The 71,669-nt window shown below is 41.1% G+C and overlaps 3 protein-coding genes across 19 annotated transcripts in view; all 3 read right to left on the reverse strand.

The window, feature by feature from the left end:
- The window catches only part of GTF2A1L (general transcription factor IIA subunit 1 like), a 12,787-nt gene extending 1,816 nt beyond the window's left edge, over positions 1–10,971 (reverse strand). Inside the window, exons 1-8 of the mRNA XM_054196744.1 lie at positions 10,951–10,971; positions 8,774–8,875; positions 8,346–8,469; positions 6,637–6,692; positions 5,280–5,373; positions 2,889–3,490; positions 1,040–1,336; positions 199–288 (exon numbers count right to left, since the gene is read on the reverse strand). Coding sequence (XP_054052719.1) covers positions 199–288; positions 1,040–1,336; positions 2,889–3,490; positions 5,280–5,373; positions 6,637–6,692; positions 8,346–8,469; positions 8,774–8,875; positions 10,951–10,971 — 1,386 coding nt within the window. The remainder of the gene's footprint in view (positions 1–198; positions 289–1,039; positions 1,337–2,888; positions 3,491–5,279; positions 5,374–6,636; positions 6,693–8,345; positions 8,470–8,773; positions 8,876–10,950) is intronic.
- A 6,573-nt stretch (positions 10,972–17,544) lies between these two features.
- On the reverse strand, positions 17,545–45,747 carry STON1 (stonin 1). 8 transcript variants are annotated; one of them, XM_054196737.1, is made up of 4 exons: positions 45,656–45,747; positions 31,577–33,570; positions 22,153–22,355; positions 17,545–21,791 (listed from the first exon to the last, which is right to left on the reverse strand). In XM_054196737.1, the coding sequence occupies exons 2-4, from the start codon at positions 33,519–33,521 to the stop codon at positions 21,717–21,719; spliced, it is 2,223 nt and encodes a 740-aa protein (XP_054052712.1). In that variant the 5' UTR covers positions 33,522–33,570; positions 45,656–45,747; the 3' UTR covers positions 17,545–21,716. The 8 variants fall into 8 exon arrangements, 7 of the variants coding, with proteins under 7 accessions (XP_054052712.1, XP_054052711.1, XP_054052713.1 ...); XM_054196736.1 differs by lacking the exon at positions 45,656–45,747 and adding an exon at positions 45,336–45,430; XM_054196738.1 differs by lacking the exon at positions 45,656–45,747 and adding an exon at positions 43,845–43,966.
- Positions 45,748–51,362: 5,615 nt separating this feature from the next.
- PPP1R21 (protein phosphatase 1 regulatory subunit 21) overlaps positions 51,363–71,669 on the reverse strand; it is a 33,487-nt gene continuing 13,180 nt past the window's right edge. For 5 of the 10 annotated variants that reach the window (XR_008465317.1, XR_008465318.1, XR_008465319.1 and 2 more), the window contains 14 exons: positions 70,886–71,035; positions 67,522–67,787; positions 66,543–66,679; positions 65,400–65,492; positions 63,439–63,566; positions 62,911–63,063; positions 62,047–62,139; positions 60,624–60,857; positions 59,102–59,137; positions 57,773–57,889; positions 56,746–56,844; positions 54,385–54,513; positions 53,760–53,859; positions 51,363–52,555 (listed from right to left, as the gene is read on the reverse strand). Coding sequence is in view for 3 of the 10 variants with exons in the window: in XM_054194685.1 (XP_054050660.1) it covers positions 52,526–52,555; positions 54,385–54,513; positions 56,746–56,844; positions 57,773–57,889; positions 59,102–59,137; positions 60,624–60,857; positions 62,047–62,139; positions 62,911–63,063; positions 63,439–63,566; positions 65,400–65,492; positions 66,543–66,679; positions 67,522–67,787; positions 70,886–71,035 (1,665 nt within the window). In the remaining 7 variants the exon portion in view is untranslated. Of the gene's footprint in view, positions 52,556–53,759; positions 53,860–54,384; positions 54,514–56,745; positions 56,845–57,772; positions 57,890–59,067; positions 59,138–60,623; positions 60,858–62,046; positions 62,140–62,910; positions 63,064–63,438; positions 63,567–65,399; positions 65,493–66,542; positions 66,680–67,521; positions 67,788–70,885; positions 71,036–71,669 lie in introns of those variants that run through there. The other 5 variants (XR_008465320.1, XR_008465323.1, XM_054194686.1 and 2 more) reach the window with 5 other exon arrangements.

The following is a 71,669-nucleotide window of genomic DNA, read 5'->3' on the forward strand; positions in this document are numbered from 1 at the left end:
CCATTATGAACCCACTGATTATCCTCATTTCAGAAAACAGCAAGTAAGTCTTCAGACTATTGTCACCTAAACACAATTTAAACACTCAACTATTACATTAGATTTTCTTTAAAAGGCACTGACAGTAGACCAGACATGGATTTTCTGGAGATATTATTTAGAATGATTAAGGAACAAAGATAAAACTATATACTGTACCTTGTCATACTGACAAACTATCACATTGTCGGTGTCAAACAAGTCTGGAATGTCCTGTTCACTGACATCATCACCAGAATTTAAGGGGTCCTAGAGATTAAAATTTTATTTTATACATCTTTCAGAACAGCCTTGAATATACTTGTCATAAAACACATCTAGAACAATAAAGGTTACCGTTGCAAAAATCAAGACCTAGATGCTATGAGATCATGTTGCACAAAGCTTACTTATAAGCATCTTCACACACTTATGTTCTCGAAAACAAAAACACTCTAAACAAAAACACAGATCAAAAAGCAAGACTGCTAACTGACAAAGCTGACCCCAGTAACTATCAGCTGGTATTTATCTGAAGTCCAGATGCTATGAGTTGATTCTCTTATGAATCTCCAGGACACGAAAGTGCACATCTTTAAGAAAAGCCTTTTCCTAGGAAATACACGTGCTTGTATCACATTGTTCTCTTCTCTGTCTAAACCCCTGTGGACCTTCAGAAGGAAAACAAACCTAGATCTGCACCCCAATCTTACTTAAATAAAAAGCAGAACTCCATTCAACTGGGGTCAGCGCTTTGCCACAGAACTTTAACTCTGGTAATTAAGTATTTTAATTCATACAATTAACAAATGACTTCTCAACATCTCTTTCATTTGTCCACGCTCCTCATAACGCGCTCTCGAGTAGTTTCTCAGCAGTACCTTCTATCTCAAGAGGTATATAACTTAACTATGCATTCTCTGCATTAAACTTAACAGGAACTGTTTCTAGGTCCAACAATGCAACAGTGAAGATAGATACACTATTGTAATGTGTTTCACAAAGCTTAAAAGTAAATTACCTCCTCAACTATTTCTATTTGGGGCTCTTCATTATCACCACCACTGCTGCTAGACTCCGTGTTTGAAATACTGTCACATTCTTCATCATCGTCTTCCTCATCCTCATCCTCCAGAGCTTTTAGATCCTCTGATTCAATAAAGCCAATGAATTCATTCTCTTCCCTATCTTTTGTATGTGGTATTTCTTCCCTGGGAGAAACATCACCAGTACCATCTAGCTGAATTATGCCTTCAATGTCACTGCAGATATCCTTCTCTGACCGTAAATTAGATTCCATCTGCTCAGTAGGTTCCATCTGACAGGAATAAAAGAGACCAGAGACAGCCTGTGAATTAACACCACATAGGCTTTGTACTGAACAGTGAAAGCTGAGACTCTTGTTTAATAAAGCAATAAGACTGGGGCACTGAAATGAGAGTTTCAAGTCCTGGCCTACTTCTAAACCCTGACCACATTTGCAAATCTTGTTCTTACACCTAACCTTCAATGGAATCCATGACAAATATTCCCCAGCAATACAGAAAGTCATTTTCTTAGACTTTTCTTTAAACGCTATTGTATTCAAACAACTTTTTTTTTTTTTAAGAAAAAAAAAAAAAGACGATCAAGTGGACCGTTAGAATTTCTATTGCAAAGCAAACTCCAAAAACAAAACAAACAAAAAAAAGAAAAAAGGAAACAAGCTACTCCCCCACCCCAAAAAATAGCTTTTTTCATTTTTTAAATAAAAGTCAAGACTAACTCATCCCTCTCCCTCAACTCAATCAAAATGCTGTGTTTAAATAAGGTATAAAAAGCTGAAAGAGACAGTAAATATTTCAGTACGTCAAGTTAGTGTTCATAAAAGTGCTAGAATTCCTAAACAGATCATTCACAGGAGCATAAAAGGGCTTTAAGCTTTCAACCATCTTCGGTTTCTCATTAAATCTTTATTGTAGCACTTAATTCACATCCATATACACTTTCTAGTTCAAAAAAATAACACTTTGTTTTGACCTTCCATTCTTACTACGGACAGACTTCACCATCCTGCCATCAAAGTTCTGATGAGCAATGTTAACATGCATTCTATTTACAGTCATTTGTCATTACTGTCATTAAATTTGCATTTAATAAATTTGCCTCAATCACATTCAAGCGCTACAACTCAAAGTCAGCAAGCCAGCCTTAACTTAAAACATCTGCAAACAATTTCTGGAACAAAACCTAGATGAGGTCAGGAAAGTGGCCTGTTAATTAAAATAATTTACGTTTTTCACACAGCTCTAGCTGAATTCTACTTTGTTGAGGAGAGAAATACATTTCCTTCCAGCAGATTTTCACTTATCAAATCAGACTTTTCATACTCAATATGCATTCTCAATTCAAGTTAAACGCTCTTCACACATTACAAATTAAAACTAATCCCAGCTGACACAGCATAAGCAATTTGCCCATTAACTGGCCAGTATCCATATGCAGATTCAGTGCCAGAATGACAAGGAAGTTCTCAGAGGGTCATTCATGTCTGCTCAGTCACAAAAAAACCCAAAACTATTATCCCCCAAAATTAGTCAGTAAGTCTAAGAATAGATTCTATCCTTATGCTTTTAGCATTTTTTAGATTTACATTCTCTTCAATCCCAGTATTTCAGCAATATTTGTGACAAATTCTTAATGTAAAAATTAAGCGGTCAACCACCGCTATTCAAAACAAGCTCAAGAATGAACTTTAAAAGGATAATAATTTTAATTATTATAGTTTAGAGGTGCTACTTGTCACTTACAGATGTGCTTGATCTTACGATACTTCAACCAACCATCTCCAACGGATGTATTTTCACCAGCTGAGAAATAAAAGGTCTTACCTTGTCAGAGGAAGCAATGCTGCCCTGATCTTTCAGAACGGTGCTGTCATCCAAACTTTTGCCTGTGATAATCAGGTCAATGATATCATCAGACACCTGCTGCTGCACCAACCCCTGAGGCTCAATGTCTAACTGCCCCTCCACATCCAGCATTACACTGCTTGAGTTGTTTGCCAAGGATTCAGCAGGAGAAAACCCTTCAGAGGATTCTGGAGTAAACACAGCTGTGTGAAGACTGCCGTGCTGGGATTTTTCTGTTGAGTCTGCACACTGATTCAACACTGCATTAGCTGCAAGTTGCTGCTGACTCACAGAAGGCTGCTGGACCGATGTAGTATTAGCAGAGTTCTCCAGGTGTTTTTTTTCCACAACATTTGGTTGAAATACCATGATCTGTTGGACAGCAGTCTCCTGAGGTTGCAGTGTTTCAGCAGCTGCCTGGGCAGAAGATGCATTCACCTGTGCAACAGTGGCAATGCTGGCTTGCAGAACTGAAGGCTGCCCAAGGGACTGAAATATCTGCTGAACAGGATGATGTAGAATACTTGCATCTCCTGGGGCCTGTGTAACCATAACAGGCACATTTACCTTATAAAGCTGCCCTACAAAGGGAAGAGTTAAAAACTGCTTCAGTGGTTTAAACTACAGGTTCATCCAGGCCACTGTCCCGTTAGCACTAATAACCGATAGCAAACACTCAGGCAAACTATGAGAAACAGGATGTTTACAAAGCTGTACTTTCCCCAGGCACAATTTCGGCCTTTGAAAAGTAAGCGTTCAGAGGCTTTGTCAGTCAGAGCTTCCACCCATACTATCATGTTTAATACTTCTTTTTGGTTTTGGCCTCCACAATACCCTGTGGCAGTAAGTTCAATAGTTTAATTACATACTGGATTAAAAAAAAGAAAAGAAAGAAAAGAAAAAAAAGAAAATCCTGGTTTGAATTTGTTTCCATGTCATTTCAGAAACTAAGGAATACAAGATGAAACAGTAAACTATTCCACAGCTACAGGGACAGTTCACTCCTTTAAGGACCTTTAGGTATCCCCTCTAAAAAAAACCTGCCTAGTTTAGTTTAAAAAAAAAAAAAAAAAAAAAAAAAAAAAAAAGAGACTCATAGTTTACCATAGAATCATAGAATTGTTGAGGTTGGAAGGGACCTTTAAGATCATTGAGTCCAACCTTTAGCCTACCCTGACAAGAGCCACTTCTAAACCATGCCCCTAAGTGCCCCATCTACCCTTTTTTTAAACACCTCCAGGGATGGTGAATCCACCACCTCCCTGGGCAGCCTATTCCAATGTTTAATAACCCTTTCAGTGAAAAAATGTTTCCTAATATCTAATCTAAACCTCCCCTGACGTAACTTGAACCCGTTTCCCCTCGTCCTATCACTTGTCACCAGGGAGAAGAGGTCAGCCCCCATCTCTCTACAACCTCCTTTCAGGTAGTTGTAGTGGGTGATAAGGTCTCCCCTCAGCCTCCTCTTCTCCAGGCTAAACAACCCCAGCTCCCTCAGTCGTTCTTCATAAGGTTTGTCCTCCAGACCCCTCTCCAGTTTTGTAGCCCTTCTCTGGACACGCTCCAACACCTCAATGTCCCTCTTGTAGCGAGGGGCCCAAAACTGAACACAGTATCTATCTTCTCATTGTATGAAAACCACTCCAAATACTGAATCCTTAAAGTTATTATTATTAGTGTTAGAACTAAGATGCCAGAGCTAAGTTCCCAATTTCATTTAATGATTCTTTGCCCACACACATGCTTACACACGCAGAGTCACCAGCCTATAGGTCTCAAGACTTTAGGAATTATTCCTGAAACAGATACCTAGTGACATTAATTCTCATTAAAGAACAGCTGTTTGAGGAAAGAGTCAATCTATGAATGAAATAAGCCTTCTACTCATCGCACCCTAAGCAGTACATTTTTGTACAAGCAGTACAGGCAGTTTCATCAGCAAAAGAGTGTGACAAAAAGGTTAATGGATGGTTGGATTTTATTTGAATAAGAAATCAATTTGATTCTGAAGCACCAGGATGCCATTACCTTTTTAAAACGTGGAAGACTGTCCCTCATATAGGAGAAGATACCTATGTCTGGTCTGACAAAGGAACACATTTGTGAGCAGTTGTAAAACAAAAAAAAGGCATCACCTGGCAGCCCACGTTAACTGATCTTGCAAGTGCACACAATTGACACACTAACTAATCAAGGTAATTATTTCCCCTATGCAGCAATTACAAACACAAACTACAAAGGAAGAGGAGGATAACTGGCTCTACCCACCTATATTTCACATTTGTTTTATCTACAGCGCTCAGGACCATCTTTCAATATCCACATGCAGTCAATGCAGTGTAACATGTCACATCTCCTCTGTAATCTTACCAGCTGCTGTCTGTAGCGTCACTCCAGCCGGCACATGTATAGGATAAGCAATACCCGAAGGGAGAGTAAGAGTTGCACCCGCTCGTGAAGCGCCCTAGAGACACAGGAGCTTTATTAAGAAATAGTTCATACTTTATCTCCTAGGGCCCTAAATGTCACACTAACGTATCCAGACAAAACGTGAACGAGGGCCTTTTTGTGATCATCTTTACTAAAGAGTTGCTTCACACTTTTGAGATTTAGACAGGTAAAGTGTGTTCTGTATTCACAGGATAATGACTTGCCATGTTTCCTATTTTCCAGTTATCATATTCTCTTTTTGTTAACAGAACACTTTCCTATCCCCGCTCAATGTACGCACCATCCAGAAAGGTATTTTTTCCCCATTCAGAGACACTTTCACCTAAGCTTTTGCATTACTCCACACAGCACAAACTCCTTGCCTGGGCCTATGAAGTCACTTCACATTCTCTTTTTCTCCGGGAAAGCAAAGAGTTGGACACACGGCTCCCTTTCAAACTAGCTGTTCCAGGGATATCCTAGTTTTAAATCAGGAAACTTGCATGTTACACAAACATCTTCCCAATATTATATTTCAGCTTGGCAAGCCAGTTAGCCTGAGGCTCAGGAGGCACTCAAAGTCATTAAGCTCTGACAATTAATAGCCCCTCCCCAAAGAAATTTTTCCATGCCCAGAGTTCAGAACCTGTCAACCCTAAACACACTAATTCTCTTCTAGATGATTTCTATACCTCACAGAAAATGCTGCTCCCAGCTTCACTAGTGCTAACATTTCCCAATCATGCATTATTTTAACACCCAGTAATAAGAACAATTTTTTAAATGTTGTTATTAAATTGTTAATTTAATAAATGCACTGTAGATGTGCATTTCCACTATAATTCCATCCTATGGGCTAAATACAGGCAGCCATTTCTTCCAACACATTTCTGGTGGCACTGCTTGCAAAACCAACTGGTAGATCCCCATCCTTTTTCACTACTCAAACAGCAGCAGCAGAGTTACAGCTCTCCCTCCACAGACTCTTAATTTTTGCATGGTTTTCGTTTTTAAACAAAAAAACCCACAATCCACAGGGCTAGAAGCAAGTGAGTTTCTTCAGCTGTCAATTCTCTCAGCAGGACTCCTGCTCCCTTGACTACTATACCATATTGGACAGATGAAACCGTCATGAGAAATGCTACTTTTTCAGTCCCTAAATGCTGTCCAAAAGTATCTATACATGGAAAGTATTTAATACTTGCGTCCCCTTATGCCTATTAACAACTGACAAACTTAAATCATTTAGAACTCAGAATAATCAACATTGAAATAAAATGTCGCTACAGCTACATACCATGTCTGCTGCCGTGAAATGTGGAAAGCCTCTGCCAGTTGGGATGACTAAAGAAGCTATACGGGGGGAAAAAAAGCCACTTTACAAAAACATGAATTTCTCAGACACAGCCGATCTTTCAGTAATTTACAGCAAGCACTGCTGAAACTAAAGCAATCTAACTTCAGTTCATACTTATTAGATCAATAAACAAGTAAGCACATCTAGATAAGGCTCTTGAATATGCTTCCTTTTATGTTCCTTCAAGCTTACGCTGTACTCATGGGGAGAGGTTATACCCTGAATTTATAAAACTTACATTTTGCTAAAAGCTGGTCTTCGAGATTGTTTTTTTGGTTTTAAAAATATTTCTATGTAACTATTTGATCTGTTTAAGCTGCACTGTAAAAATCAAGCATGCCATTTCTATTTATTACATCAACTAGGAGGACAGATGTGCGATGCTACTATATTAACATGACCAAAAACATAAGGTAAAATGTATCGCCTTGTCAACATGAGGAAAACATGCAAGTATTTTTCTGCACCAGAGCAAATCCAATGGTGCCAATAGTAGGAACAGTAGGGTGGGATTTTAAAAAGCACTCAATACTGACTTCAGTGGAAGATAAGCCAAAAGAAAAACTTTCCCAGGCTTCAAGAAAAAAACAATTTAGGTAGCCCTAACTATTTGAAAGTCTCTAGCACTAGGACAATTCAAATCCCATTTAAAAAACAAAAAAACAACAACAAACAAAAGAAAAACACTTCACTGGCTTCAATAGATTATTTTGCCTTAATATTGCCCTTCCAAAACTTAGGAGTAACAAGGTAAAGCTCATTAAACATAAAGGCCCCAATAACAAATAAACGCAAAAGCATATTCCCTTTAACCACATGAAATAAATAAAAAAAAAAAAAAATCTGTCTCCAAAACCAGTCCATTCAACTATGAAGACTATAAAAAAACAGATGAGAAGTGCCTGCCCATCTTTGAAGTGTACTACAACACATATTTTCGTTAAATTATCTCATATGGGGTTTTTTTGTCCTTTATGCAGAAACGTCCTAACGGCCTCTCACACCGGAAGAAGCCTCAGCTGAGCATTACACTCTACCATAACAGTCCCACAGCGCTCAGCTGGACTTAATTGAGAAGAATAGGTCTTGATACCAGAGTCTGTGTGAAAGTCAAGTATTTCTCTGCAATGGGAATACTGCTCTTAGGAAACCTACCTGAAAGAAAGACAAACCAAAAAACTCACACTCTTCTGTTTGGGCCAGGGATTGCATTTTAACAAGGACAGAACCAAATTAAACTCCAACATGACAGTAGAGCTGTATGGCACACACATGCAATACAACCTTCACTCACGTCAAGCCACACATGAAAAGGAGAAGTGAAAGCTTAACCCTGCTGGTCAATTTGCAATTGAAGGGCTACGCTTCTGGACTGCAAAGAAGGCGGCTAAAATTCTCTTCACGTTTTGCTACTGGAAATAAGCAGCAGATCAAAACCATGGAGACATAACTGCATTAGTTTATCAAAGTTTAATTCATCCTTTATTGCTCAAATCCAGCTTTCAAACAATTACTGTTCCCCATCATGCTAGATATATACATCAGCATCACAAACCAAGATTATTGCAGCACTCTCAAGTCTTCCAAAAAGATTCTTGAAACACTGAGCTATTCTTAAAGTGTATCTGCTGTGTTCCGTAACATCTGACCTGCTGAAGCCTGCAGAACACGGTGAAAATTGTGCGGCAACTGCAGGGTAAACTGTGGAGAATGGTGGCTATGTCTGAAGAAGCCTTCTGTTGCTTTAGACTGCATCACCTTGGTTTCCCAAAGCTGTAGAAAGATTATTATTAAGGTCAGCAGATATCAGCTTTAAAAACAAACCACATCTAAAATGATAAGAATGTATTCCTAGTTATTCCAAGAGTAAATTGACTGATTCTATCCAATAAACATGGTAAACCATCCACTACTGAATTTTGACTTCCAGCAGCCCAACAGATCATTTGCAGGATATTTGAAATTCTAAGTTAGGGCAAAATTTTGTATGTTTTGGAGGGCAAAGAAACAGAGAGGAACCTCATTGCAAAAGAAAAAAAATACACAACTTTTATTAATGCAGGGGAACCCAACAAACCTGCTTCAAGTCTTTCAGAACCTGTTCCTCTACACCTTCTTCTGCAAAGAGCTCCCGCACACCTTCAATCACATCTTCAATAATAGACTTGTATAGTTTAGGCTATATATTAAAAAGAGAGGAAAAAAATCAAGTTCAGAGGAACATTAAGTCATTTGAAATGATAGCACAAAGTCTAATCTGGCTGCATAAACTACTGTAACAAACTGAACAGCGTGAAGAGACCAGTGTACTAAACAGAATGCTCAAGTGCAAAGGTTTGCAAGTCCACCAGATCTGGAAGTCCATTCACTAATTCTGATATCCCTGGGAACAGACATCCCTGGAAAAATACCGGATTCGAGCCTCAAAATACTGGTTTCTGCGGGCTACAGAAATGCTTAAGAAAATCCCAGAAACATTACAAAAACAATTGCTGTGCTGTATTTTCAAACAAGCCTGTCTAAAATGTCAATTTAAAACTGACATTTACCACTTAGTATCATTCCAGTGTCATCGCCCCTAACTTAAAGGCAAACAAACAAACAATACAAGCTACTAAAAATGAGATGAGCCAATTCTATCAGAAGCATAACATAAGTAACTTGCAAGAAATAACAGAGATTTTTTTTTTCTTTGTGGTAATAGTGTGATGTTGTATAGTAGTTTAGCTAGGGAAATTTTAACACCATAGTTATCAATACATATCATTCATCTTGCATTATAACAGAACTCCAACACAACATTTTATTCCTTCTTCTGCCTATGCCAGTAACTAAATCCTAATCCTCCAGTCAGACCAGGGCAACAGACACACATAAGCTTCAAGACTCAACCATTCAAATACAAATGCAAGATAATAAGCTTTTAGCAATTTAAAGCTTATCAATCTTGACTATCATTACCACCAGTACAGCCTATACAAGGTGAAAAATGAAGCTGAGAAGATTCTGCGATATTAATTTACGTTTTTCTAACAGCATCAAATTAGCATTTTACTGCTCTAAAGTTGTTCTAAACTGCAGACAATAAACAATTTGTTTTAAAAAAACCTAGAAGTTATTAAGAAGTAAAAAGTTACACTTTTCGCAAAAAAGCTATCAGCACAACATAGCAATACTTTAAAATAACCATACTCATGTATGATTTCTTACGGGAGGCTAGAGATCTACAAGAATTTCCCCAGCTCATTTCAGGATACTAAGGAAAAAAAAATAAAAATATTTGACTCCTATACCACTACACTAAAAGATGTCGACTAGCCCATACGTCAAATGCTTTGCCTTCATTGTTAACCCAGAACAGAAACTGAATTTAAGTCATTCAACAGACCTATTCCTCTCCCCCAGGACTGCCAAGCTACATTGCATTGAGTTTTACAATAAGTACAAATATTTATTATGCTATCTAAAAACTGTACATAGCAACAGTAAAATTCAAGCACTGCATGCTTCTAAATTAGAGAAAAATGGTTACAGTGCAGACATTGCTGTACGCCAGTTTTACCCCCTCGCACACAGGCACTCCTTTGCCAGAACCAGCCCATCTATACTGGAAACACCCAGCGCCATGAACAGGGAAAACTCTGGTTTTCTTTGTATACAGTGGGGTGGCGGTGAGGGACTGATCAACACCCCACTCCAGCAAAGCCAAAACCACATCTTAAAAGTGAAGCCCCCAGGGCCTCCCCCGGGATTACTGTAATCTGAAGGACCCTCTGAAGGACCCTCTGAAGTCCCACATAAGGAGGGGCAGTAGCAGATGAAACACAGAGGGGAATAAAAACCACCACCTTTCTCCCTGGCACCACTGAGCTTACGCTGCAGCCCTCCACAGCCTGCAGGTGTGGGCCACTGGCTCACACCAAACCCCAACACCACGCTTTTGCCCACAAAACCACTTTTTTTAACGAACCCTCCCTCAAAATAACGGCTTTCGAAGCCACCCTTGGCCTTCCCGCGCCAGGGAGCGGCCGTCGGGCCCCAGCGATTCTCCCGGACACTCCGGGCGGCGGCACTGCCTCACGCCGGACCCGGGGAGGGGGAGGCGATTTCCATCCCCTCCTTCCCTCCCTGCAGCGCGGAGGGTCGGTCAGCCAGACACCCCCCCACACCCCGGGCTTTCCGCAGCCCCCGAGCCCGGCTACGCGCTGCGGGGTCCAGACCAGGCCCGGCTTCGCAGCCGCCGCTGCCCCTCACCACAGGGTTAGCGTGAGCCATGGCGGCGGCCGCCATGATCCCGCCCTCCCACCTTAAGGCGCCGTTGCCATGGCGACGCGGCCGGCCCGCCCGGACCCTCCTCCGCCTTACCCCCGGCGGGCTTCCCCTTTGCTTTCCCGTCCCTGAAACACACACACACACACCGGGGCGTAACCGGGCGCTGGTGACTGAACCCGGGTTTCTTCTTTCAGCTCCCAAGACCAAACAGCCGGGCCCGCCGCCCCCTCACCAAGCGCATGGTCGCCGAGGGGCCCGGTGTGGCGTTGGGAGCCTGAGCTCTGGCCTGGAACTTCAGGCTTTGTGTGGAGAACCACCCCGTAGTGCGAAAACATACCTAGGGAAGCTGGCGACAAAAGCATATTATTTAGCTCTATTAAACTCCGAAGTCGTTATTACCTCTTAAACGGGGAGATAGCTGAAGCCACCAGTTAAGTAGCGGCAATCTGGTACAACTACTCAAATTATTGCTTACATTTGCAGCAATCTGTTCATATGTTAATACAGAGATTTACCAATTTAGCAGTTACTCATCTGGAAAAATGTTCATTAATCTCATATATGTAGGAGAAATACATACTTTGGTCTTTGTACACCAGCATGTGCATGGATCGTTGTTAGCCTTGTGATTCTAAGAACCTAGAAACATCATTTCTTTTTCCTTTCTTCTTTCCTTTCTCTTTCTGTTTTTAGGTAGCAATGTAGTTACAGTGGTATTTGGCTTCTGAAGAGGTGACTCACCCGTTAAGCTTTAATTTTTAAGGCTGGCTGACTTACACATCCTGAAAAATGAAAAGATTTTAATGAAAATACTGACAGACCCATAATTATCTAGCTAGACTAACACCTACAATAAAAAAAAAAAGAAGCAACATCCATAATAATATTGTAAGTTGCATTTTCATGATTGAGACAAATGCAATTTGCTATTGAAGTAATTTTGCTCTGCAACAAAATATGTTTAATGACACTGTCTGGGTCTTGAATTAAGCAGCAATTGCATATTCAGCTGTTCTGTATGCCCTGCATCATCACGAGGAAAAGGCGAGACGTGTTGCTTTGCTTACAGAATAATTTAAATAATAAAACGTATTTTTTTAACGCACAGTGCTCATTCGAAACTGTCTGGGATAGTGCATAGAGCATCATTATTCTTCTCCTGTCCGGTTGGTCCTGTCGTGTTAGCAGAGATAGCGGGAAGAAGTTGCAGCCTTTAGGGTATCTCTGGGCCCTGAAGGTCGCAGATGGTGATCCTGCAGCTGGCTGTGACTTGTTCCTGAGGCAGATAAACCTGATGCAGAGCCATCTATCTGCCAGCACACTGCACAGCAGCTGTAGAAAGGTGAAAGTGCAGAAAGATTTATAAATTAGTTCCCTGCTTTCTACCACCCTTTGTTTATCTGTGGATTACCAAATGCCTTGAAATTGGAACAATTTGCATGCCTAACTTCAAAAAGAAAGAGAGGCTGGGGAGCTTGATACCAAAGGACTTCTCAGCTGTCTCGGTGTCTGGGTTACCTGGGCTATGTCCACATGAAAATTTGCAGACCAAAGCAAATGCTCTTCACTTGCACTTGAGGTTGACAGTGTGTCTCTGTATTTGCACATACCCAGCACGTCCCACCAGCACAGGGCACTGTGGGCATACCCCGTGTGTTGTAAATTATACCCTTTGTATTGCCAGTGAATACCAAAGCTCCATCACCAAGGTCATCATGTCAGCTCCCTTCATGAAAGGGACAACAGACTAAGCCTTCTGGTGGTACACAGCTCTCACTGGGTAGAAAGTAAAAACTGGGGTAGAAAGTAAAAACTGGGAGTTGCCATCCCTGGAGGTATTTAAAAGACATGTAGATGTGGTGCTGAGGGACATGGTTTAGTGGTAGACTTGGCAGTGTTAGGTTAACAGTTGGACTTGATGTTCTTAAACGTCTCTTCCAACCAAAACCATTCTATGATTCTATTCTAACTTTCCAAACTGCACCGGGAGATTGTAGTGGGAGCTTTCTGCTAACCAGGGCACTTACACTTTCATCTGAGGTCTTTTATAAATTCCTAGAGAAGGTGTCTTTTCATCCAAGCACTGCAAGCAGCGTGCCCATTGAACAGCAGGAGAAAGCCTGGTATACATTGCAAATATTAAATCGTCTCTGAGCGAGAAAAAACTATAAAAATATCTGTGAATAGCATTACTCATACTGACTGGCTAGCTTTGATATTGGTGATCTTAACCTAATACCAGCATCCTGCAGCATTAAGTGCAACCCTGTAGTGATTTTCATGCTTATGGATTTTGTTAACATTTAACCCCACTTTTAAGAGAAGAAACTGAGGCACAAACACACCAAATATCTTGCCCAAGCTCACAAATGGCAGTCGGGAACAGTATCCAGGTTTCATCAGTCTTGGTTCAGCTTCTGATCCAGCTCTCCCCATTGCGGTCTATTTAACAGCTCACAAGAGTTTTAGAAGTCAGGCTATCGAAAAGATTAGCATGCTGTTCAAACCCTCCCGTTTTTTCAGGGTTTTTGTCAGCATTTGGGATAGTGTTGCTTAAGGGCACCTCAAACATCCGTTTACTGGACAGGTTTTAATTTGTAATTATTTATACTCCTCTTGGTACATGATGTCTAGAGAAGATTTATTTTTGGATGATGAATCTTTATTAATCATAAAAAAAAAAAAAAATTACCGTTTCCAAATCCCTTCCCTCTGGAAACCGAGAGCCCTCAGCAAACTCAGATGCTTGGTAATGAATGCCCTCTTCTGTTTAAATCCAGCATTGCTGCTGGAGAGGAAAACGGCTGCTCAACCGCAAGACTGCAGAATTCTTTCTCAAGGCATATTTTACAAATACCAGCTTGCCCTTCTTTCCAATTAAAGTAATCATTCTTAGGAGGAACCGATTGCAGAATCCAGGCAGTCCTCATGGAGATGCCTTGACATGGGCAGAACTGTAATTCCATTTTAAAGGTATACTCTAACATGTTCTCTTTTGTTTTCAGCTGTTGATTCATAGATACATAGCGCTCTAGTCTCATAACCAATTTTATTAACAGTGTGATTTTGTTATAAGCTCCGTCATTTCCATCAGAGTTCTGAGACAGGTAACACTGGGACCTATGATTTGTTCCTCTTTCATTTGTCATGTGTGACTCCTGTTTCTTCAAGGGCCTCTTCTTTTCTCCTTTTTTACCTGATTTAAACCACTTTATCAGAGGAACTGTAGAAAGAGCTGTCCCTTAATTCAATTTAATGACAAATTTTCAGGGTATCAGGTGGCATAAGAAGGGCTATATAAAAATGGCACTCCCGATGGATTGAATCCACTGAATAGCACTGTGTATCTCAGCTCCTTGATAAGCCCAGAGGCTTGTGTCGTATGAGTAAGCCTAATTGAGGATGAAATAAGCCATGCCTTTCCTAAATATTCACCCTGATACATATGCCTTATGTGGAGAGAAAGCATCAAAGGGAAACAGCAGCCACCAGTCACTCCGCTGTCCTTATTCTTGTCCCTGCTTTCTGCCACACTCCTGCTGATGCCTTGCTGATGCCTGTCTTCTGTTCCCTCACCTCCTTTGCCGTCTCTCTTGTTTCCATGGGTATGGCGTATGGATGTTTACGGCACCCTCTTTCCTCAGAGAGACCCCAACCTCCCACCCTGTGTCCCCAAGAAAAGACCCATTCCAGCTCCTTCCCCTTTTGCCTACTGCCTTTGCCTTCATCCCTTCCCTGCCATCTTGTTTTACCCCCTTCATCAGTGGTTGAAATCCCACCCCCTCCATGCCTGTTTATAATTGCCACTTCCCTGCTCCTGGGCTCCTTGGCTCCAGTGGAGAGGGACGAGCTACAGGGGGGTGCAGAACCCCACGGAGGCAGGGTGCAGCAGGAGGGTACATCCCAGAAACATCATTTCTCCTTAGCTGAATGAGCTGCTGGAAGTTCACAGTCGAGCAGATGATTGCAGTAGTGCAGCAGTTTTAGTGCGAAGTTAAGTAAGAGCAGAGCAGCATGTTTTGGTATGGCCGATTTTCTCTGTCTTACCTTGCACTCAGTAATTTGACGAGGAGTAGAGCTGAGCGACCACAGTGGACCCTTTCACCAGCAGTGGGTTTTGCAGCACCAACCATACCACCAAAATCATCGGGCAAGTGACTTCGACAGACAGGTTGAGGTATGGTTTAGCAGTCATGTTTTTTGCCTAGTTGATGCTTAACTCTGCTAAAGAATGACTCAGATGTATGGAGACTAACCTGCATTGCCATATTGGGTCTTGGAAGTATCTTGAGGACCCCAATATTTGCTCAAGGTCATCTCCCTGAGTTTCTCTTTCAGACCAAGCATGGTTGGGCTCCTGCTGTCCTAATACTTGACTATACGCACCTTTTTGCTCTTCCTTTTTTTTTTTTTTCCCCACCTCTACTTTTGTGTAGATCTGTCTACTGCACACCCCTTTTGACAATATTAACCACACAATCAGCAGCAAAAATATTCAGTAACTTGTTCTCAGGGCTCTGTGGAAACAGTTTCAATTAGCATGCTGTGGCTTTCCATGAAGGGGACTAAAACATCCTTCCACCTTTTCTCTCCAGGCAGTGGGTGGCTCCCACGATTTCAGATGAACTGTCATCTAAATCCTGCTGTCAGTATTTATATTTAGACAGTAAAATCTACTCAACATTACCAATGACTTTACAGACGAAGGTCCCTCCATAGAGAGAAGTCCAACAAGGTTACAGCAGTAGCACACCTCTGGGTATCATCGGGAAAATACCTGTGTTCTCACTTTAAATACTCCCTGTTCCCCTGCCGGGTTTTATTTGATATTTTCATTGCATCTCCTATAGCATGACTGTGTCGTTAGTCCCTTAAATGAGCAAGATTTCCCAGTCCAGGAAGACAGGTTGCCATTACCAACATCTGTACAGATGTGATGCAGGGATGCTCAAGACAGATTGAGCAAGTTCCTCCGCTTGGTGCGTAATGGCAACATGAATTCTATGAAAGAGGGGCCAGCTGCATGGCACGGTGCTGCCCCGAGCTGTGGCACGCCACAAGCTTGTTCAGGTAGGGCACCTCTCAGTCTCACAGCCACCTTGCTGCGTCTCCGGTGGCTCTGCCCATGTCCTCCCTTCTTCAGCTGCTCCCAACTCCTCCTCCTCCCCACCCAAGGAGAGCATTCAGTTCATTTCCCCCTCCAGCAGCTACTCGCAGCTTCGTTCTTGATACCTTCCCTTGAAGGCACTTCTCTGCATGAAGTTCCTCGCTGCTTTTCTATTTCAATCCGCTTTATAGGTAAACTTTTCCCCTTGACTTAGAGAGGCATCAGTTCTCCTTAGCCCTTCCAAACAAGCTCTGCCCACTGCCCTTTCCTTCTGCCACCTCCCTGCTCACTCCCTCCCTCCTCCCTCTTGCCTCCACCACTGGTCACTCATCGTGGGTCTCCTCCGCTCCCAGCATGTCCCCACCTCTGATTTTTTTCCCCCCTCGAACTTTTATTGAATATGGAAATGGAAGTGAAAGTTCTATATCAAACAAAAAAGACCATCACAATGCAAGGTAATGCTAGATTGTACCTACCCACAACCAGAAATATCTAATCCCGCTGGGTTTTGTGGGATGGCAAAGCGAAATTTGAGCCGATGCTTTTTCTTTTATTTCTATCAGTAAGGCTTCGGCAGGGAGCGTGAACATCACTTACAATGTGTTGTGATTGTTACTGTGAAAAAATTACAGGTTGTTTTTACTAAGGGAAGAACAGGGATATAAAATAGCACATAGCAGGCATAGCACATATTAGGAAATTGTCCCAAAAATAAATGCTTTCATGTTTTCACTTGTATTCTAGCAATTTACCATCTCAGTTTTTTCAGGTACCTGAATCATATTGTTCACTGATACTTTTAAACATTGCAAACTGTTTAGGCTCTGGAAGGGGACTATACTTCTGCTTTCCATTTGCAGGTGCTCACTGAAGGACAGAATACCAATGAAGTGAAAATGGATGTTAACTGTGTTTCCCAGTGTTTCACAGAATAGCCGACTGGTTTGCTACAGAAACAACAGCATAGGACAAGTGACATTGTTATTATACACTTTAAGCTCATTCTTTGAATGCTGCCCAACAAACCTCTGCCTTATTCCCATATTTCCCCCCCCACCCCGAGGTTTCACCATTTCCCTAGTAACAGCTCATTTCAAGAACAGACTTTGAAATTTGTGAGAGTCTTAAACAGTTGTCGCTACATTATATTCAAATATTCCAGAGAGATCAGGGGAAGTACTCAATAGGAAAAGACACAGAATTCTTTGGCTTACTATTGTTATGCAAATAAGGCAGGAAAAGGGCCTGCCATAAATGACCATTAATGGAATATAGTGCGTCGTTCAGCTTTCTGCAATTAGCTTTATCTAAGACGAGGAGTGATCTCCCCCACTCACACACAGAGTAAAACTGCTCTTTCTAATAAGCTACAATACCTATTAATACGAGATCCACCAGTTAATTATAGTAAATGTAAAACAAGCTTGATAAATTTCTAGTAAAGGGACAAGAAACTGCTAGTTTGAAATACAACTTTATTTTTTTAATCAATATGCAATCTACAAAATGTTATTACAAGATTATCAGCATGATCTGTTTATACTTAGACTGACAAAAGACCCAAATAAAATTATATTTTCCATTAAGAATAACAGAACTGCTTCAGAGTTATCAAAATTATAGCTAAGAACTACTAACTGCAGCAGTTAATTACTGTGTTTAGTCAACAAAAAGACAAATAAATGTAAAATAGGGTGTGGACACCAATACTGCAGCTAAGAAGTCCATCAAGTAAAAGAAATGCAACTAAAAGCAACACATGAAAACATGTTTTCAGGTGTACTTTTGGACAACTAATACGTAATTTGGGGGAAAAAAAGCAAGGAGCGTAAGGATGACAGCGGCTTGGCATCATGTTCAATGGAGTGCACCATCATCCTCATTTCTCGAGAGCTGCTACATAGGGGCAGCCGGATCATCGTTCCCCATCACTGCAAAGCTTCAGCTTTGACACCCCAATAACACCTCTTTTTCCTCTCTTTTGTGCTCTTTTCTGGTTAGAATAAGCAAGCATTTCAAGTTCCTTACTTACTAGCATCAAGAATCTTCTAGAGTGTTTTTTTTTCTGCCTATTATCACTTTTCCTTTCTTCTTCTTTTTTTGCCTTTCCTTTATTCTTAGAGACTTTGATGCAGATCCCATTTTGTCAGTTAAAAGGCTTCCATTGACTTCAATGGGTGTTTGAATCCAAAATTACATCAAGTACCATTTACCTACAGTAATACAAGTAGTATGAGAAAGATGAATGCAAAGATAAAGTTTGTCGGCTTCAGCAAATACACCACTTTGTAAATAAGGCAAACACACCGTGAAAATAGGTGTTCTCATTGATTTCTGTTTAAAATACAAAACATCCCAAACCCTGCTGGTCCTTTGTGAAGGAAACATAGATAATATCTAAGTACTGCCCTGTAGTAAATGTTGGCAAAGTGTCAGCATCTTAAGTGACCCAAACAAACAGTTGGAAGCATTTCAGTGACTGCAGGCTTTAGCTGTGGGCAAGAAGAGATCAGATACGCGTGAAACCTGGTTCCTCATCCGATGCCAATGTACATCATGGGTTATTTAAAGCTCCAGTCCTCCTGCTAGCCGGACAATGAGCATCACAACAGCTTACAGCAAGTGTTCCTTGCCTCCATTCCCCTCCCAAAATACGGTTAGACTACTTACGGCCCAGATTTCTAAAGAATCAAAACCAGTGTGTTTACTCACTATCGCCTCCTGTAGCCTTCACAGGAAATGTTAGCAAACGAGTCTTAAACATTGAGAATATTTGTTCAGTAGGTTATACTCAAAAGGACATCAGACAATGCCGAAGAAATATTACAATGGGGAAGTCAGGGTGTTTCTGCTTTGGCATGTTGCAACAGAGGTTAGAATTTGATGGGGGGGGGGACGAAGTCAGACAACCCAAACTTTCTTTCATTAAACTGCAGCCTGTTTTTAAATATTCTGCCAGCAAAGCATACAACCATCAGTTTGAGACTGAAGAGGGTAATTATTCAGCCTTAGGCTGCACTAATTGTCAGGTTTTAACTGAAAGCCATGCATTGAACAGAGTAACTTTCTTTCAGTGTGGCAATATTTCTGTGGAGTGAATTGCCTGTGATCCTGATCCAATTCCGATTAAAGTTAATAGCGAGTCTTGCAGCCCTCAGATGGAAATCCAAGAGTCTGCGACACAGATAAAGCCGTAGCTTGACCTTTCTACGCTAACGAGTTCAGTAAGGCTGAATGATCATTTGCACCATACCACATAAAATACAGGCTCACTAGCAGGGAAGACAACTTGTAATGTGGCTGTTCATCACTTAGGCCATTCAAAACAATAAGGGGCCAACGCTACGTGGGCATCTTAAACACATACCAAGATACAGCAGACACCTGGGAGAAGAAAAGCAGCCCTTGCTCCTGCAGGACCTGTAACACCAGCAGGTACCAAATACCCAGGAAACGAGTGCTGCGAATGATGATCCTAAGGCAAAAGAGTCCCAGAACAGCCTAGTTGTCCCCTTAAAAACAGAAAAATAGGGGCCAGCTGGGCAAGACAGGCTGTGGACAATAACCACTGCTAACAGATTTACTGAATTAACGTCAGTCAAAACAAGTCAGCCTCAGCCAAAGGTTAGTGCAGGTATCTGCAACACGTATTTTTCTTCCTCTACCTTACCAACCAAAGAGGTTAATAGGTTTCGTAGCTCTCGCATAACAATGGGCTTCAGCGAATTGCAGAGCTCTGACATGATGCGAAGTATAAATGCTTTGCCCTAGCGTACACTGTGCCCCTTAGTTCAGCTGAGAAGTACATAAACCAAAATTAAATATGAATAAAACAAACCAAACATGACTTGAAGGTGCTAATGGCTTCTCAAGTCAAAACATGGATGGAGGATGCGACAGCTGAGACATATATGGATCACTAACTACACTCGAATGCTTGCTTAGATTTATAATAATATAATCTTGCTAATAAAAAGGGATATATAGTGAATCCAAAATACCATAATGGTCTATCTGGGGCTTTGGCAATGCAATACCCATAAAAAACCTGCCCTCAGGACTTCCTAGAGAATCTGTTACCCATTTCATTCTCAGCTTCCAAATGGGGGAAAAGTTTATTGTGATGAACTACGTTCATATTGTGGCCTTCTGTTTCCTCAGACTGGTAATTTTCTCAGTGCGTATCCCACATACTTCTACTTTTGGGGAATAACATTTATCTGTACTTTTACACAGTGTTCACATAAACAGTTACAAGCTGTGACAAAATATAAAGTGAGACTTTGTGCATTACTATATTTCTGTTCTCCACTAATTTGACTGTGAAGTAAGGATAATTTTAGGAAAACTATAGCCAAAAAAAAAAAAAAAAGTATCAGGAGCACTTTTTTAATTTATCAGATTTTTTCAGAGCTGGAATTACAGCCTGCAGAAAATGACAAAGGGGATAATGGCCGAGGGGAAGCATTAAAACCTTTCCCTAAATGCCAATAATTTGTTGAAAACACCGTTAACGCATTGATACGGGATTATTAGCTCAAGCTGCCTGCTGAAGCGTCACAGCTTCACTTCTCTCGCGATGGTCCATTCCTGCATTGTTTCCCCAGAGAAAACGCCCTTAGAGCCTGCAGCATGAGAACATGTCCCTTCCCATGCATGGAAAGACTCCCTTAAAAGTTACCCAAAGAAAACAGCTCCTGCAGTTTCCAATCCACCATCTGGAACTTGCATCCCAAAGGAGACCCAGAGCAAACGGTAGCAACCAGCCCTTTCTTCAGTTTGTGGGGAAAACCCTCTGCTGGTGTAAATTCTCAAAGCTTCATCAAATGAAATGGGCCTGGACTGATTTATGCTTGCTGAGGATCTGCCCCTTGTCTCACTTGCTGCAGTAGTGAGTAAGATTTTTCTAATGCTGGCACAGAAATTTCAATCATATCTGCCATATGGTTTTTTTTGCCCAAGAGATTACTTTGAATGAACCTATAAAGTGCTGGGGAGGAAATGGGCGCAGCCACAGAAAAATGAAGGATGTTATTGCAGAGGAACTTTTCCCATTTTACCAATGAAATCACCCAGTTTCCAACTCATTAATCGAGGCTCTTGTCAAGAATAATATTACAACTTGTTCTGTTCACATATATCGAGGGGAGCAGAAACACGGGGGACTTCAGTTTTCAAACACCACTAAAAAATGTTATTGGCCCTGCTGGACCTTACACAGATGCTGGTCTGCACAAAAGCGCTCTGGCAGTTTTTATTGCTGAATATTATATATCCAAGTGACATGAACTCTTTGAGTAGTGCCATTAGGTTTCAATATAGAGTATGAGATCATTCCCAACTCATAGATACGCAACAGGAAAATAATATATTACAATCAGTCAATTAAGTGCTCACATCCTGCAGCTCTTTACGAGGAGACCTTACTCATACCAGTATTCCCATGACAGGAAGTTTACTTGAACGCAGGCCAGTCAAACCAGCACTGATTTGCAGAATCAAACCCAAAAGCACTATAAAAAGAAAAAAATTCAATGACCGTGTTTATCCTAAACTAGGTCACTGCGCTTCTTCTAACAATAGAATTTCCTATGTAAATTGATTCCTACTAATATCCTGTGACGGTGCCTCCTGTCCTCTTTTACTGCATTAGGCAGTTGCCAGCCTTATCTGGATCTTCTCCATCAAGCCTAATCCACTTCTTTTCAATTTCAACCTGTAGTTAGAAAACAAAAAAAGCCAGGTAGAATTAGCAAACAGTTGGGCACTGAGTGTGAACTGCAGCAATGGCATGAATAAAAGCTTTGACTCAGAATCAAAACATTTCCAGACCCAATACATTTCGAAACCACTGCTCCCAAAAATAGCTCAACTGAGGAAAAACAATGCTGCATTTGCAGTTCTGTTTTTCAGCATCATCTTCGATCAGACAAGGAATTATTTTTTAATGATTCTTTTGCTAACAGTCATTACCACAAGTGCATGCAAGATACGTTTAGAATACAAAGCACATTTGCCTTGGAAATACTGTATGGGCGAGTGGGGAGGAAGAAGAGGAAGAAAAGCCCTAAAAATACCTGGCAATTGTAAAAAGCTTTCTGAACCACGTGCTTCTGGGGCTGCAGATCGCTCTCTATGCCCAGTGACTTGACTTCTGTTCCTGAGGCACAGGTATCATGAATGACGAACTGGACCGTAGCAAATGGATACCAGTCAGACGGGATCTCCTGGTCTGATCCGAGTTCCAGTTTGTAAGACAGGCTGTGTGGATGATCTGAACCTTGCGAAAGGAAAAAAAAACCCAAACCACACCGTCAGCTAATTATCTTTTTTTTTGTTTACAATGCAAGGTTAATCTGCTAGCAAGAAAGCACAGCTCTATCTTCTTAATGCAGAGCTGTTGCGATGATACAAGATTATTCTGTCCGCGATCGTTTGCTACTTGGGCAGAAGGTGGCCCCTTACTCATTTTTCATCTGCTTCAGCACACTTTCCACAATCACGGCAGTTTTACAAATTAATTGACACAAGATTTACCAGATCCTTCTAGCTTCTGATTGAGAGAAGAGTATTACAGGTTAGGGATTGGTTGCTAAATTCAGAATATTATGGAAAAATCTCTGTTTTCCCTTAAAAATAAATTTCTTACTCTTGTAGAAAAATAAAAACTGGAAGGCTCCAGCTTAGCCAAGGCAGAAGTGCCCTGTGTCCAACAGCCACGCTTTCCAGAGCTCTCTGCTGTAGGAATTTTACTGGAGTGTTTATTTCTTGTGTAACATCATTTATTACGGTATGTCTATGGCAGGAAGATAAAGACGCTGCTCATAGTCCTGCTCAAACAAGATATATCCCAGCTGCCAGATGAAGGGTACCTGCACTCCCTTTCCAGCTTGGTTTGTTATGGGAAAAGAACATACCCCATTTCTTCCAAACAAAAGTATTACTAAAGTAAATGTCATGTTATAAAGAGAGTCATGAAGGACTGCCTATGTAGTGCAGCATATTCTAAATTACTTTCATCCAGCCTTAGATCCTAGGGATCACTTGCTTTAGCGCTTCTTATATGTGGCGATGGTAAGGGAAAGCATTTCTTCTCCTCCTGGCACACAGGAACACCAGGGTGAAAAGCCTGCTTTCCAAAGAAGCCAAGGTCAACAGGCTCACTATGTGTGTGACAGCAGTATAATATAATACAATGAAATGAATCCTTTATATTGCAGCTGCCTCTCCAAATTCTTCGGGGCAGAAAGTAGTAATTCTGCGTTTCTCCTCCTCTCCAGCATTTTAAGCATCAGCATAGACAACTAACTACCATTTGGCTGCAGGCAGGAAAAAAAAAAAAAAAGGCAGAGAAAGGATTAGCTGTATTTTGTCAAAGGCAAGCCTGGCAGCGTATATTTGGTTTTCATCCATTACACTGAACAGCATCTCAAAGTTCAGGCAAAAATGTTGCGTTCTTTACATACTGGGTTTCTCCAATGGCAGGAATCAACTTCTATCAGAATGAAGGAAATACTGAAAATGGAGTTAACAGACACTGAGCTTTATCCATCCCATGGGAGAAATTGCTGTTAACACTCCACATCCACAGGCTCACAGGCTTTTCGTAAGGCAAAGATAAATAAAAAAGGTGCATCTCCATTGCTTCTGTGAGCCTTGGGCTGGCTGCATCCTCTGCTCCGTGCTGCAGGTTTGCCTGCCCAAGCCAGTTAGGATTTTAGGAGATAATTTACATTTGAGCAGTTCGATGGGCAGAGTTCTGTCACGCACTTCTCTGACTTCGCCAGAACAAAGTCTAATTCAATAAACCATCCTCCAGATTTCATTCCAAGTCCGGCATAAAGTCAATGGAGTCCCCAAAAATCAAGGCTTAAAAAGCATAAAATTCATGCTTGTCTTAACCATGCTCACTAAAACATTTAATGCTTTGTTTTCCTTTTGGCTAATTATACAACTAGTATAATTAATAATTCCCTCCCTCCTCCTTACTGTTACACTCAACAGCACAGTTAAAACTTGACTGCCTGGAAGAAAAGGTGAGGGAAAGGGAGAAAGGAATAGGAAGCGTCCTTTGGATTATCAGCCCCTAGACTTCATATGGGGAGGTCTCCAACTCTTTTTCTCCCCTCTTCTTTTTTCCATGTTTAATAACTACAACAATAATCGGTAGCTTAAAGAGCTGTTTGCCGATGGCAGGCATTCCTCTCTCTGTTCAATTGACCCCAAAGGCACACACACAGATCCACAGCAGCATTTACAGCCACCACTTTGGACAAGGGGTATGTCACTGGACAACTGGAGTCCTTCACCATCTGGAGTGTGTAGGTGGCTGATTTCCAAGCATCCCTTGCAGGCTTGCTTCCAGCAGTACATGGCACTCCATCCTTATCCTAAATGCTGCTTCTTTACATAACTGCTTGTAATGTTCAAAGAAAACCTGAACTGGATTTCAGAGAAAAATGCTATATACACACCAACTAGAGTCCTGCACCATGGAAGAGTATCAGCCACTGGCCACGAAGTCTCCCAGGCGTCTTTAAAGAATCGCGTATCACAGTGGAAGGCCAGCAACCGCTCCGCATGAAGAACTAGCTGCTTCTTTCTACCAAAGCACGGCTCTAACACATGCTCATAAGGAACTGGTTACAGAAACTGTAGAAGAACTCATAAACTCATCAACTGGAACTCATAAAAGCACAGGCAGATCCATAAAAGGGACTGGTAGGGATCACTGCAACTAATATGTAGGTCCTGAGTTTGGGGAATGAAGCTCCCCTAAATACACCCAGTACAATAGCAGCTTTAAGGTGAGTGGGGAGAGGTAGGTGCCCAACAATGGCAATCACCACATCCAGCACAGAGGGATGGAAAACAAACTGAGCAGGACAGGCTGGAGAGATCAGATGGAAAAACCTCACCCCTCCTTGCAGACTTTGCTGCCCACCTACCATACCCGTCAAGGCACAACGCTTTACAACCCACGCACACTTAAAAAATTACAAACAGCACCCAAACTATGGCCCAAGACTAAAAGCGGCAGCTTTTGTCACCTCCTTTTTATGTAATAGCCTACCATGTAGTTCGCTTGTGCATGAATCAGACTCAGGGTCACCCAGGCAGCTGCACGGTGAGGCAGGTACAGGGGTGCAGTGGGAGGCAGTGACCGCGATTTGTGCGAAATCAGTGCTACTGGCATGTCTCGCACCTCAAAGCACACTATAGGACAGAGTCCTTCAAGTCACTAAAGCACAAAGATACACAGTTTGCAAGCCCGTAAATGTCTTATTCAAGGGAGTGCAATGCCAGGGGCACACGGCGTATGGCAAAAGTCTTAGGACAATAATACAATACACAGAGACAGGTAAAAGTGTAGCATTAGGGACTTTATTACTGAAATAGAGGAGGGAACAAAGTCAGAAACAAGTATTACAACCACCTGCCAGCTCCTTGAGAAGGAAGATGGAGGAAGACTAAACGAGTGTGAGGAGATGGCGCTTCGTCACTGACGTACATAGTGACAGGCAGATCTGTATACCTCTGTGACGTGGGCCTTGTCCATGATCTGCTGCTGGTCATCTCTTGCTGTGTCCAAGCCCATTTCTCCTGTACTAACACTCTCTTGGTCCATGGTTCCTCTTCCAGACTGCCTGGACATGGCAGAACGATTCCCCTGTCGGAGTGAGCCTCTCCATCCCTGAACCTGCCATCATCCCAGCAACAGCTGTGGTGACAGCAACACCAGTGGTGGAGACCAGAAGCAGCACCCCATTCCAGAGCAAAACTGAGACGTCATCCCATCTATGGTACCACAACCCACCCAAGCTGTGCTCCTCTTGGCTCTCAGGACCTGCTCCACTCTCCAGTGGTGGTGCTGGGATGCAGCCTGGCAACACACTTACTTGACCTCTCTAGGTGACCCTGCTCTGGCAGGGGGGTTGGACTAGGTGATCTCCAGAGGTGCCTTCCAACCCTACGATTCTGTGACCTGGTCTTTGTGCTGTTTGTTGGGGTGGGATGTTCAGAGTGCACAATGTCAGCAACAAGTGAAGGGTCCTTCATAGCAGCAGTTGGCACACTAAGACAGCACTTCGTGCCCTGGCCAGTAAAGCAGTGAGCTCTGCCTCTGGGACTACGGTTGACCAAGGATCTGAGGAGAAAGGGTTTATCCAAGAGCAGTAGCTTCTTGTTTGGAGTCCATTTGTGGCAGTAGGAAAAGGGTGTAGATCTAAGGGCTTTTGGAGATCCAATCCAGCACCTTCTGTCATAGGAGGGAGATCTATGGAGAAACAAGCAGCAACAGGAATTGTGTGGAAAATGATTTTGTCTTCTGAGAAAGGGAATCCAGAAATAACCACTGCTTGGAATTTTTCTGGACAGGTATCTGATGGTAAATGTTGGATGGTAGATGTCCACTTAAGCCCAGGAATAAATAGACTGTTCCTCTTGACTTGCTGCTAAACGGTCCTGTGTTAGACATGCCACAGTTGTGGTTCAGTACCATATAGCACTTAAAAAAAAAATCTCTGGGTTTATATTCCAGCTAGCCCACACACTGAGGTGGTCTCAGCGTTGCGATCCGATAAGTTCTGGGGTCCTTTTTTTCCTCTAGGAGGTAATCTGCAAAGACAGAGATGATAGTTTTGGGATCTGGGTAACATTACTGCTCTGGGACCCCTCTGGAGCAGCCTCCACTGGACTTGTTTGCCTGCTCTCAAAACACAGGGTTCCCCGCAGCCCATCCTTCTCCTGTACCAACATCAATGTCAGAAGGAGGTTACTCACCACTTCCCTTGCGGAGAAGTTCCTCTGCCCACTGCTGGGCTATGGTAGGAGCGCGGAGCAACTTTTTCCCATTGGCTGTCAGACAACAAAGGGATCAACCAACACGTAAGAAGACAATAAGCAGTGCCTTAGTTTTCACCTAAAATTGGCCAGTCCTTGTCATCTCTGCTCCATGAAACTGTTGTTTCCCAGGCTTGGTATTACACTGGAGTTAGAAGAAGAAAGAGAGGCTGCATGTACAAAATCCTTTTGCAAAAAAACCCCTGTAATGCTGAATTACAAGATGCTGGCCAGAAAAGAGAAAAGGTAGCAATGTGGAAAGTCAAACTGGATGAAGCAGGCATGCTGTAAGTCTGTACAGTTGCCCAGTGGAAGCTAAGATGACATATTCAGATGTGAGCCCAGCCATCCAAAATGTGTCCCATCAGGCATCGTGGAGACATGACCATCTGGCCTGATGGAATCGAATCACTCCTGAATTAATTCCCCAGTTAATTTGTGGAGATTACTGAGCTTTTACTAGATAACTCAGGAGACAGAAGCCCCGGGGTTTAGGCATCTTGGCAACTTGTTAAGACTTTTGTGAATTCAGAGACCTAAGTCTTTCCTGTTTTACATCTGAAAATTTGGCTCTTAATTCCTAAAAATGTTCCAAATTCTTGCTCTCTTTCTCTGAAGAATAACAACAAAAAAGCCAAAACAAACAAACAAATCAGTAGAAGTATGAAACTAGATTCAAACTGTCATTTAGCATCATATAGCACTTCACAATCTAACTTTGCTGCATCTACTCACACTATTTATCCCTTTTTCACCTGTACGAGTAGCAGTCAAGCAACCTTGATCTGAGAAAGGTTCGTGAAGCCAAGCAATCTAAGCCAAAGAAATGTGCTCGTTATTTTAGTTAAGTAGTAATTCTTTTTTTGGCAAAATAGGTCCAGTTCTGGAAGTCTTTTGAAAATGAAAACATCAGCGATTACTAAGAAGGGATTTACATTAGGATTGTTAGAAGTTCATAACTCCTGCAGCTACGTCTAAATGGGTGCATTTATCCAACCTTCCGGAAGAAATGAACGGGAAATAGGGGAATGGGAAGGTGCCACTGCCAAGGAGCAGTTTGCAACGGTGCTGGTGCCAGGAGGCGGCTGGGCAGGGATGGAGCCCACCTAACAAAGTCGTGGCTTGGAGTTTCCACCTAGGCAGTTTATAAAGCAAAAAAGCGGCAGCTGACGGTTGCTGGGAGCCACATCACCTCCCACACGTGAGCCCATGCTCAGATGCCAAAGGCTGCCAGCAGCCACCGGCTCCCCTGGCTCCACTTCTCTGTGTTACTTAATCACTGCTTCCTCAGTGTGGCTCCAGGAAGCAGGAGAAAAGGAGAAATAATCAATGTGAAGAACTGTTGCTTTATACAACAGCCCAAGGATGGAGGTCTCCTCGCAGGAAATACCACAGGGCGCAAACTGACTCAGCAAGAGATTAGAACACTGTTTCAAAGCCTAGTCTCTCCCCAGCTCCCTGGGTGATACAGGTCATACAGGTTCTCCAGCGCAAAGACTGGCCCCAGTGCCGGGCTGAAATCATAAAATGTTCTACGTTTCCTTATACGATGCCCCGATTTCACAAATGTAGACTCAATCTGCAGAAATTTCATTGGATCAACTCTTCAAAGTCTACAACTTTTTCACCTTTTTTTTTTTTTTTTTTTTTTAAATAATGTTAACACTCGGGCTCCAAACTCTCCATTTATATCTTGGAATAAGCATAGGCAGCTTTTAAAAATCTGGGGTATGTCACAGCTCACACAGACTTCGCTTGGCCAGCACTCTTCTAATGAAGCACTTTAGTGGGACCCAGTGGATACTCACATATTTCGATGTCTATAAACAGAGTCACAATATAACTGCAGGCAATCTTTCCCTTTCTTCTTTTTTTGAAGAAGCCTTGGACAAAGGCTTTTTGAAAGCAAAAGCCTCGGCGTATTTTTCTCCCTGCAGTAAACGTATTATGAAAGTTTACATATTTCTATTAGTTTGACTGCCTCCAGATTTTTGGCACGCCTTGGGACAACTCTATTTTTAAACTCTTAACTGCACACAGAAAACTTGATAGAGATGTTTAAAATTTGACCAGGCAGTATTACTACCAAAATGTTTTTTTCAAACGCATGAATGTTTCAAGGATACAAACGATTTTGCAGATCTCAGCCAGAGGAACTATTCAAATGTCAAAAGTTTAAGCTACTGGCAGAAAATAATATAAAGCTGTAGAATGCCACAAAAAACAGTTCTCACTTTCAGATAATATAAATCTGAAGTTAATTGTGCACATCAAATCTTAAAGTGAATGAAATGCAGGGAATTAAAGACTTTGGAAGACTTCTAATCTTTAAAATTGCCTGGCTGGATTGCTGACTTGATTTTGCAGAAGCAAACCTACATTAAATAGCAAAGAATATTAAAAGCTACCCGAACAGTCAGTCCCGTAATCCTTGGCAAAACACACAGGTCACAGCAGCACGGTGCAAATCCTTGAAGCCTGGAGTGCAAGACACCCAAATCTACAGATTTTGAAGACCTGAAGAATCTTCTTCTGCCCACTGGTCCCCCTGCATCTCTCCATCAACTCCTCTGCCCTCCCTGTCCATTTTCTGGTCTCCCCAACCCCTCCCTTATCTTCCCCCTCGCTGTCCCCGTTTCTCTCCCCCCACCATTAATTCCCCCTTGTGTTATTCCGTCTGCTGATGCTGCGTCTCCTCTGCCCTCCCGCTGCCCATGGCCTGGCAGCCACCGGCATCCTCTCCAAGGAGAGCCTGAGATACCCAGGTAAGAAGCAGCATGGAAAAGGGAGGGCTCAGCCAACGCGGGAGGAACCATATGGCATTAGCCACAGGTCCAGGCCGACCACAGCTTCTCCCCAAGCAAAAGAAGGGGAAAACGGAGATGGCGTTAACACGACATCATTTCTGAATCTGACCACAGCGACGTTTGTGCTGTTCCTCCCGTGGTGCGCATCAGTAGAAGACGAAAGGCACAGTCGCTCGAGGTTTGAGTGACCTCATTGCCTAAGTAAAACCGGATCTGCACGCAAAAGGCACCAGTATTTCCACGCAGCATCATTAGTAAAAATACTAGCTCTCCTCTGCCTGCAGCCCTGCAATAATTTATACCCTCAGAACTGCCACATTCGAATATTGATGCAGGATGCTTCCAAAGGCTCTTTTAATACCAAAACCAATCTAGTTCATATATAGACTCGGGTAATATTCCCTTTTCATTTCATTTCAATTGCCTTAGTTTTTCTGTTGATCTGTTACTTCTGTCACTGAAAAAACAATCAGAAGTATTCAAATAACAAACTGTAAAAAAAAAAAAAAATCATAAATACCTAAACAACAGATGAGATCAAATATAATTCACAATTCGATAGAAATAATAAAAAAATATCCTCAGGAGTTTTTTTGCCTTTCTTCTTGTTTTTAATAGTTTTGAGTGAGAACTCTCGCCTGCAGCCACATCTAGCTATCAAAACACGAGAGTGGATATGTCAACTTAGTACTAGCACACCTGAAACAGGGACTTAAGAAACTTGTATCTTTTCTGGACATTTTAAAGAGGTAGTTAGTCCAGTCAGTTAGGATGCTACAAGACTAGGCCAATCCATTTGTTAATACTACACACACTTATCCCCTTCTTAAAAGTACAGATTTTACAGGTATTTTAGGCAAAATGCTTTAACAGATGCCCTTGTCTTACACAGATCCCCAAAGCCTCAAGAACACATAACGCATATCCAAGGAAAGGTTCAAGTGCCTTCACTCTACAGAACTTGAAGGAAAATAATATATTCCTCATGAATTTTTATGCCTTTAGGAAGGTACTATATAGGGCTATCAATCTCATAACTTGACTAAAACCTGGAATTTTAAAAGCATATATTTATTTTCTTTCCACCCCCAAATCACATTTTCTCCATTAAATTAAGGTAAATTAACTATTTTATTTAGCGGGAAATCAACAACTCCCATGTGCAGGACTATAAACTTAGCTGGTTTTATTGCTGCACGTTTTTAGTGAGGTACCACCACCGGGGAGGAGAAATAAAGTGGGAGGCATTATTTGTCAGTGCAGTTATTGCCGGGAACACGCAATCTCAATACACCAACCCATAAAGGAGGTAACAGACAGCAGCCTTTGCAAAAGCACGCTCAACTCGCTACTGCAAGTTTGACCACAATACCTTCTGGTTATGTATCATACCTACCGTTTCTTAAAGGATGCTTGAAAGCCAAGACGCAACAGTTACAACACCACTTTTTCTATTAACTGCATGACATTGGGTGGGCAAATCATTTCACCTACTGGTGTTTGCTTCCCATCCCACCATTGCTTAGATGGAATACGCAAAGCATAAACCCTTCCCTCTTTCTTACTGTAGATCTGAGGTTTACTCAGAATGAGGAGATCCACTTCCATGATACTGCACCCTTACAATTACTGACAACAATACATCCGCCTCCATCCAGTAAGTTGGGAAAGTCTGCCTTAGAAAAAAAAAAAAAAAGGCTATATTCTCCTTTTCCCAAAAGGTTACTCCAGCTTCTACCAATACCACCGCACAGATAAAAACCCAAACTATGGAAGCTGATGGAGGTACACAAGCATAAAACCAGTGAAGACATGCACCCAAGCCCATCGTTTTATAGCACAAATTATTTACTTGAGTTCTTATCTGGAAGCCTGTCTATCTTCCACACAACAGCCCTGTAGGCACTCTCGTATTTTGCTGTTCCAACCGAGACTTGTATTACAGGATCAGACTCAACCTCGTGTAAAGAGCCAAGGCACGCTCTCCTATTCATTTTTGCTTTTAGGGACTTCTGCCTTTGGAGGTTCATGGTCCAAAGTGCTTTGACCCACTGCGTGGGAACGGGAAAGCGTATCATAACATTTTCACAGTATTTCACAGTGGGTAAACGCGTTGGGATTGGAGCAGTTGAAGACATGTTTATAAAAGCCTGAAGTTCAACGTACGCCCCCTGAACCACTACCGCAGCCTTCACAGAGAAGGGAAGGTCTTGCCCATTGTACTGTGTCCTGAAACGCATCAGTTCCAGCCTACAGCCATCCAGGGGCGTAAACTTAATAATTCGCGATTGCTCAAATTCCTGCGCTTTGACGCAGTTATGGAAATGGCAATCGAGAATATCAATCCATTTCTTCTCCTCCTCCTTCTCGAAGTAACGCTCGTCCCTCTTCTGGAGCTCCAGGTCATTCAGGGTAAGAAAGCAGTCGGCACTTCCATTCACAAAACACAAGCAGTAAACGTGGGTGATGACGGCACTTTCTACGAGTTTTCCTTCAGCCTTAGTGACTTTGCCCCAAAAGTTATCCACTATTTCCAGAGCCATTTCTTGCTCTTCATAATTCCTCTTTTGTCTAGAAACAGTAGGAAGTTTCATAAGCTCTTCCTCAACTGTTACGAGGAAATCGGTGAAGTCGTTATAATCTGTGGTGCCCAGTTTTAACATCTGCTCAACCTCTGGCTCATGGATCACTTCTACTTTGGGATGATACCTCCTTTTCTCTGTGTAAGACACACACTCGATCTTCACAGTATGGATTTTTCCTGAGACATTATAGCTCTCTAATTTGGGTTCAGACAGCTTACAGTGTGGCTGCAGCTGGAATTCCTTGAAAGGTTTCTCCAGGCCCTTTTCATAATACATCTGCAATACCCCTCCGGCTAGGACGCTAAGGTAAATAGGGCCCCATTGCCGAGACGACATCATGTTCTTCTTTTCGGGAATCCTCAGCATGAACGGCCACCCGTCTGCTTTCCGGCTCCTGAAGAGGCTGCGTGGGACAGCAGGGGAGAGCGTGTGCCACGTGTGGGCGATGGAGATGGGCGAGCTTCCCGCGGCGTCGCAGCTACCAGCTTGCAGGTGTTCAAGCCTCTCGCAGATGTAGCTGAAGGAGCCCTGGTTAAGGCTTTTCTGATCGTGGCAAGTTTCTTTGTCTTTAGGATGACAGATGCTCCTGTCAAGGGCTTTGTCCTTCCTGTGCGTGCTAACGGTAGCTGGTGACGTGCTGAGTGAGTATCCTTCCTTCCAAAAGGGACTGGAAAAAGCACAGTCGTTCTGGAAGTACGGGAAGCGCCCCGGTGCCGACGACAACTCTCCTAACTCCTCGCAGCTTCCTGGCAGATTAGGGCTTCCTTCATCTGGTGATTTGGAGAGTGAAGTCTTAACCGCATGGTCATTAGGCGAGGTGTTCAATGGAAGGCTGCTCGGTTTCTGCGAGGTTAGGGATGAGCAAATCCCGGGTGACGGAAGAAGGTTAACGTTTGATGGCCATTCAGGGATGGGATAAAGGACGTGAATTCCAGGCTTTGGGATGCACGGACTTCCCGGGTAGTCTCTGGTAGGTGTAGTGAGTGGAGAGTTGCTGGGGGGTCCAGGACTCAGGTAGAAGTCGACTACAGGAGACGAGAGCGGAGTGCTGCCTGTAGAAGATGACCTACTTGAAGACTCATGCACACTAGACAGGTTGAGTTTAAGGCCATTTGCTTTACAACTACTCTGATTATCAACCGATTTCTGAGGCGACTGGAAGAGCGGCTCATCATCAAAGGTGACCCAATTTGCTGGATTTGTGGAGCACATCTTGTCGGAGGAACTTGAGGCACTTGCACACGTATCACCCACAAACCATCTATGAAGAAACAACAGACATGAACAGAAATAAATTCTCTTGAAAGACTAAACAAACCCAACCCTTATAAAAATCAAACCACAGAAAGCTCAAAATGTGCCTGCAGTTCACAAATCCAGTGTACTTTGTGTTTGATGCGTATAATCTGAGACAGTTGTGTAGGAACAGATGAACTACCCACAAATCCCTGCTGCTCTCCCAGGTTGGGGATTGAAGGGATACTTATGGGCTGTTCAGAGCATCCGATGTATGCAGCCTCTAGATCAGAGAGAGCAGTCCTGCCTGCATCACGCTTTCTGCTATACAGCTTATGCGTAGCTTGGAATATGGGCAGATATTTTCCATGTTAGGCACCTTCTCCAGTGGATCTCATCATGACGTTTCCCCTCCTTCCCCCCATTAAACAAAACAGCATTTTACTAAGAATGGTGCGGCTGTTTCCAAAACCAAAATTAATTAGGAGGGTGACAGGGGATTTCTTTTTGTTGTTGATGGAAAGATGTAGCAACTCAGTGCTGATGGTGAAGGTACACATACTACAGCCATCAGGGCAAAACCAGCCCACCAAGATAACACGTGCAACGAGCAGCCCGTTCCTGAGGTCTCTCCAAGGCAGAAGTTCTCCTCCTGCGATGGACACAGGCAACAGGGCAGTTGTGTGAGCATCCCCAGGTGAGAGGCAGCAGGGAGCGTGTTGTGGCCACCAGAACTGGTCTGCGACTCATCACCCGCTCCATGCCGCTATGTGAGGTGCCCCCTGCCAGGAGCAGGATGCGCAGATTGGTCCCAGACGCTTTCCAGACCTGGGCAGGAATCGCTTCACGTCCGTTCCTTCAACCCCAACTTACGCTTTTAGAGACCAGACATGTTAGAGGGGGGTGGAAAAACATTAGACTTACAAACAAGAAAGTTAGCCCTAAGGATGAGCGATGCATCCCTGTTGAAGGGTAGACTACAAGCATCCACCAGAGATACAACACTGGTGAAACACAAGTCAAGGGGCCAAGTAACAACACACGCATCTGCTGAGCGCTGAATTGGCTGGCGGCCTGGAAAAAGTACAGGTCTTTAAATCAATTTATAAACTACACTTCATCAGACAAAGTATCTTTGCTAAAGGGCTTGGCTAGATGTCCTCGGAGCAGGACCGCAACCAGTAAATAATTAATCTTGCCTTCGTGGTTTTAAATCATGCACTGAAATGTAAATGCTCACTGTATCCTTATATATGTCATCCCCGAAGTTTTTCCTCCCCACTGCTCCTGACTGACGAAGGAACGAGCAATAAATTGCTAATGACTGAGGAGGAATCGCGCACAATGAAGCACCACAGGGCACATATAAACATCATTTGTTTGATAAAAAGTTATTCTGGTTATGTCAGAACGTATTCGCGTTTGCCTGAAAGCACAAGGAAGGCAGAGTTCATATAGACAAAACCACCTGCGCATACATTGCTCCAGAATTGTAGTTAGATAACGATGACTTAAAGCTATTCCCCTTCATGCCCAGACAGTCATAGTTAGGCCACTTATTAATTGCACGGCACTACAGCATATAATCGCTTAACCACAAAAGCCAGCCTTTATCTGTAGCGTTTAGAGAACAGTTCGTTTCTAGAGATGCCAAAGTTCAGATGAGTGAAATCTTACGCTGTGAGTCGTCGTTTTTACCATTTCCCCATTATTTCTTGGCCAGTTTATAGCCTTTAAGAAAGTACCATAAACCGTGGCACAGCCCGCTTGCTCCGCTGCCGAGCAAACAAGAGCTCGCAATGGAGAAGGACTCTGGTCCTTCATTATTTTTTGAACTCTTGACCTTTTTGTTCAGTAAAAATATTCGCACTATGCTAGTTATTTTATAAGCACCCTCCTCTCCACCTAGAGAGAGAGAAAAGGAGCAAACAACTCACAAATGACAGTCATAGCTCCGACACACGCAACTACCAGTGTAGCCTTCACCCACACAATCGCTTCATCAGAATAAAGTGTAGCAATGGAAAGAAAAATCACAGCTATTTGGTTTCTGACTTGGTCATCATTTTTTCCTCCCGTTCCACACCCTTCCCCTCCTTTTCCCCTGGTTGCCGGCACTGCTCCTTCAGCAGTATATATTGATTATTTCTAGATCAGGAAGTTTCGAAGTTTTCAGACCTTGCTTCATCTTAACAAGGCTTGTTTGTTAATGCCGGCTTATGAGATGCTAACTCAGGGCATGGCTTTTTTCTCCAACAGCCAGGACTGTGGGGCATGCTGGTAAACGGAGAGCATGAGGAAGGAACCTCAAAGGCTGCCATTAAAAACTCCTCCGGCATTTACAGGAGATAAGGGACCACCAGCGAGAGCAAAAACCCCTCCGGGCGCGGGGAGAGGACGCCTGTCTCTGCGGAGGGGCTGCGGGGACGCTGCAGGGACACGGCGTGGAGCTCGTCGGAAACGATGGCGCGTTCGGCCGCCGGATGAGGCGCAGCTACTCAATAGGACCACAGACACGCTGACGGGGCAAAGCACAAAACACCGAGATGTGCCAGTGAAAAAGGAAACATAAAATGGCAATGTAAGTAAATAGAAATGTTCTTTGCAGTAAAGAACACATTCTGCAGCCTGTTTCCCTTTCTCATTAGAAATGAAGTTTTTCAGTATCTTTTATTATTTCCAGATGTTGATTTTTTTTTCCCCCCAATGCCTGTTGCTATTCACTTTTTAAAATGTGATGTTACAGATTATTCGGCAGGTTTTTTTTCTATTACAGAACAAAGACGTTTGAAATTCACCTGCCAGATATTTAACTTCAGCCAATAAATGCCTATGAAGAAAAGCACTTTTGCAGATGGAGTTCTCATCTGCAGTTACAATACCTTTCACGTACCTGTCAGAGGCTGTAGCTTTCACCTTTCATTACTTTTCCAGGAATGTGTTTTTCTCCAAAAACCGATGCTGATGTTAACAAAAAGACACGTGCAAGAAGTAAGTGTTGAAATAGATAACGGTTCCCCAACTGGTCCCCAAAACTGACTACTAGGAACAGAGGAAAGAAATCCAAATGGATCTTTAAAAGCTGTTTGTCATGCTAATAAAAGGAAATGCACCCTCTGGCGTGCTATGGGCAGCACCATTCATCTTGGATTTAAAAAAAAAAACAAACACAACAAACATTTATAGCCTCATGCTACTTTATGTAGCTTGTTCTCTGATGCTTTTACATCTGCACAACACAATAAATTAATCTTTTCTCTCAAGTTATTTTTTGTTCTAAAAAGCACTCCAAATTCCTTCTTAAGAATTAGGACATTCTTCCTCGAAATGGCAGTAAACTCGGGCTCTGGGATAGATGTGTTTTGACTTCAAAAAGCTCCCATGAGACCCAAGTAAACATAACCCAAATGTCTTGGGTAAGAGGAAAATGCTCCAAGATGCCATTGATCTCCATTACCACATATGTTATGCGGCCCATAACATTTAAATTACAAGCACGTGTGGTATCTCGTTCAGATATGCGACAGGAAATACCATTTTTAGAATATTGAAACTGCAAACGAAAAAGCTGGCTGAAATAACAGCTGATCCTAAACGCATCAATTCCCGTGAACCCAAAGGCTGCGACTCATCTCAGTTCATCCTCCTTCCTCTGAAAACAATCTTCCCATTTATCAGGTTAACTCAGTCCCTCAGCATTTAATGAACGGTAGTTGCGGCTTAATTTCTTCATTTTAATACCTCGAGGATGTAAGGAAGAGAAATCCGATCCTATTATTGAGAGATTTTTATGGGCTGTAGCTATTACTGGGCCCTTTGTTGCTTTGAAAATCCCAGATCAAATCTGCAGCGAAAATACTGCTCCACTTCTGTGCCTTCCTGGGGGATGCTGTTACCTCTTCCTAGGGCCCGACAGCGAGAACAACTTCCTTACTCGCTCCCAGGTGCGATTCAAGGCTTTGGTGCTCTTAATCCGGGTACGGCGTGGTCCTCAGCTAGCCGGGGGTGCTGACTGCTCATCGTCCAGCACCGTTGCCCCCGCCGCCCTGGGGGAGCGCCCTTCCATCGCCGCCTCCACGGCAGGGAAGCAGCAGCATCCCAGCCAGCGCAGTCCGTGAGCGAACCCCCTCAGCACCTCACTCCCAGGGTCTTCCCTGACGTCTGGCACCAGCTAAAACCCTCAAGCGCATCCCCGCGGATTTTAAACACTGAAGTCCTTATTTTTAAATGTTGGAGGAGCATGAGGTCAGCTAACGGGGAACGGCAGGGAAACACCAACCTTCTGCAAAGCATAAAGCCAGAAAATGCAGTGTTTAACAGACAGTACTCACATTCCAAAGAACGCAGGAAAGCGTAATTTTATAAATACATTCCTTATTGCCTCTCTAGCTCCAGAGGCCATCGTGGCTTCAAAACCATTAAGCTATACATCCTCTAAATAAATTCTGTCTGTAACACCTCAGCACGTATCTTACGCGTGCCACTTGCACGGTGGGGTCCTACTGGGCAAACGTCAACCTCGCAAATTGTTTCAAGCTCCAAAAAAGTAGATTCACCTAGACACAGCGTGAAAACGCAGTCAACTAATCCCTTCGAAATCAGCCGAGCTCTTCGCGCGAGCTACTCTGTTTGTGGATAACGCCTGGACCTTATATTTCCACCCTTTCAGAACAGCCCTGGACCCCATGCGCTACCGCACTTCCATTATATTTCCAGGAACGACGTTGTCCCTTGCACATAGGCTATGTAGAAATTTAACGCCAAACTCTGCATACTGTGCGTGCCGTGGTGAAGCTGTCCCATAGCGATACCGTATGAGTTCTTACCGTTTCTCGTACAAATATGTAGACAGTTCTTCAAGCATTTTGCCATAAAGTGTAATAGTCTCGCAGGAAAGTACAAATTCTCTGCAGTTTAAGCAATAAAGCACATATGGTATATAAAATACCCTAAACGTCCATAAGCCCTTGTGATATCCAAGTAAAATATGGCAGATTTATCTCTGTATTTTACTGCCATATTCTTTGTATCACCGCTTTATTACTTAACTATTCAAAAAAACTTGAAGCATACCTTCTACGTAAAATACTGCCTGATTTATGTTGATTTGCCTCAAATTTTATTTTGAGACTACATATGGCTGCACTTTTAGTTAACTCTGCTCTACCTCTCCTAGACACACACATAAAAAAACCCCGAGTTCTCCAACCCATACCTCTGAAATAAACATAAGCAAAAGGCACAACTGACGGGAAATAGGAATTTCTTGGCTTTCACTCGTATTTGGGATATATACATGGATTAAGTCTCCCACTGCATTACTCATTTCATTACTTTTCGAAAATAAGGAACTGGTGTGACAGTCAAAAATATACACCGACTTCAAAGTGTAATGCGAACTTCTATTTACATTGCTGGCTCTCCGGGGCACAGGCACAGCTGGGAGAAGTTCAGAGCTCGCAGCTAATCTGTTTAATTTGGAATTCCTTACTCTTGGCCCCGAGAGCTGGAGGAATTAAAGCAGCTTTCAGCTTTTGACAGCGCGCACGTCCCCAGAGCAAAGGCAGGCGTAACCCGTGCAAACGCCTCTCGCCATGACTTGCTTCTGCCTTGAGCCAAAGGGGAGTTCACAAATAAGGTGGTTGGTACTTGCACGCACAAGCATGACAAAATTAACGTTTTTAAGGGCATCAACACAACCGCATCACAGTTGTGACGCAGAGACAACGCTTACTTTCCTCGCTGGGGGAAAGGATACGGCCAAGGCCGAAACAGCCTCTAGCAGGCTGAGGACGGTGTCACACAGTTTGGGATGTGTGCGGGGACTCACCACAAGGGCAAATAGCGACGGCCACAGCACCGGTGCTCTCTGCGCGCCGGGAGAGCATCCAGCGCTCGGGAGGGATGCTACGCAGAGGCGCCTAACGAAGGAGGCCTGAAGAAACGCCAGCTCCTCTGCTTCTCGGGGTCACTTCTCGTGCTTTAAGGGCTGTAGTGGGTATGAGATTCACACGGGACGGAAAACCTACAGGAAGGTCTCAGAAGAAAATAAAAGAAAAGCAGCAGTGCTGCCAGATTCACATCTCTAATAACTATTCTAGCCTGCTGGGATGCAGTTGAGGTGGGTCTTCCTCAAAGAAGTAGCTCCTCTTCGTGCTCACAACAGAACGAGGTTAGATGGTGAGGACCTTCTAGTTTACATGAAAATTTAGCATGGCTATTCAAAACAAATTCCATCCTTGACATGGAATAGTCTCCCAAACCTTGCTGCTATGCACTGTAAATAAACTCCTTTTCATGTCTAGATCCATGCTAGCAGACCTTCCCTAACACTCAGATGTGAAGTCACTTCAAAGCTGCCTCAAAAAGACAACAGAACAGCATGCATGACCGGTCTTGTATGTAACGCCATCGGCTTCAACCGACCTCCCCGGATACTGTAAGCCCCGATTCCCACACCCTCCCTCGCCCCACTCCAGTGGTTGCACCACCACGGGTGAGTCAGTCCAGCTTGCTCCTTCAGTGTTTTCTTAATTGGGAATAGAAATGAAGGCAGGAAAGCCTATCGACAACGTTTTACTGGAAGTGCCCATAGGATTTTACAGGGACACGTCAAAGATGCTTTCTACAGGAACTGAGAGGTTTTCATAAATCACTGCAACACAGTAAACCTGGGATCTGCACCGCCATTCCTCGCCAGGCTTTTCTGCAGAGTTTATTACCATGAATGTAACTTTCAGAACGGGATAAAATAAACTAAATAGAATAAACTAAAATAAATTAAATAAAGTAAAATAGAAATCTAATTTAAGTGTCATTGGGAAAGGTTACCAGAATGGAGACCTGAAGCCACTCTTTGAAGTCACTCGAGAGTTTCTCCATCAGTGCACGCAGCCAAGCCCTGAGCTGCCAAAAAACATAGTAGTCCTCTTCCCCTAAAGGCCACCTCACACACCTGAAGGGAACTGTAAAGTCACTTGCAGCAATTCCTATACTGCTTGCTGTGACTGAGCCAGTACGCAGACACATTACAAAACACGTGAATCAATGAATGCGAGAGCACGGAAAGGTCAATCAAAAGCCAATCTCCTCCGTTCAAGGATGATGAGTACTTTCTAACATAAAAAAGTTTTGAGGAGATGCAATCACATCTTGCATCACACCACCAATTCTGGATAATTCTGGTACATAAGAAAGTCCCAGAAACAGGTTACACTTATAACCTGCTATTTTTTTCTTAAATGTAACGAAAGTGTCAAAAAAGGCATTTATCTGTGGTATATCATCACATCTAACCACAAGAATAGCCAACACCAGTACTCGACACAAGTCTAAGCATCTTTCTTGGGTCCATCAGTTCTACCTTCTCTGCCAGTTCCCCCAGAAAAGACTCAGATTTCCAAGTCCCATCTCGGATGTCCATCATTTTCCTGTTCACGGGGTGGATTTCCTACCTCAGAAGGTGACAGACTGTGCTAGGTCTAAGTAATGTACATCTGGTAGCATGTGTTTCTGTTTGGAGTCCATGTTGATGACTGAGAAGGCCGGATGGGGTGTACTCATGCTCATGCCCCATTTGCTGGCAACAGGGGATGGTCAGAAAAAACCTCAAGAGGACACAATCTGCTACCAAAGTCAGTAGGAGCATTTTTACTAACTCAAACGAGAACAGGGTTAAACCCTAAGGACCACAAAATGGTTCTCTATGTTGTGCCAACCACCTTTAACAGGAGAACACTCTCTTTTCCTAGAAGAAATAATAAAAAGCCTGATCAAATCAATATTAACTACTCAGTGTTTTTATTGTCCTCCTTCCTGGATATGACAGTGCCTTCTGAGACACATCACCTGTGGGCAAGATGTGACTGCAAGGTGTGAGGGTGGTGAGGCACTGGAACAGGTTGCCCAGGGAAGCTGTAGCTGCCCCTTCCCTGGAGGTGTTGAAGGCCAGGCTGGATGGGGCTTTGGGCAGCCTGGTCTAGTGGGAGGTGTCCCTGCCCAGGGCAGGGGGGTGGGAACTAGATGATCTTTAAGGTCCCTTCCAACCCAAACCATTCTATGATCTTCTTGACACAAAAGAGTTACTTGTAGCTGTGGATTGGGAAATTTTTATGTTAGAACGTGCCCCTTGCAAGCCTGTGATCCTTAAACGTTTTGTAGCTGGAGAATGGCTTTTGATTGACTACTCCGTGCCGCTGCACTTAATTTCTTCCTATTATCTGGTTAGACAAGATATGTAAATCATTTTTAGTTCACTTCACTGTGCGTTATGCGTATTTTTTGTGTGTATACAACACACCTCTGCACAGGGCCTTTCTTCTTCCTGCAAATGAATCCCCCCCAATTAGTAGAGGGACGGGGAAGAGGCGGAGGCTGCCGGGCTGCAGGGAGCGTTGCCGCTGCACCCCTGAAAGGTGCTTCTGTTCCCGCTCCATTGAGTTGACTCAGCCAGTCCTGCTTTACCCTCTCTGAATCGCACTCCTCTCCGGCATCACCATAGTGACTGCATAACTTACACCCCGCAGGCAGAGTGCGGAGAGCCAATGGACAGTTGCAGAAGAGTCTCACGTAAACTGTTTATGGACACTAGCTGACATTTTACTGTGCAGAAGGTTTGGGTGTTTTTTTTTCTTAATTAGAAAAAAAAAAAAAAAAGGCCAACAAACTCACAGCACAGTCCTCTGGCCTGGAAGAGAGAGGAAAATAGCTCTGTTTTTATTTAGAGTCATTCTGCAGGTCACTAAGTCAATGGAATGTTACTGCATCTACTGAAGCAATTTTTGACTGTGTTTAGGAAACATGTTATTATTAGGAAGGCACAAACATCCCACAAAAGTGCTCTGGTCACGGCAGCACTGCAGAGGGTTCTGGCAAGGAGTTTAACATCCCAAACCCCTCCTTCTCCCCTCCCTCTGAGCAGAGATTTATAATACACTACCAAGCAGCAGAAACGCTGTTACGGGTGGCTGTCCCACTTCTGTAAAATCAACAGCCTGGGTTTTTTTAGGATTTAAGCAGCCCTCGGGATGAAAAAAAAAAAAAAAAAGAAAAAAAAAAAAAGAAAAAAAAAAGGTCTGAACGCTTTGGCACACAGATCACACATCAAAATATTAAACTGGTCAAGGTCAGAAAGACATTTAAACCTGGTCTTCTGCTGGTGTTTGCAGTGTCCAAGGGAAGCAATGGATGAAATGCCACGAAGAATACACGACACAAAAGTATACTTCAAAAACTCTTGCCACTAATCCCAGCAGTTAATAATAAAAAGTAGGGAAGCTGACAGAAATACTATATTTATCATATTCACTGAACAATACTCTTTTTTTTTTTTTTAATTTTATTTTTGGTTCAGAGTCAGTTTTTGTATCTGCGTTTAAAACTACGTCATGCTATAGCGCCCAACAAACAAGTGCTAGCACCCTCCTGGAGACTAACCCACGAGGTAAGACTTGCACAGGACTCCTGAACATGACAAGTTCTGCCTGGCCGCTATTAGTAACGTTTTCTGACAGACCAACTCTCTCCTCAACTGCGGGATACTCCCTTTCCCCCTGCCTTAAAGCCTTACGAGAATACCAGCACTAATGAGAAGGAGGGTCACAACTGAATCCTTCTTTTGTCTATTTGTAGAGGGGTATTTTTAATCGCAACTGATGACAGGTCACGCCAGAAAGTATAATTCATAACACAGTCACCCAAAAGAGCCTCATTTGGGTTCCTCTCCAAAAGCTTTTTAAAGTAGATGTGTGGGCAGCCTGGCTTTCTGAAGCAAAAGACTTCAGCTCATATTTATACCAGTCAAAAACATAAGACGAGGAGTGGTGGACTAGAGGAATCTTGTTTACCAAAACATGAAGTAAATACTGTCCATGACAGTGCATCTCTATCCGTGTACTTGGGTGCATTTCATGTTGGAGTTAACGTTCACACACAGATTAGTTTAAAAATTGACATTAATTTGCTATTCAGAGATCTGGATTTGAGCAGAAGTATCAACAAGCTGGGCCATTAAACTTATAAATCCCGAGAAGTTTTGAAGTGGTAGAAAATAATATTCATTATATGTGCAAAAGGAGACAGGGAGGAGGAGAATAATCAAACCTGAGCACGAAACACGGATCTCATACCTGCCTTCGGGCAGAACTTCCCAGGGATTTACAACTCCAACATCAGTTTAGTGTTAATTTCCAGCCACGCTCCCCGTTGTACAAACTACTTCTGTGCTCAACTACAGCGATTTAGAGAGCGCGGTGCTGAGCTCCCCTCTGCTCACGCATACAGTCAAGAAAGTGGCCAAACCTGCCTCCTAACGCTTCCTCGCTGCAGGTGAGCTTTCAGTGCACTAAAGCAGGCAGCTCAACGTTTTGTCTTCAGCCGCCTCTTCTTCTTCTTCTCTTACAGACTGCAGAAGAGCCTCAGCCTCCACTCAGGGCAAAGTGAGTTAACAGCAAAGTGAACAGTTCATATTTGAGAGCCTCAGGCTCCAAAACTTCTGTTCCCCCTCCTCCCCAGACAGTCATTAGCACTCTCCCGAAATAAAGCTAAATCCTGTTTGCAGAGAAACCAGCGAGGGTTTCTAGGAGGCTCCACCTCAGAGAAAATACATCCCTATTGGGGAAGCGTAGATTTTTGTAACTTAACTTTCACTGGGCTCCCATAAAATACCTCAGTCAGCGTTTTCCCCAGCACATTTCAGAAGTTCTCTTATTTGCCAGAAGTGGCAGAACACCTACATCTTTTAAAAAAAAAAAAAAACCAAAAAACTTACTGAAAATCACTCCTTCAGTGAGTGCTTATTTAAAACCAGGAAGTGAAAACTTTTGACGCTCTTTCTCACCTACAATATGCTCTAAAAGACACCCTCAGAGTCTGCACTGAGGGTATATATGGTAAGTGCAGTCTAATCACTTCAGCCCTGTGAGGCACATCCTTCTGCACCCGCTCCCCTTGTTTTCCCGCAGCCCTGCGCCCCGCTGGATGTACGGCAGGGATTTCTGCAGCAATGCCTGCAGACACCACGAGCCTACGTGCACAGTTTAACATCACCAGCTGAACCGCTAGAAAATATGAGAAAGGCTCCAGGAATTCATTTCGCTTCAAGAATTAAATAAAAAAAAATAAAAAAAAAACCCAACCAAACTTCTCGCTCGCCCCAGTCTCCTCCCCAACGTGGCAAAAGCCATGGGAACTTGATCCTGCGGGATGCTCGTCACCCAAACCCCACCGATTTCCGCAGCGGTTCAAAGCTCCGGACACCCCAAGCAAAGCCATCCCCTCTTCACCACTTGTACTTTAAAATAAAATAAAAAAAAAAAAAAAAAAAGACGAAGAAGGAAAAAAGAAGAGAAAGAGAGGGAAGAAAGAGACAAAAAAGAGAAAAGGAGAAAGAGCAAAAAGAGAAAAAAAGAGGAAAAAAAGAAAGAAAAAGAGAGGAAAGAGGAGAGGAAAAGGAGACAAAAAAGAGCAAAGGGGAAAAAAGCGAAAAACAAAGAAAGAGGGAGAAAAAAGAGAAAAACAAAGAGAGAGAAAAAAGAGAAAAAGAAAGAGAAAAAACAGAAAAAAGAAACTTTTTCTTTTTTTTTTTTAAAATCCTGTTCTTAAACCAAAACAAAGCAGCCCCATCCACCGGCCCGTTTCACGCCCCAAGTTCTGTCTGCGCCTCAACTACTGGGAAAATTCCACTTTTGGACAGAGCACACACACCCCCACCCCCCACCCCCCCCCCCGCCAGCTCCGCGCCCCGGGGTCCCGCTCCGCCGCTCCCGTCCCCGCGGCAGCGCCAGAACCCACCGGCCGCCGCCCGGGCCGTCTCCGCAGCCGCCGGTCACCGCCTCGCCGCCGCCATGGGGGACCGCCCGCCGACGGCAGCGGCAGCAGCGGCCACCGGCCGGGCAGGGCCGGGGGGGGGGGACGGGGGACGGCGGGGTTTAGCCCCACCCCCAGGCCCCGCCCCGCCCCCGCCCCCCCGCCCGGGAATTTTAATTTGATTTCCATGTAATTGGGGAGTAAGGAAGTTACCCGAGCAGCTGTGAAGCCTGTGGAAATGCTGAAGGCAGGGAAGAGGAAAGAAAAGGTTAATGGGCGCTACGGCAGCAGAGGAAAGTTCTTACTCATAAACACAGTCAAGGCGACGCTGCGCGTGTATTTGGCCGTAACTGTCCGTTGCCTATCGATAGACCTTTCCTCAAGTCAGGGAAGGGCAGAACTCATCCTTCAACCAGCCAACAGGACCGAAAATTAAGAGAGGGAAGAGCAGGGACAGACGTCTTTCACGGCCACAAAGCTCAAAGGACAGCCCTTCCTGGGAAGAGCTTCGATTCATTCCTTCCTAATTGTCTTCTCCAAGAGAGGTTCCTCTGGAGGAGCCTCACGCCTCTAATGAGGACAAGGAATCCAGGATCACTCTCTTCAGTCCGCACCCTTCCTAGATGTCTCTCTGGTAGCACTGTGCTGGCTGGAAAGGCTGGGTAGATCTCCACAGCCATTTAGCTTAAATACATAAACTTGCTGGTTTCTTAGAAGTTCTTAAGCCAGGGTGATTTTCAAAGTTGTGTAAGAAGAACCATTTCCTTCTCTACAGTGTCAACCTCCCTGTCTCCAAAAAGGCAAACACTGTCAAGAAAAGGGCCAAGGATTTCTTGGTGTGCAAATGTTCATGCCCCAGGAAAGGGACACCTCAAAGAAAGAAAAAAAAAAAAAGTACCCACGTTTTAACGAAGATTATTCAACCCTTGGGAAAGAAGTTTCTGGGTAGAGGACCAGCCAGAAAAATCTCTTACTGAAGAGTAAGAGAATATGAATTGCAGTCAAAGAGGGTTGAGGAAGGGCAATCTACTGAAAGAGGGGGAGATTCAGAGGTGACCTACCGCTATTTACAGCAATGAGGACCTCCTGGGGATCAGGCTTGGAGGAAGGAGGTTGGCAGCCTCTGGTGAGGCTACAAGGCACCACGCCATGACAGCGGTTGAGCCAAGGCCGATTTTCCATGGGGTGAGAAGCTGGTGAGACTGTTTTACAAGTTCTTATGTTGTCAGAAAGTCACGCCAAAGGAGACAGGCTTTTCTGGAAAATGAGTCGAGGCAGGCTCCGTTACATTGCTGACTATATTTATGTTGATCTTAACATGACTTGCACTATACTACCCTTTTTATAAAATGGTTATTGTTTATAACTATTTTGTCAAAAGTGACACCTGTCAGTTCATATCTCATGAGAACCAAATAGTCTTAATTGGAGACAGAAGAGCACTCCTTTCTAAATTCATTTGAACTCTTTGCTCTACTATTTTGCCTTCTATTTTAGCAAAAAAATGCCTGCAAAAGTCCATCTAAAATGAGAACTCAAATCAAAATGCAAAACTAAGAGTCAAATTCTTCTCTCCCTCTCATACAATAAATTCATTTTTCACATAGTACTATTGCTATTAAAAAATCCTCACAAGTTTAGGATATTCACTGCTTAAGTACCATATATTAACTACATATAAATCGGTTATAGAAATTTAGCATACTCACATTCTTTTTGTGAGAGGCTGGGTGCTGGTTGGTTTCAAATGTTCTTGAGCTCCTGGGCTAGATCGATAACCTAAAAGAAACTTGTCCTCGGCTGCTGGCTTGGGCTGAAAATAAACCTGACTTCCCAAAGGTCAAAAGAAACTTTTGGAAAAATTGATTTCCCCCCTCCAAAGGTGAATATTTGCTGTGTCCAACATCGCATATGCTACGTGCAATTTGAAAGTCGATTAAGTAGAAGGCACACAAAGGGTGCAGCACCAGTTCCAGTACTACAGCTGTTCCTTACGCCAAAGGCTGCAGTTAATGAAGCTGCACGGGAGTTCTCAGTTCAGACCTTTTCAAGCTAATGACATCATTAAAATATTTTTTTTCTTGAATAAAAAGTGGTCTAAATTACTATTTAAGCACAAATCGAAGCTTTCGAAGTCAGAGAGGATGGAAACTTGAAGCTTTAGTGGGAGGGCAGACAAGGACGAAGACACTTTTTGTAGCAGAAAGCGGTGTGTATGGAGACTTAAGGTCCTCCATACCCATTTCAGAAGCAACGAGCTTTACACGGAGAAGGTTTGCAGGCAGCTACGTTCCACCACAGACTAGCTTCCAAGGCAATTCATGAAAGAATCCACAATGCTTAAAGTGACTGGAAATTACCTGGACTCTTTAATCGTGTGGTTTTAACTCTTGTCAGAACCAAGCTGTGTTGTTTATGAAAGACCATAAATACGATTTTGACACCAGGCCTAGATTTCAAAGGCTACTTCCTTGGGTAAGACTTCATCAGTTTATTACGAAGTTTTGGACTTATACGGTGAATTATGAGTTAAATAAGTGCAGATAAAGTCTGACCTCTGCTGTTATCTCTACAATTACACATATAAAGTTTAAAAACCTAAAATCCTGACAGGGCTGTTAGCATGCTAGCTCGCCACGCAAATCAAGGCCAACAAGAACCATACGCTTCTTGTTTTGCGGCTCAACTATGTAACCTCGGTATTGCAGCGATGCAAGAATTTGCACTGGAAGCTTCTGTAAGAAGCCAGAGTGGTTCTAAATTAGCGTTGACATGTCTAAAGCTGCCTACACGCACAGCAGAGGCAGACAATGAGAACTGCCCCCAGGCAAATTTCCATGCCGTGGCTTTCATAGTCCCGGTCAGGCCTTGTTTACAAAGGTCCCCAAAAGCCTCCCTCTGTCCCCAGCTGTAACCAAGCCAGCAGTTCTGCAGACAAAAGTATAGTTAAAGCAAGTTTTTAATTCTGTGATTAAAAGAAATATTCAGGAATGAGGGCAAACACGGCCCCTTCTAAACAAACGTGGTTTTGATTCCCTGCTGAGTAATACTGCAAGTAGTAACAGGAGCAGAAAATGCAGAATAAGACAGAACAAGCATTCTTAATACAGCGGCATCTAGCCTTCGTGGGAGGAAGCAATCAGACCTCTGGTAGCAATTACAGTTTTTTACTGCACTATGCTTTATTTTTATTATGGCCCCGCTGTTGCTAAGATCATGCTCTCAAATTACCTTACATACAAACTGCATTAAAGAACAAGCTTGCCCAGTTTACAGGGCCAGACGGTTCTCCAAGGTTTAATATATTGTTGGATTTGTATATAAAAAAAGAAAAAAAAGTACCCACGTTGTTCAACCAAGCCAGTAAATAACTTCTCTAGTCTCATGATAGGTGATGTGTGGATAAAAAGCTTATTTCCTTTCCTCTTTGCAACTGATGCCTTCAATGTCTAAGCAAATCTGTTCTTTGGAGTCACTGTGAGCGCTATTGAAAGTGACGAGACCCTGCCGTGCCCAGAGGCAGCATCAAGGAAACACACTGGGCCAAAGACTTTTCCCCGCCAAAAAATTCAACTCATCTGTCAGTGAGGGAAGGTGGAGTAGGAAGAGCAGTGGGATTACAAATACAAATTAGAAATGCAGCTGGCTTGGTAAAAAGGGAAAATACCCTGTATAAATAGGCAATGCATTTCAACAAAGATGGGAAGGCAAAAGAGTTTCAGTCTTGATACCGCTGCTGCTTGGAGCACTGCTAGATCACATCCAACGTGAAGATCCAGGCACCACTACCATTGAAACGTTGAGCTGGTTAAGACTTAATCTGAAGGAATTGGCAAAAGACATTGCAAACACCGCCATTTTTAAATCAACGCTTAGCTTGATCAGTATTTAAATCACAGATGTATAGTTGTGTATGTAACAATTTAAAATAATCACATCGGTATTTAAACAGCAATGAGATAACACCCTTGTGCAGCTTATGACAATGTCAGCCTAAGAATCTTAGTCTAGAAGTTTATCTTCCAGGCAGGGAAACCTCTGACCTGTAAGAGCTTAAGGCCTTTTAAAATAGCCAGTGTATTTGCTGCTGCTTGGGTACTTCCAAAACTCATGAAGTAGTTGTTAAAAGGGCAGTCTTGAAGTCAAATTCATTCTCGGTTATAGCAAGTATTTATTTTGAACACACAGAGTAATTACTGGGGATGTATTTTCAGAAGTGTAGGATAGCTAAACATTTTAAAATCTTTGAGAGCATTAGTATAGGTTTAAAGCAAAGTTCAGAAAGAATTTTTGAAGATCCTGTTATTAAAACCATTAATAGGAAATAGTGCTGTTATCGGAATTGGTCACTTAGCCATGAGTATGAGAGATTCCTCATGAGGTGCCCAACATTATGGAGAAATGAATTAAGCATGGTAAAAATGCTTTAAAAACTTGGGTTATGGTGAACTGTCCATTAAAAAAATTAATTAGCATCAGAATTTTTCTTTAACCCTGATTTTATATTATGTTGTTCTAAAGATTTTCCTAGTTTACATCAGTTTGTCATTAGTTTCCTCATTAATCAACTAGGAAGTCAAGTATTCACACTAAGTTTTTGAACATTAATTGCAATATTAGTACAATTTCTTTGCCTAAATTTTGTGCGTTCCATAATAATCTGCACAGACCATTTTGTATAGACAAAGTAGTTCAAATTCATAGTTCTGGAAAACTTTGTCTCAAAAATGAATTCCTCACTTCAATGTTGAAGACAACTTTCAGCTTTTTAATAGCATAACATTATTCAGTAACAATTTAGATATTTAAGAAAGTTTGAGATATTCAGAAACTGATTCAGAACCACCTAGTTTGGGGATAAGCACAAGCTAGTTAGTGGCATTAGAAACTGGAACAAGTGGAAAGGCCTAAGTTAAATGTGATATACTAATGCCTCTTCACAGTGTTACTACAAGAGTATCCAAAATACCATTTTAAACTATTTCCCCCCCCCCCAAGATTCTATTTTTGTGTATTGATAGTTTACAGTTGTCTGTAACTTCCTTGGAAACATTTCCTTGAAAAACTGAAGACAGCTTGAGTGGTCAAACTGTCTCTTCCTGAGCATATTTACTGCTGATGATTGGCAAGAGGGACACCCAAATATATTTCCAAAGAAACACTGCAAGGAAAAAACGCTGATAAACTAACATACATTGGAATTGTACCTAAATGCCTACACATTCTATATTAATTCCAGTTTTGATGTTGGGGGTATACTCTTGTAAAAACAGTTTGAGATAACAGACACATTTAACTTTTTCTATGCACATTTTTGAATGCTCAATCTTCAAACCATGTTTTTACTTAGGCTTTTCAAAAATGGCATATGCAAAACCTTTTTCTTAATGCAGCCGCCTATGAGAAGTAGCATCAGTCAGAAGTTCAGTTTGATCCACGGAATTAAAATAAGATAAATTAGTACCTTCACTGCAAGATGAAAGTCCCCAGATGAGGCAGCTTCAGAAGAATTGGAAGAAAGCAATTGGCTTCCAACCCTAGTTGAAACAGTTGAAGCTGTATCTGCTTCAATAAAATGGTTAGAGAGAAAGGAAACACTTCCTAACCCTTATTAGCACCACCATGTATTTTTTAAATTCAACACGATGCTAGTAAGAAACCACGCAGGCTCTCCCCATCTCCTCTCCAGTTTCATGACTGCATCCATTTGGTCTTTATAAGGAAAAAATTGTACCAGAACAGTTCCCCAGTTGGGATCAGCACAGATACGATGCTTGTTTGCTTTTCAGCAGACAAGAAGGTGAGAAAAGCTAACGTGGACTCGGTGTACTTTGCACACCGCAGCATTAGGAACAGAAATGCAGCCTGGCTCAAACAAAGAGTAGCACTACTAAGAGTAACTAGACAGGTTTTATTACTTAAACTCACCTTACCAGGAGTAGCTGTTAGTATCTCACCACAATACCACATCATGCAACCGGGGTATAATCAGAATCAACAAAAAAGTCAAGCTCATTTTGTGTAGTTGATTTTATTACATACTCATAATGCATATCAACACAGCTGTTATCAGAGTAAACCCTTATGGAACAAATAAGTGCCATAATGCAAATTATGGAACCGAAGATCAGTGTAAAGCGTGGAGCAGCACAGCATCTGCTTAAAAAAATAAAAAAAAAGAATCAATGCTGTGAACTCTTAGGGTGTTAGACTTCACTTAAAAAAAAAAAAAAAATCTTAGGAGAGGCTTAAAGTTCACAAACTTCCCAAAACACAAGAAAAGTCACGTGCATCCCCCCAGTGAATCCATCAGGACTTAATTCCATGAAGACTTTTTGCAAATTCGGTGTTAAAATCTACATATTTCATATTCTTCTTTACTGTAAGAGAGCACAGGAAGCTGATCTATTCTACACACATATATTGCTTTACTCTTTTGGGGCAAATTACGATCACAATTTCCTCTAGCTTTGAACAGCTATTTCAACCAATATATATACATATATATGTGTAAACAAAACGCTTAAAGCAATTTCATAGAAGTATTCCAATTCAGCTATTTGTGCTCTTTACTTCAAAATCCAAAAGTGCCAAATACAAGCAGCAAAAGTTACCACTATCACAGTCAAAAATAAAAGTGATCCCATTTACTTGTGTGAATTTATAGAAATCATTTAAAGCTACAATTCCAATTAATTCAAAAGGGCTGAGAACAGGAATAGGATATTCACAGTAACTGCACATCTTGCATGGCCAGAAGTCTCAAAATTAATTTTAAACTGTTATTAACAAGGAATGTACATATGTTGACAATTTAACATAACTCAAAAATAGACAACTACCACACTGATCCAAATTTGTTAATGCATAATCATATTTGAAAATATACAAAATATGAAGTTATTACATGAAATTAAAACCTAGTTTTAAAAAGTGCACAGTAAAAACTGAAGGTAATTACTATATAAATTATCCACAGTGTGTATTTCCTGGTTTAGAGCCAACATTAAGTTCTATCTGTCACAAGTTCTAAATATTTTAAAGCCATTTACAGCACCAAATCAGTTTTTACTAGACCCAATGCCACCTCTGCTTCCTGTAACAAACAGGGATGAACATTCACTAACTGCATCCTGGGCAGCAGCAGCTTCCAAAGACAGTTGATCAGACGCAAGCTATCGATTTTTGTTCTTTTTAGAATTTCCCTGCAACAAGACACAAGTGAACAGAACATATAGTTTAGATAAGAAAATCTATACAGACAACATATAAAACCTGATGTCTGATAATATATGCCTACAGCAAACAAAGAACAGTCAAACTGAAAATGAACAGTCCATAGGCTTTTAATAATGGAAGCTTGTAACTGGTTGCTCTGAAAATCCCTCTGTCTTTCCAGCCATAGCAGTGGTTAAGTACCAGGTATTTCAAATAAGCACAACAGTACCTTACCTCAATTAAAACCTGCGGAAAAAGAGATGTTTGAGTTACGTCCCAAGACACTCAGTTGTATTAACACCACTAATATTGTGAGGGCAGTGAAGGCAAGTCAAATCATAATTCACCCTTAAGTGATACTCCAAATATAAACCTTATAGGATAATTGCATCAAATTAAAATTGATTCCCCACCTTATCATTTTGTTCCAAAAATAAATTTAACTATAACTTGGTCTATACAGAATATTCCTAGTTTAGAAGAGAATTTGTTCTACAGCTAACCAACTCACGTTTGACTTACAACAGCTACACAAAGCAAACGGTGTAGCTTAAAATAAACTTTTGTGCAATAGTTACTTGCCAGCAATTCCCTGTCTTCCTATTTCCTTAAGATAACATTTGGTTTTAACCTAACCAACAACTCGCTCCAAGTGATAGTGGCTTTAACTGCATCATTTTGATTTTAACCGAATCACTATCTATGTTTGATAGCATTTGAAAATCCGTGTCTACTGCTGTGAGAGATTCTGAACTACCTCCTTACAGACAGAGGGCCACTTCAAATCTTAGAAGTATGACAAGTGAAAAATTCCAGAAAACATTTTATAAAAACATGAAGTGTTATGGTCAGTATGCAGCCAAGAGCTTTCCTCTAAAGACACAAGAGCTTATACTCCAAAAAGTAGTTTTAAAGATTGCAGTGGCCAGTCAAAACACTTAGACATCTGAAGAAAAACAGTTCTGTACATGAGAGGAAGAGTCTACTCTAAAAAATAAGAGTTGCTGTCATGGGACCTTTAATCAAAACATAGATTTTTATTTTTTTTTTAACCTTTCAGTGAAATCTGCTTCCATGCATTCCACAATTAAGGAGAATAATCCTAGCTTATTAGTTTCCCAGCCAGACTAGTGAAGGGTAAAGGCCTTCACGAGTTCTGTTTCTCCCTAGAACCATCAGAATAAGATATACCATGGTTTAAGCACTGACTGCTCCAACAGCAGACTTCTGTATTTTTCATCATTAACATGAAGATAAGTCAGAAACTTGCTTCTGGTAAATGGATAGAATCCTTGATTGGAAAAAAAAAAAATTAAGCGTGCATTTTAAATTCACAGAAGAATTCAAGTGGCAAAGTTTTCATTCCTACATATGAGAGACCAAAAAGCTAGAATATAGAAATAAAACAGAAAAAGAATAGCCGCCAAGAACAGACTATGCTGCAACCAAGAGAGGAGTGCAGGAAGGACACTCCTACCACTAAGTTAATCATAAACACCTGGTAACACTAGATAGATTTGCAAATAGTTCTATTTTCACCAGAAAACCTTTCACACAAAAAAAGGTGCTGATCATCCATCAGAGGATACACTTTGAAAGCCAACTTTAAAGCAGTGACATAAAGTGTTGTTTCTTTCCCAAATATATGTTTTGCAAGAATTTTTTCTTCACTGAAATATGCGGGACCAGGTTTATAGCTTTCTTTCCAATTGGCCAAGAACTATAGCTTGTGAATTGGTTTGTTAAAGGGTAATACTGCAGTAATAATGCAACCCACAGACCTCCAAACCGCAGCCAGTGCCTAACGTCAACTTACCTTACTAGTCATCTTTAGTGTATCAATTTCTTCCCTTTGTTTAGTTAAGGTTTCATTCATACTGCAGAGATGGTCACTCATCATACTTAACTGATCCTCGTAACTTCTCTTTGTTGTCATCAATTCGTCCTAAGGGAAACAAAAAGTAACCAGAAGCCTTTGCTCAGTATTAGCAACAACTGACACAAAGCAGCCAACTTCTAGCTCCACTTAGTAAGCTCTACGGTTTTGCTAAGTGTGTGCAATTAAGCTAAACCATTTAGAAAAAAAAAAAAATCACTTGCTGCAAGAAACTCAATAGCTATTTTTCTTTTACCTGAAGTCTCATGCATAGTTATGTTCCCCTTATTTTTGCTGTTGCCTTTATAATTTTCCCCCCCCATTTTTTATGGCTTAAATAAAAAGACTAACAGCTAAGTTTTCCAACATTGCTTCCAGCCAAGAAACAAGTGAAGTTTATAGGGTTAGAGCACCGCCTGTACATGAATATATGTGGCATACAAAGCTGAAGGAATCAGCAATCCACATGCAGTCGCAGAGCTATGATCCCCCTGGCATTAGATAGACACAGTGGGGCAGCGTGCACGACTAGAACACGGCCATGAAGGGATACAGACACTTTAGGAAGGACAGGATAGGAAGGGTGGAAGTCATGCTTTATGTGAAGGAGTGGTCTGAAGACAATTAAGATCTCAAATGTAGGGATCAGGGGAGAACAAGGATGATATGGAGGGCATTTGCTACAAGCAGGTAGAAATCTCACAAGTCCAGACCCTGATCCTCATGAGGGATTTTAACCATCCTGACATCTCCTGGAAGGGCAACAAGGTGGGACACAAGCAATTCAAGAGTTCCCTTGAGTGTGGTAAAGAACTTCTTGATACTAGTGATCAATAGGCCTAAGAGAGGCTCTCTGCTGGACCTGTTACTCACAAATAAGGAAAAGCTGGTCAGGGATGTGAAAGCCAATGGTAGCCTTGGCTGCAGCAACCTTGAGTTAGTGGAATTTAAGATCCTGAGGGAAGCAAGCAAGATGAATAGTAGAATTACAGCAACCCAAGATTTAAGAGGAGCAGATTTTGGCTTTCTCAAGGTCTGCTTGGCAAGATCCCAGGTAAAACTGCCCTGGAAGTTAAAGGGGCCCAGGAAAGCTGAATGATCAGGGACAGAACAAAGAACAATCCAATCCTTAGGAAATTGAGCAACTGTGGCAGAAGGCCAGCGAGGCCATACGGGAAACTCCCGATTCAACAGCTTGATCTGAACTCTCTCTGCTCTGACCAAGTAGGGGGACCAGATTACCTTCGGAGGACCCTTCCAACCTAAATAATTCTATGATTCAATATTATGCAGGCTACTAAACGTACAAATGGTGCGCCTGCTATCTTTTCTTAGGAAGTTTAATATGTAATTGAAAATTAACATCTCGTGTTGAGTTGGATATTGACTGTGGAATTTTTTAGAGAAACTAAAGAGTACTTTGTGTTCATGAACAATTCTTTTAAGTGTATATCATTATATTCACTGCCTGTATGAAGCATTTTAGGTACTCACCATCTCAGACAGGTGAGCAATAAAGATATGAACTAAACATGAAGAGAACACAAAGGCATTTAAACACTGAATATTTATACATACTTTATTTTACTATTGGCTCCTTTCTGAACTGCGTGGAGGGGAAGGACAAAGGGACAGGACATTCACAGGATGTCTGGTATAAGAGATTTAAGAGATATAAGATTTATTATCTATTGTTTACAACGGCTTCTTAAGGATTACCCTGAAGCTATTTTTGCTTAATATTAAGCTGTCCATCTCAAAAAGACACCCTGGCATTTCGAAGACTTTCAGTCCCAGGTGCTAGAAAGGATTAAGAATGCGGTGTATCATCTAGGAAACTGCACTTTCATCACTTTTCTAGTCCTGTTTCCAAGTTAAATGGACTGATGTGTAGTCAGCCTCGTCAGTATCACATCTAACTCTGAGGAGTAGATGCAAGTGCTGGCTGTACACAAACTAATCCGCTCCTTGCAGAGGGAAACAAGCCACTGCAGTCAGTCATACAGCAACACCTTTTGACATTAAAAAAAGCATTTTCATAAAAAGCCTTTATATCACGTGTGCTAACACACAGGCTTGGCTACTATAACCTTTTCCTTGCAAGCACGTTCAACTTTATATGTGGGATTTGAAGTGTGTTTTTTAAGTCTCCTCTCAACATACCATTAGAGTTTTTACATCACATAACTAAGGACCTAATAAAGACATGACCATAGTCAAGGGTCATAATTTTTCTCCTCCAGCTTCCCCTTACGCACAATTACAAAATGCATTTATTACATTATATAACATTTTACTTGCCTGTAACCTACTGATGTTTTGACTGGCTAGTTTCAACTCTTCTGTAAGCGATTCCTTGGACTTCTCTGCTAGAGACAGTCTTTTGGCAAGTGCTCGACACTGTCAATCAGAAGAGGATAAGAAGGGTAGAAGGGAGGAAAGTTAGTTCAAGAGTATTGCCTTGCACCATCTTTAACCAATTGCTTTAGATATTTCCATCTTTATGTAATCCTTAGATTTCAAGAAACTTAGTCAGAACTTGTGCACATTTTTAAACGCAAATGTAATGAAGTAGTTAACGTTACATTTTCCTTAATTTTACAGAATTACCATATTACCAATCCTCTAAATATCATATTTTTCACATAATTACTAGGAAATATCTCATAAGGAAAAAGCAATACAGACAACTCACTTCATACGTTGCTCTAATATCAAAGATGTTTCCTCCATACTATGTCATCTACTATTAAAAAAAATATTTAAGAAGATTTGCACTGTCAGCCTGGAGCTTTGGTATACTCCATATCATTTAGTTCCACAAATCAAAATGGCCACTACTTTCAAGAAAAATTACCTCATGATTTGAAATGAAAACAGGAAGTCAGATACTTCAAGAATTAACAAAACGATTCATTGTATAACTTATGCCTAAGAACCAATTTCTCAGAGGAGAGCTGTTTTCATCACTTCATGTTACACTCAAGTATTTTTGAATGACATCAGCATCTCTTCAAGATGAAGTCAAAATTAGCTTGGTAACTAAAGCCAGCTGCTTCAGCTTATGTGAACAAACCTATAGGCGATAAACACTGTACGTCTTCATACCCCCAAGACAAGGCTACCAAAGTATTTAAAAAAAATATCTTTCTACAGTATCCATTTTTATGCATACTACACCACAGACAAAAAAAAAAACATATTCCAGGAACAGGTTTTTATGAAACATTATGTTCCATACATTTAAACTCAGTGTCAAAACACTTGCCTGTGGAAAGTTCAAAAAGCGATTTACTGTTTTCAGTACAGACACTGCCTGCGTGCTCACCTCAGCATGGAAGTGTACTGATTTGCTGTCAGCAAGCTGCAGATGAGACGTAAGTTCTGCTATCCTTGCCATATAGTGGTTTTTTATCAGGTCTTCACGAGACTCAACATCTGGAGCCTGGCAAAGCAAAAATTTAAGCAGACAGATATTTATGTTTAGTAGACTGAATACTTACACCACAACATTGTCCTCTATACTGAGGACTTCTTCCCTCCTGAAGCCTGGCTGTTCTACCCAAAAGCATTAAATTCCCCAAACACAACAGCCAAATTACAGGAGGTCACTCTGCAATTTGTCACTGTGATGGTGACTCTTAGTGTCAGACTCCCTTAAAGGGCAAAGGGCTGACTGAAGATATAAGAAGTTAGCTTGATCTAATGTATCAAGTCTCTGATGAAGATGAAAATCCATTGCAGAAGTGGACTGCTTTCATCTGGATAAAAACTTCCTGGCTTTTCCCCAGCAAGGAAGAATTCCTTCGCATAAACAAATTTCAGAAGCTCACAACAGTCAAAACTATTTCTAATGTTGCATGTTCCAGAACTTTCTTTAGCCATTTGAACTTTAAAAAAGCCACAACTCACCAGTTTACTGTAAGTTACAGAGTAACCCACTAGAGGCAGCTTTCATGTAACTTGTCATTACCTTCAAGTTCAGCACTACGCAGTAGCTTTTAAGAACTTTTATCAGTCATTATCTGCCCCTCATCCCCTTTTTAATCATACCTTCAGAAGAAAAGAAGGAGTAAACTAAAATACACATCAGTTCCCTGCAGTGCCAGAAAAAGGAAAGCACTGAACCTTACTCTGCTACGTTCCTGCTGAGGCAAGCGTTGCGGTATAGCAGTGCCAAACAAAAGAGTTAACATTGAGTCTCACAGCTGGTTCAAACTTTCTTTGGCATGAGCTCTGGTGTGCGATAGCCTGTACTTAAGTGTAAAACACCAGGTACTACAGTCAGTGACCTTTTTTTTTTTTTGCAGCTTTATCCCTCCCTCAAAAGTTAAGAATTGAGGCTTGGAATGCAGTTAGGGTTACTGAAGTACAGACAGGCCAATGCCTTCCTCGAATTACAGGGAGCAGACCTGGACCACAGCTCACACTGCTCCAAACTGCTTACATGAATAAAAAGATAACAGTTCACTAGGCAGAAGAAGAAAGTTAAGAAATACATGTATTTCGGAAGCTTGAAAATATACTATACAGGCTACATGGGTGACATGCCATTATATGACGGTATTCTTGGTAATTAGACCTTTGGAATAAGTTTAACAGAATCAAAGTTGAAGTATTTACCAGATGTACTTCAATGATGTTTAAAACAGATTACCTTTTCATCATCAGTAGTTATAGTCAACATTCCAATCTAGAACAAGGAAGAAAATATGCTTAAGTGAGAACTGCAAAAATAGATACTATGGCTGCAAGTCGTCATTTTGGCTTCAGTCATAGAAAGACTTTAAATTAAATAAAAATCTTGCAACAGTTAAAATTAACCCCAAATTCAAGTATTCCACCTGTAACACAAACAAGAGTAATAATAGGCATTAATGCCTTGAACCAAATTAAAGCTGACACCAACTTTCCAAATATAGCCTTTGCCTTATGATGTACACAGGGAAAAAGCAACAGAACAACAAGATGCAGCTAGCTTGTATAATTATGCAACTGCTTGATTACAGGAAACTAATTCAGAGATACGTTAGTACATTGAAACATTACTTTCCAGGTTGAAGAGCAAGGAAACCCTTCCTGGATTTCGCGAGTACCTTCTGAATTCCTTTCTTTCCAGTTTCACAGTTCAGTCTGAAGCCCTAACCGAAATGTAGCAGGGGGGTGTATGCAAATAACTAGTTTCATGGAACAATGTCTTTATAGAGTCAAGAGGGTTTTTTTCCTGACCTCAACAGGACTAGAGATTTAGGTTTATGGGAAATATTTGTACAATATGTTGACCTGTGAGTTACATTAAACATCATAGCTAGAAAAAGCCATTCTCCTCAAACTCCTAACAGATGAGATATAGGACCAAATACTTAACATGGCCGTTTACTTCAAAATTGGGGATTTTAAAATAACCCACAGGTCATCGTTATCCTGGAGCAGGAAAGCAGTGAGGAAAAAAAGGAGGAATTCTATCAAGTGCTGAGCTAAGTAGATTGTTTCTTTCTTACAGGTGACATCCCTATTAATACCATTTCAGAAGTGGTAATTCAGAAGAAAGGCAAACCTCTTTTAAATAGTAGCAGTAAACAGGGGAGAGATTTACCCAACACAAAAGAGCAAGTACAGAATGCATGCCATATCCAAATGCAATTGTTGAGCCCACGTTGTATGTATGTATGAAAGTTACGTAAAAATTAAGTGTTCCGGACAGCACCGAAAACTTGAATGGCTTCATGTTAAAATTAAATTATGCTGCACAAGCTTGTAGTAAGCCTCTCAACCCATTTAGAAATACTAATTACCTACTTCCATTTGCTTTAATATATCTACAGATGAAAAAAGTATTGGAAACTCAGATCCACCCTGAGATATACACTACTTGCAAGGCTTCCTGACTACAGAGTCAGAAAAATCTAGCAGTTAAGCATCTATTATTTCCCCTATGGTCATACAAGTCTACAGAACTACAAAAATGTCTCCATGATCCTAAAGATACCAAAGTCCCAAAAGCCAAGAAGTTCCAAACTCTGCAAGAAGTATTAGCAAGCAGCTTTGCAACTACAAGAAGCCCAAATGTGAACGCATTTCACAGTCAAAAAGCTTTCGTTGTTAGTGTTCCACTGATCAAACAGTACTACTACTGAAGAAAGTGGATTTTCCTCTATTGAAGGAAAAAGGTCACTTACCAGACTAGTACTTTTAATAGGTTCCCTTGGACTCTTTTCTGTCGTTTCCTTCTTTTGTTCAGCTACATTTGGCAAAACAGAACGCTCTTGTATAGCTTCAGTTAAATGTCCACTAAGAGAGTTCTTCAGTTTTTGGTTTTCTTTCTCTAGCTTTATTTTAGCTAGCTGGGCCTCCAACATCCAGTGTTCTTTTTCTTGTTCAAGTTTTGCAATTTTCTCCAAACTCTGCTGGACCTTTAAGAGGGAAAGTTTACAGTCCAGGTTATTGAATACAAGGAGAAAAAAAGTCACACACAGAGAATGTTTGAAGATAGTATTATTTTAAACCATCACATAAGTGAGCTAATGAATAATGCAGCAGGTAAACAACTACTGATTCGAGCTGTACACTTAACCGTGGTCATGTGTCAAAAATGACCACGTTATTTAATTGGTCTAAAACATGCATCACAAAGTTACAGCTCATAGAACCAGCAACACCATATTAGGTGAAAAATCAAAGCAGGGAAAAATTTTATGAAAACTTCATAAATGTGTGTCTGGCACTAATATTGTCTTGTTCTATGCTAGCATCATGGTTTAGTCTTTAGGAAGACAATCTCTCCCCTCCCAGCTGCTCCACCTCATACAGACAGAAGAACCCATTTGCCCAGATAAGAAATCAACTATGGAATAGTACACATCATTTCACTCCACACATTTCTGCTGAAATTCATTTCATCCCTACTAGCACACTTTGAACAATGGCCACTACAAGAAAAAACACTGAAGTATTTTTCTTCTGTGAAAGTTCAGTGATGGTGACTCAAGCACAGTCTGAACGTTCAAGCAAATAAAGAAGTTTTGGTATTAATCAGTTAGCTGGTCTCATTCATATGAGGAGACGGGCAAACCGTATAGGCATTTGAAACACCATTTAACTTCCCTTTGCCTCACCTTCCACAAAAAAAAAAATAAAAAATGCACACTGCAAGAATGATAAACTAATCTATTAAAAGACTTTAAATGAAAAGAAAAATAATTGTTCTTAACCAGTGCTAATAAATCCTGCATAGTCCAAAAAAGCACTCAAGACTGTACATAACTTAGAAATGAATACTTCAGTATGCCTTATTCTTGCCTTTATTTTGCATTTATTTGAATTATGAAAGATTGCCTGACTTATTGTATTTATAAATGATGACATCAATGGCATAATTCCATCTCTTATAACTATGCATACATTCTGCAGGTAAAAAAGAACAAGTCTTGGATAATCCTGCCTGAAAAGGATGAGTTTTAGTTTCAAACTCTACAAATATGACATCTGCAGTCTAATTTTAAGCTTCAGTATATGCATATATATATACTAACAACCAAACACATATTTTACATTTATAATTTACACTATCATATATATTAGTAGAAGTTATACCAGTTATACCTGTTGTGCAAGTCCTTCTCTGCTTTCTGTGGAGCTCAGAAGAACTCTGCGATTAGCTAAAGCCTCTTCATAAGGCACTGAATCCGCACAAGGCTACAGAAGGATAAAAGAAACCTCAAAACATTTTTCACAGTAGATCAGAATACATATTCTACATTTATTTTCTTATTGCCCTCCTTACTTTAGTCAAGGGAAGAAAAACATCTTCCAAACGTTTACCAGCCAGTAGGAAAAAATGATTTAAGCTCACAAAAAATATTGCCCCAAAATGCACACCTGATTAAGAAGTGCTCAGAAAACTCTAGGTGTTACTTAATGATCAAATGAATCTTAAGGTCCACTTTACAGACATAGCGTGAAATGATTTAATGACAACTGTTAAGTACACCATCACTTCATTGTTAATTTCTATGGAGACAACAGGGAGATTTGTGTTCAATCCTTTGGTTCAGCACATTTTCTCCTGCTCTTCAGCTGCTTTTTTTCCCCCCCTGTTGCTCTCTACTGTCTCCCACTGAATGCAAGTATAAGAATATGACGTCATTCACTCCATATTCCTGGTGAATATGAGAGGAAATTTAAATAAGCAGCTACCCTCTTCTCCTTGGAGTCTTGGCACAGAAATAATTAGTGGAAATGGGTAACGGCAGAACTGGCACGTACCTTCAGCTGTGAAGGCAACTATGCTCTGTAAAATTTTCACTAGCATTATTGCTCTAAGGGTTCCATTTCCTTAGCCAAAGATTCCCAGTCAGAGGGAAATCTATTCCAAATACTGAAAATCCTTAGTTTGTATTCTCTTTGGCATAACCAACTATCAACTGATTTGTGTTTTCTCTGTGCAAGCATGCTAGCTGAACAAACCTTCTTCAAAGACTTCATGTAAGCAACCGCCTTTTTCTTGTACTGCAGCATACACTCAGCTGAAAGAGGGCTGATGAACTCTGTTCCTGCTTTAGGGCCATAGCTCAACGAAGTAGTGAAATGATCCAAGTTGTTGCTAAAGAACGAGGCAATCTAGACAAATCAAGAAAAGCCACTTTTCAAATTAAGTTGACCAGAAAGATTTAGAAGAGCAATTACTCTGTCAAGAGAAAGACAATATTTAGTGAAACTGGACTTTACAAGAAGAAATTCAAACAAGCTACAGGTTCTTCCACGTAAGTTAGACCTTACTAATGCAAAGCGTCCTCTTCACAGTATCTACTTTTATCACCCATTGAGTTGTTTTTTCTTCTTGCCCGAAAATACCTTAGAACAAACCTGATACTATAGATTATTAATATCAGAGGCATACCTGGATTTTCCAAACCATTCAATTAAGATTATTTTTTTTTTTAAACAATACCTGCACAAGTTAGGGCATTATATTGAAACAAAAATATCCATTACCTTGCCCACTCCATTTGTTAAAGCCACAAGAGAGGATAAAATACAGTCATTTGTAGTTATTAGTTTCTGTGTTGCAGTTGGAAGGTCTTGTTCTAAAGTAGCTTTCTGACTGTAGTGCTTGGAAATGTCTAGAAAAAGAAAAGACAAATTATGTCAAATTAGATTTTTTTGTCTATTTAAGCAACAATTTTCAAATTCAGCTTACAACCTCTGGCTTTAAATGCTTTTCCACTCTTTAAGTTGTATAAAAGTTTATTCTGGATACTTGGTTCTTTGGTATACTCCCTTGGACAACTTTGTGATCATTAGAAATAGACATTACGCCTGTTACACAAGGCAGAATAAAGGTGTATATTTAAGTGTACTCTCTATCCCAAAAGTCATAGCTATATAGTGGATCTATAGCATTTCATTCCACAAGTATACTTCCTATTTACGTATGTTTACATCAGGACACTAAAGGCAGAATTTTTGGTCATGTTCAACATCTGACTCTTAAGCTTACATGACTTAGAAGGGAAGAGTTTTTAATTCTTTCAGAGCAAGTCTAAAAGACTACCAGAAATTTAAAATGCTACTTCCTGTATTCTAAAATTCTTTCAGGACAAGAACAGTCTTCAGAGAGAAAAAACACCCAGGAAACTTTTTGAAAGTCACTCACAAAAACATCTTAGCTTAAATACACTAATTTCAACAACACCAACATTTTAAAAAACTCAAGTATTTATCATGTAAGAACAAATGTTCCCAACTAGGTCTAATTAAGAGCAAGTAATTATTTGACAAATGAACACTTTGCACCTATTTTACAATAAAGTACTGTTGCTACAGAATGGAGAAAACTCAGACCACCACCACCAGAAGTTATAATTTGAGACAAGCTTAAGCAGTTGGAAGTGAGTTTGGGTTTGGAAGGGAGAAGTGTCAAATCAAGCATTCTGGAGTATGGGAGTGCAAGGTGTTAAACACATCTCTGTTGCTAGCTAATAAATTCTACTGACAGTTTTCTTTATTGCTTTGCTATTTTATTTCTTTTCATAAAGTGTAAGTTGGGTTGGTTTTGCATTACAGTAACTATATTAAAAGGTAGAAGGTATTTATTATTTATGTTACAAAACTCTTGGTTTAGTGTCTCATTTTGTTTGGGGTACAATCTCTATAGTTTTTTGTTGTCTTTTTTTTAAATAGGGACACTGCAAAATGGGACAATTCTATTGACATTACTAAAAAACGCAAGAAACAAAAACATTATCCTTAAAAAGATAAAAGCCTAATGTTTAAACAGCTGACTACGATTAAAACAATTCACCTATATGGATTATTTTCTCTCTGGGAACAGCTACATGGTACAGAAATTTTAGGATATACAGAAACATCAGTGTTTCAGAAGTTTGACTTTTATCAGTGACAAATATCACTGAAAACGTAACATATCCATTCCTTCTGATAAAGAGAAGCTTAGCCATTTTCAAGGAGGATGTTAAGATTCAAAAGGTAAACAGACTTCTTTGTAAGGTTTGATTACTTACTCATCTTAAAAGTAGTAATCAACCTAGAAATTGTAAGGAAAAATTCCACTTTGAAGGCAGGTACTAGGTCAATAGTACAGAAGGGGAGGGAAATATGTATATTTAAAGGCATTCCATTCTGTACGCTAGTGTCACTAGAGCAATGAAGTTCTGCAACTAAAGTACTACTATTCAGGAAGAGCTAGAATGCCACAATTAACTATTCCAGCAATTTAGAAGAACAAAGCTAACAGAATGGAGGCATGAAAAACATGCATGCATGTCTAAAACAAGTAGGTGGCATGTTTAGTTTCTTATCTTAGTTTGTAAAGGCAAAACAAACCAGATTTATCACATATTACACATTTAACATTGTTACAGAGAGAATGCATGTGTGCTATGTTAAACAGAAAAAAGCATAGCTGAAACATACCACTACTCCTGTACTCTCACCTTTTAAGATATCATGAAATCCATGAAGACTTGTAGCAATGTTTGTAAACACAAAGTTGTAATTTGTCCTAAGAAGTCCTTCTGATTTTGTACCTAGAAGTACCATGAAGAAAAAAAACCAAAAAAACACATTCAACTATGATGAAAAAACGATGATTCTCCATTATTTGATTTCCATCTACTAGAAACATTTGCATGGGGTATAATCTTTAGAGCTACAGAATCATAACAGATTCAGTTACTTAAAATTTCCCCTTCCTTTAATATTAGAGATATATACACACACACCCCTCCCAGATTTTACCGGAGTAGGCAGGTAAAAGACTTCCAAGTTTCTTAAATTTCGCTCAGATTTTACAAATATCAACTCTTTTGGTCTCAAAAAGCAATTATGCATGCAGAAAGATTTACACGCTTGCTGTTGTAGGAGAGACCATCTGGGTCCTTCTAAAGAGTGAAGACTGAAATAACCTGAAGCTATATAGTAACAGTTTCCTCTTATTATTTACAGTATGCATTTGGATATAGTTTCCCCACACACATAAACACAAAGGTTTTACTTGATTTTACTTAGTCATTACCATGAGAGATGTAATTTAATAGCACAGCAGAAGCTGGAAGCGGTAATTAGTAATAAAATGTAGTTTATTAACAATTTTATGATTAAGAGATGACAAAAGACATACTGTAAATTGTACTATAAAAACCTACAGTGACTTTTTTCTCCTCTACAGTTAACTATTACATCTAAAATGTGGTACATGTGACTGCTTGGTAATTTCCAGATCTGCATCATACCCACGTCTATCCAGAAGGAAGAGGACGGAGCATTAAAGAAACACTCTACATCACACTCAGCCTCCCAGCCTGGATCAAAGAGGGTCCAATATGACAGATCATACTGCAGAACTCACCTGCCCCATAGTTTAGACTGCACCTTAAGAGTAGAGTTAACCTTGTTTTCCTCTATCATACAAGTAGGATTTTGTGTGTGTGTGCACGTGTGGTTTTTTGGTGTGGTGGGGTTTTTCAGGGGGTTGGTTTATTTTAGGGTTTTGGTTTGTTTCTTTTTAAACTAGTCAGAAAGGAGAACTATACCCTTCCAGTCACAATGTAGCCAACAGAGACAAAAGCGGCACTTACTTGGTAACGCAAGAAGACTAATGTATGTATGTAGCTTCTCAAAGACTGCAGTCAACCTTTTCATGTCTCTATGTAGCTCCATATTTCTAGCTCTTAAAGCAGCTGTGCAAAGAGAAGACTCACACTCTTCTTCCAAACTAGGAATATATGAATTATATTTTTTAAAAAGTGAGCAATTATCTTAAAAAAACCAAGATCATGAGTTTTGGAGTAGATAACTAGTGTTCTCTACAGCTGCAGTCCAAAGCAATAATAGACCGGGAATTTATTTTAGAGTAACTTTGCAATACATGAAGATTACTGTGTGCAGGTACTATGCCCATTCTTAAGAGCTTCAGACACAAGCCTGGACCAGTTTACACTCACAGCAAGGAACCGATTGCATCAGTTTAAAGACTTTTTCCTCTATCATATATAATTTACCTCTTGCTTCCTAAGGAGCAGGACAGCAGGTATAAAGAAGGCATAAAACAAGCCTTTTCTCCTTCTTTAATACAAAACCTCTTTTTAAGCAGTCCTTTGCACTAATATATCACCTCCCTTCAACCCACTCGGGAACAAAGATTTTCACTGCAGAAGGGATGTGCATGCGGCCAAGTTCTACTACATTGCAGTATTTACTGCATGATAAGTAATCTTGGACAGGCTCAAGAAATTAACAATTTTAGAATATCATACTTGAATAGTATCAATACTATTGAATAACCTTTAAGAAACATTAAAAATCTGTGCAGCTTTCATTAAAGTCTCATCTGGGGGGGGGGGAAGGCTTTAAAATACATGTTTTTAGCTCTAATGCCCAGCTGAAAAAAAACATGCATAACCTAAGGGCTCAAAAACCAGCAGGCAAAAAAAAAAATTCTGCCTTTTAAGCCAGAGTGCTTTAAGAGATGACTTAATATTTGAATTGTAGATGCTGACAGTGCTGCATGCCTGACACTTAGTGCCTCTTTAATTTGATCTATCAAATCAAAAGTACCTTTTTAACTGATACGGAAGAATCTTTCTTAAAAAGCATAAGTAGGAAGCTAAGTTTTCTGAGAAGGCCTTCAGTTTCACAGCTGTTTCCTGGAAGGAAAAACACCACATGAGTATTTTTGCTCTGTGAAAATCTTTTTCAATACTAAAAATAAGAAATCTTACCAGGACTGTCACAGTATCCTCTGTAATACTCTCAAACAAGTGAAGCATTCCTTCCTCCAGAGGGCGAACATACGAAGCATTTTCATGAAGATACTGTGAGAACTGAGTACAGAGAGATTTTAAAATGGTGCTTGCTAAAGGCTCTTGCAAACTGTTTCAAGTTAACAACTGAATGGTCCACTTTAGCCAAGCACCTGTCACCTTAAATGATCCCCAGGACGTTAATAGTAAGATATAATAGTCAAGTGATGTACAGCAACCTCTTCTACAGGACACACAAATGCACACCTTGAGGGAAAGCGAGAAATAGTGAAGGCTACAATTGAAGTCCAGGCGAAAGCCCATCTAGGGCTTTGCCACAGCATGCTATCTCATTTCAACTACCATGCACAGCACACCAAACCCCTGCTTTTTAAGTTTAAACGTTCTAGCGTTTCTTGCTCAACTCCATCAAATTAAGGCTAGATCCATGCACCATTAAGCCACCAGAATAAACTACCCTAGCTTCCCTCCCATCTGCTGTTTGCCTCTCAGCCCTTGGTCCTGTGCATCAGCACAAACATTTGCTGTGCAAAGTACTGAAGAACTAAAACAAATTAAAACTGACAGCAAGAGATACATTTTAATCTTTATCTGTAGCCAGTCCAGTTTTCAACATGGGTCAAAGCACGCTTACGCCAATAGAAAGGATGGAACAGTAACTAATCAAAGGGAGAATTCTTACTTTCAAGAACTATGACAGGTTTGGGCAATTACAAAACTTTGGCCTCACAGAACTGCCCGACTTTGCTAAAAATTGTTTAAATAAATTCTATGGCTAATTTCACCTTCAAAAAAGTATACCTGAGAACAAAGGTGTTGATTCTTAAACACAATCAAAATGTAACAGTACCATCAGCTTTCAATTTTGATACCATAGTACTACAAAAAGCTTTTTCCATAGATTGACATAAGTAGTCACAAGTGATCTTGGCTTTTATTTTACCCCACAGACAGATACCTTCACCTTTGATTATTTATACCACAATAGCAGCTAAAGATCCCAGGCAAATAGGGTATGAGAAATTTTAATTATTCCTTGTATTGTTATAGTGCAGTAACACAGTGTTAACAAGAAAAGAGAGATGCCAAGCTCTCATTCATGCATGCACAAATCTGGATGGAATTAGGGAGAATTCCTAAGTCTAAGGAGGAAGAAATAACACATGCAGAATGCTCCTGACTTGTGTTGCAAGAGAGAGGACTGGAGTTATCTGGCACAATGCTGAAGACCCAGCAGAACCCAGCAATCCAATACTTAAAGAGAAAAGGAATACTTGAACCTGGGAGGGAATTGTCCACATCTACTTTGAGTGTTTGGTGGGGAAAATAGCTCGAAAGCGCCAGACAAGACCTGGAGTTGGGGAAAAATAAATCAGTGCAAGTGTGCCAACCCACTACCTGACACTTGTCTCATTTTCTCTACCATATTAAGGGGAGGTTTTTGAACCACTCAGTGGAGGAGCTAACATCACACTGAGAACACTTGCCAAGCAAATAGATAAATTCATCAAAAATACAGGAGCAACAGCAGCATCAGTGAGTGATAAAAGATGCTTCACCACTGGAAAGTCACAGAGTCATTGCAAAAGCCCTGAGAGGTAGCATGCACTGAGGCAATTAGGTCATGAATACAGGATGGAGCAGACTACAAGAGCCATAATTATGAAAACAAACAAAGCCTGAACCACTGAATCGGAGTCAATTATCAGAAAAGGAGAATCAAATTACAGTTCTGATTAATTTGCAGGTTTCAGCTGTGTGAAAGCACTCCTCTACTGAAAAGCAACAAAGAAGTGTTAACTAGGACATTAAGAAAAAAATGCACGAGAAGCATGTCTAAGAAACCTGATTTTATTCCCTTAGTGTAAGCTGCAGTAGTGTCTGTTCAGCACACTGGGCCACATAAACAAGGAGAGACAGTTCCTGTCCCAAAGAATTTGGAAGATGACAAAGCTACACAGTTTTCACAAGAAGGATATGCAATTTTGAGTACCTTTGAGTTTTCTGAGCAGGAGCAAGAAAACGTTGTTCTAAAACTAAGATCTATGCTGAACCTCTCTAAAAGTGTATTCTTGATTCAAATAGTTGGAACAACTGAGAAGGTAAATAGAGTGGGATGTCTCTATTAGATAAACACCTTCACAAGCATATATTTGTTGCCTGCAAAGAGATTAAAGGAGGTCTTCCCAAGAACAGGAAAGTTTTGTGATAGTTAACATTGCCATTACATGCATTGCAGCCATTTGATGAATGCAAATCACGTGCATCTCAGTAGCTTAAGTCTGAGCCCTACAAACTACTAAATTGAAATTGTAGTCTGAATAAGAAGATACTGTCACCCAGTAACTTAAATGCATGTAGGTCCACCTGCACTATGAACTCATCAACTCAGCTTTTAAAGCCATTTTATTCCAAACCATACGTATATATATCCCCACACAAGTTCTTGTGCACAAACTTCTTTTCCATGCTCCATGGCATAGAAAGTCAAAAGATGCAGCTTAACAGCTCTGAATGATACTTTCGGAAAAGTCTTCCCGAGTTGCACAGAAAGAGACAAGTCAAGTTTCTCATAATAATTTCTAAATGCTTTACAGACTTGAAGCTTCAGACCACTTACAGGAAAGATCTTTACACAAATAGCCCAAAATCAGATTATGAAGTTTATTTTTGACCAGGGAAGAGAGTCCAAGTTCTCTCTTTCATAAGCCTACCTTATATCCAGTTTATTTCACATCACAGTCAAACACTTGAAACACAAGACCTTCTGCCTCAAAATCTCCCATGCCCCAGTGCATTAACTAGGACAAGCATCTGTTTAGCAGTGCAATATTTGTGTATTATTATTTTAAAATAAGTCAGCTGAACTTTTTGACAAATGCACTTTAATTTAGCTCTTAAACAGCAAAGCCTTGATTTAACTAACATATTACTCTTGTAGCAGAAGCATAGGGGAAAAGGATTCTCTGCAGCTACGCCTTCACCCGCTTCCAGAGAATTCACCCAGAAGAAAAAAGACTCATGCAGGAGAGGCTGCGTCTCAGGAACACGCTCATAGCATTCCAGTAAAGGTGGTAGAAGTTTCCATGACTAAGATTGTTCACTCATGAAAGTCTACATAATTGAATACACTTTTAGCTGAAATCTGTAAGCTTTACCTTCTGATTTAACGGTGATATAGTGTCTGTTGCAGAATCAATGGGAAAGATCTGCACCTTCTGCTCAGTGTACGTATGGAAGTTCAGAAGAGCTGTTACAAGTTCTTGAACAAAAGCCAGCGCCTGGCCAGCAAGGTCTCGCAACTTCAGCTGTAAAGACAGTTATAAAATTATTATATTTGACATGTATCTAAATATGAAAAAAGTTATGGCTGGATACAAAAAATTGCTATTAATTATTTCCTTCTTGTTACTAGCTCAGCCTAAAATACATAGCATAATTACCTTTAACTTGATTTTTAAAGTTTATGAATAAACAACAATGCCACATAGAAGGCCATGTTTTTCTATGACAACAAAGTATATTTTTATTTCACACAACACGTGATGCTTTGCTTTACAATTTGCTTTACAATTACAGAAGACATCTTTGAAATTAAGATTTCTACACACCAATAGACTAATTCTTGACACCAGTTCAGTTCTTTCAGGGTGATGACAGTGAGAAATTTGTAACACTTGGTTGTAAGAAAACCTAACTTTAATTAGTAAAAAACAACGAGGTTTTCTCCCAGAATAAAAAGGTGTCTGCTTCTCTAGCCAGTAACACTCAATTCTTAATCTCCCATCTGGACAGAACTGAGCTGCTACTTATGAATAAGGCTGTTCTGTGGCTTCAGTCAAGTGGGACCTATCCAAGAAATTAATCCAAAATGGAACATTCTGAAAAAGCAAAGGCAACAGAGAAGAAAACCACGCTGTTGTGATTTATGGAGGAGAGAAT

This window comes from Rissa tridactyla, chromosome 3, assembly GCF_028500815.1.
Source record: "Rissa tridactyla isolate bRisTri1 chromosome 3, bRisTri1.patW.cur.20221130, whole genome shotgun sequence".
Lineage (NCBI taxonomy): Eukaryota > Metazoa > Chordata > Aves > Charadriiformes > Laridae > Rissa > Rissa tridactyla.

Coding starts and splice junctions, on each gene's coding strand:
- STON1 (XM_054196737.1), bottom strand. CDS start 33,521: ATGTGCTCCACAAATCCAGCAAATTGGGTCACCTTTGATGATGAGCCG. Junction 22,356..31,576: donor GCTTCCAGATAAGAACTCAA/GTAAATAATTTG, acceptor TCCTTTCGCAAG/GTTCAGATCATCCACACAGC. Junction 21,792..22,152: donor AAGCTTTTTACAATTGCCAG/GTATTTTTAGGG, acceptor TTCTAACTACAG/GTTGAAATTGAAAAGAAGTG.